The following is a 66,714-nucleotide window of genomic DNA, read 5'->3' as shown; positions in this document are numbered from 1 at the left end:
AAACCGTATTAGGTATTAAAAAAATTCTTTCACCGTGAGCGTCAGCCATCTTTGCACTACAACTGGTGTAACTTTCATATTTCTACAATATTTCGTCTAGGCGTGGTGACGATGTAAAAAAGTGTATAAATGTCAAAATCTTGATTTTGGGGTTCGGACAGATTTGTTACCCCCGAACAAACCTTTTTCCTAGCTAAACGATAAAATATATCGACACACTTCCTTCAATGTGAGTGCTAGGAAGGTCTGAGGAACAACATCCACAAGGCTCATGTTGTTACGTCGAACGGTTCCCAAATGGGAGCGATACGAAAAAGTCTGTTTTTTTGAATTTTCAGTTCGGATTTTCAGAGCTCTCATTGGATTTCTATTGGAGAAGTGTGGACTTCTTCGTGGTCTTGGCCAAACTGTCGGAAAACCGTAAACGCCACACAAATGAGGGTTACATTTCCTGAATCCTGACAAAAATCCCTACGTTTTGATGTATAATTTATTTCAACTGAGTGAAAAATGAGGGACTGAGAACAATTTGTTCGGAAAAACCAGAACAGCTCAAAAGCTAGAGCACGCACTCTAGCAGTTGAAGAATTCCGTCCATAGACTTCCATTATAAATCTGAAAATCTTTAAAATTTCTTTTAAAGTTTGAAGATTCACTGAAGCAAAACTGTAAAAGTTAGCAAAAAGCTGAGATAAATAGTAATAGCAGAAAGATACGGAAACATTTTAAAAGTTGAATGGTGCCACTTGATTAGCAAAACAACCTGTTTCGTGGCATTGCTAATTTTGTCTAGCACAGGGGTCGGCAACCCACGGCTCCGGAGCCGCATGCGGCTCTTTCATCCTTATACTGCGGCTCTGAGTGGTTTGGGAAAATAAAATGCTAAAAAAACAACTAAGTATTTCATTTAAGTCAGTGTTTCGTGCAGCACTATCTTGGCGAGGTTGGAAACAGTTTTTTATTTTTTAAATGTAACTAAGTAACTTTTACTTAAATTACATTTTAAATTAGCTACTTATTACTTTTACTTGAGTAATTTTTCTGATGGGTAATTTTACTTGTACTTGAGTAATATTTCATTCAAGTATTGGTACTTTTACTTGAGTATGATATTTTAGTACTTTTTCCACCTCTGTCTAAAAGTAGAATCTAAAGCAGATCTTTTAGTTATCAGGCTTCTCTCCTGTGGACACAACTACCAGTTTTAGTCTGTGAGGCAGACACCCTGTTTACTTTTAAGAAGAGGCTTAAAATTTTTTCTTTTTGATAGTTTATAATTAAAAACAGAGTGATTTAAGCTTAGTTGCTGGGTAAGTAGTTAGGTAGAGTGTTAACAGCCTGAACTGGCGGGGAAAATTTTCAGTCCAAATAGATGTTTCTCCTAAGCTCTACCTTGGCCGCACTGTGGATCTACCTTTCTTAAACCTCATTGAAAATAGTTTGGTTATCCTGAGCTATTTTCTGCATTTATGCTTCTATTCTCATAGTAGCTTCATCCAGTTTGTTCCTGTTTGGCTGTGACTCCATTCTGGAGAAAATGATCAGCTTTGCTGCTGCCATCAACACCTTTGTTTATAGATGTTGGAGCTTGGCCTGTTTTTAAGTGTAGTCCAGTTTCTCTGACTGTGACTAACTGGATGTGCTCTCTTCGTCCTCTGGCATGGGAGCTGGCTCGTAGCTCGTCTGCCTGGCTGTGTGTTTCCTGGACGGGCCACCTGTGGAGCTGGTTGACCCGTTACTTTTTGTATCCCTGCTTCTTTCTGTATGTCTGATTCTGACATGCTTTTAAAATGAACATTTCCATTTCCAAACCTATACATGTGTTTTTTCTTTGAAAACTTCCAGCATATGTGTAAACTGCCTAAACTAACACTATCAATTAAGGTCCTCTAAGTGGTAGGTGCTTCTATTACGCGGCCACCTGGTTGGTATTTAAGGAGCGCCGTTCCATTCAGGAGTGTTGGTGTTCCATGCTTGAGAGGCGCGTCACCTGGTTGAAGCAAGCACGCCGCAGACAGCCATCCAGTCCAGTCCAGACCAGGTTGGGGTCCAGACTTCCTGGTGTGGAGGGACCAGGCGTGATCGCCCCATCCGAGCTGCCGTCTGATGCCGACACATAGTTCATTCTTTGATTCTGCTAAATAAATGCCTTTTACAGGCTTAAAGCAGTGCCTGTTTCCTTGTCCCCCCAGTTTTTGTTGCGACCAGTCGAGCCAGGTCGTAACACTGTTAAAAAGGGAGTTTTCCTGTCCACTGTCGCTACAAGCATGCTTGGTTTTAGGGATTGCCTTCAAGTCAGTGAGTCGATGCAAAAAGCTGTTTTATTTAGATAGGCAATTTGAACCAATCTGACTGTTTGATCTGGTTGAATCGTCTCTGTTAAGTACCTTGAGATGATACGTGTTGTGAATTGGTGCGATATAAATAAACTAAATTTAATTAACTTAAAAGAGGTGGGTGGGGGGGTGTGTTCCAATCCCCATTCCGATTGTTGTCCATATACACACCCATTCGGATCTTTGGAGCAAAACAATCTCTACTGTGCAAGGTCGCAATATCAGTGTTGGGTCAGGGTCGGAAGATTTAGCATGATTTCATTGGATTCTTGTTGGGCCCGATTTCAGGACCTGCTTCCTGCCTTATTTCCAGCAATGATTATAAAACCAGTGGTGCCCTGCCCCAGCAGTACGGTACTCTTGTTTCTTTAGCTGAGATGTGTCTAAAAAAACTGAAGAAAAAGCTTAAAGAGCAGCCAAAATAATTTGGAGTTAATCAGAGGCTCCTGCCAACAGGGGGGGGGGGGCGGGACCAAGGGGTCAATTGTCCCAGGCTCTGGACAGATGGGGGCCAAAAATTGATGCTCTGACCATTTAAAAATACAGGCAGAAGTGATTTTTCAGAAAATATTGTTAGAAAAATATCTAATTTTAGAGTAAATAAATAAACAAATAAATATATATATAGATAGATAGATATTACTGATGCACCGATACCAATAGCTGATACCTGGCTGTGCAGTATTGGCTGATAACGATACAATACCGATACCATCTGTTTGAAATTGATGTGTGTGTATATATGAAGAACTGCAGACTACTTGGATGTAAAGTAATTGCCATCATGGCTTTGTCAAGCTGCTGCCTACCTTTGTGAAGCAGGAAAAAGACTAATACAAAGAGAATCCTGTATAACTTTTTATTGCCTACCTGGAGTGGGTGACAATAGTTGAATAAACTTTTGGTTCTCAAAATTGTATCAGTCTCATCATTTGTTGGTACTCGTCAGTACTGATACTACCATTTTAGTCCTGGATCGGGGCCCAGTCCGATACTGGTATCAGTATCGTTGCAACACTAATATATATATATTAGGGATGGGACGATTTATGAAAACCATCCGAACCGTTCGGTTCGACTGTCTCGGTTCGGTTTGCGTGTGTTGCGTTCGGTTCATGCGCTGCTCCTTTTTCTCATAGGCGAAGCGATTACACTCCAGAGCACAAGGTGGCGGTACTGCGACCAAAGCCAACCACCAGTAGTAAAGAAGAAGAAGCGAAGCAGCTTAGCCGGGTGTAGCAGGGAAAAAAATCAGTTGTTGTGGAGAATTGTGTGGGTATGGCGAGTGGGAAAGAACAGGAGTTGGAAGACGCGCCAGCAGCACTTTATAGGTCTGCTGTATGGGACCACTTTGCATTTAGAGTGACCTACGATGACGGCGGAAAGAAAGTTGTGGATAAAAGTGCAACAGTGTGCAAGCATTGTGCAACACGTGTTGTTTACGCTAACAGCAACACGACCAACATGTCATGCTAACCCCGAAATCCCTCATACTCCATCAGCAACCCCCGCTGCGCTCCAGACCGGCTGCTCAAAGCAAAGCCTACAGCCTCCACTGTGGCTTCGCCCGCTCCTCTCTGAGTTCCTTGGAGATTGTAGAGGGCATGCGCAAGATGATTAAATTCAAAGCAGCAAAACATACGGAAATGATCAAGGGTTTCCGCAGATCATTTAAAATAATTACAATCCATTATTTTTTGGGGGATTTTTTCATTCCATAAATTTTTATGGGATTTCGGTGTAACAATCAACATGAATCGAACCGAACCGAACCGTGGAAATTGTGAACCGTTCCACCCCTAATATATATACACCATTAGAACTCCCCCCCACCCCAATACAAGATTGTTTGACCAGGACAATGGCGGGCTGCAACTTTTAAAGTTTGTTTCGCTGCAAACTAAGAATTTCAGGTTTTCAGAAGTCCAGCGCACAGAAAAAAAGGGAAAAAAGAAAGATGACACCAAAGGCTTAAGGGATTTTATTTTTTGAGGGCCCAAAGAAACTGTGTTGTCTTGCGCCCTAGCAAAGCTTTCAGCTGGCCTGGTAAAGGGCAGATTATACTTCTGCACCCGCAAACATCAAATGTCACTTGGGTCTGATCGCGAATCAGTTTTGCTGGTATGCTTCTTCACCGTCGGTCTGGAATTTCTAGGGACGCACAGCAGTTTCCCACCAAAGCACAAGGGGGAGCCTATTCAAGAACTCCGCGGATGGCCACGAGAGCTTCAGCTGCGCCAGCGGGAGTGTTTATCTTTCAAAATCAAAATGGCGCGTCTGCAAGATCTGCAAGATATCATGGTCACGGAGATGGATCTAGAGTTGCTAGACATCGAAGAGGAACGGGTTCTGTTAATGGAGTTGGCAAAAAGACAAAAGCCCCGGCAGCGAATTGAGAAGGACGACCACTGCAAAAACGATCTAGAAATAAGTAAAAATTTCTTAAATTAAGTGTATTTATCCTTATTTTAAGTAGGTAAATGAGATAGTTTGCCAATGGAATTAGTATTTTTACTCTTAAAATAAGATAATTAGATAATATGCACTTGAAATAAGACAATGCAATTGTGTTTTTCTTATTTTAAATATACATTTTCTTGTTCCATTGGCAAAATGTCTATTTTACCTCCTCAATTCAAGAACAAATGTACTTATTTTAAGAAAAAATTACTTATCTAGAGTTAGATTTTTTTCCAGTGAGACAGCTGGAAAGTTATACCAAGAATCAATCACAGCTGCTTTTTGTCTGCGCACTTCTGCTTGAGGTCTTCGCGGGTTTGCAGAAGCATAAATTACAGGTGCTTGGCTCCAGGTACTCAGAGATTCACTTCCATACAGAAACCCCACATTCATATCTTCAGGTAACACAGAGTACATGTCAGACTTAATAACATTACTTTAGCGATAGTTTCAAAGTGTTGCTTTATTGTATATCTCGTACCATGTCTTTCGGTTGTGCTGTTCTTTTTTCATCTCATTACAGGTGATGAAGCAGACTGAAAATGTTTTGTCATTATCTCCTTTCTATCTCCTCTTTCGTTCATCTTTTCTTCTTTTTTTTCTTTTTCTTCTGTTTTTCCTCTTCTGTTCTATTTACATTGCAGTGTCCATAAACTGTAAAACTCCCTGCATAATTATAATAAAGCAATTTATATACATGAAACAAGTGGAGCAATATGGCAATTGTCATACTGCTACACTTGTGAAAGTAAAATCTGTTAGGCTCTTTTTGGCATCAAGACAACTATTCTTATTGCCACATTGCCAGACAGGACACTGTAAAAAAACAAAAAACAAAAAGAAAAAAAAAAAGGAAAAAGAAAAAAAGAAGCATTAATTGGCCTTAACGTGTCCGTATAATGCGCTACCTCTGAGTGCGGCAGGGTTTGGTTAATGTCAGAGATGGCAAAAGTACTCACTTTCTGTACTTGAGTAAAAGTACAGATACTTGTGTTAAAAAATACTCTGGTAAAAGTGGAAGTACTGGTTAAACTTCTTTACTCAAGTAAAAGTTACAAAGTACAGGCTTGTAAATTTACTTAAAGTATAAAAGTAAAAGTAGAAACCACTTTTTTCATGCCGTTGCCTACATTTTAAATGGATGTCTGCCAATAAGACTAGATCTCCGTTGTGTTCATTTTCAATCATCTCGTCGTCCATACTACTATGCTAACGCCACCGCCACCAAGCTGCAATGATTTGCCGTGAATGAATAACACCAAATCTGTCCTTTCATCTTGTAGTGGTGCGTCAAATGCAACGTAGATTCCCATCCAATAAGATTGAATTTGGTATTGATGGCGTGAAAAATAATAACGGTAACTCCATTGAAATGATTCAAAAGTAAAGTAACGAGCCAATTTTTTAAAAAGTAAGGAGTAGAAAGTACAGATATTTGTGTAAAATGTAAGGAGTAAGTAAAAAGTCACCATGAAAATAAGTAGTAAAGTAAAGTAAAAATATCAGAAAAATCTACTTGAGTACAGTAACGAAGTATTTGTACTTCGTTACTTCCCATCTCTGGTTAATGTTGATCAGGTTTTTGTCCATGCAGATCTGCTTGTTTACACAACATGTTCCAAACGGACATTTTTTTCACTTCATGTATTTGTAGTTTCGGTTTCATCTTATGAGAAAATGTGTGCAAACTGGTTCTTTTACGCAGCATGTCAGCAGCCAACTGTAACAGTACTTCTCTGCTGCAGGGAAATGCATAGAGGAAATAAATATATAAAAATGACTCTAGTATTTGTGATGCCTCTGGATGCAGACCTGGGCCATTTAGAAACAATTAGCAAACATCAAAACTCAATTATCTAAATGTTAATTTATGACCTAATTTCCGACTGGCTTGAGTCATTAGGAGCGAGGGGCTTTTGTTTAATGGTGAGCTCTCAGGTGTAAATAGTTGGGCTGCATAAGCCTGTAGATGGGATCAAAGATCGTCCAGAAATATGGTTCAGGATGTGCATGTATATCTGTTCTGCTGTTGATTGGAGGCAGAAATACCTGATTTCTTTATCTTGTCCCTTTTTTTTTACCTTAGACACAGAAATAAATATTCAAATTCAATTTCAGAGAACAATGTAAAGCAGCTAAAATGTTTTTCTACGTCAATTTGTGTTCAAGTTTCCAGTCCAAACTTTATACATTTTAAAATTACTTGTAAGCTCTTTATCTAATTTCCAAACATATTAAAGTTTAATCTAAGAGTGGAAAAGAAATCTAGCAGTTAGTGAGATCTCATTAGAGAAAATATGAGCTAGTTTGAAAATCTTTTCATTTTGACAGCTGCCGCCCTCACAACTGTTTAAACAAAACATTAGAAGACTTACTTTTAAAGCATATCCAAAAAGCACATAAAGTCTTAATGAAAGTAATCATTGCTACAGTTTATGCTGATCTTTAGTCACTAAAGGTCAGCAGTTAAATCATAATAAGACTTATTTTAATAAGACTTCTTTGTGTGAGATGACTTTAATTAAAAGTATCTTTATCAAAAGTTTAATTCAATTAAAATGAAGTTTCAGTTGTTTTTTTTAAGAGTACAGAAAATCAAGGCCTAAAAGTTGATTGGATTGTTTCTGTGTGTCTGGGATTCAGAGATTTAAAGCTGATTATGAACAAACAGTTTTGATTGTCTTGTTTTGACATCTTTGTTCATATTTCTAGCCTCGTGAGACCATCCTGATCTCGCGAGCTTTCAAGGTTTCACTCGCAGATCAGTCTGGAGACTCTCCGTTGAAGAAAATTTGGAGCCGTTCACCAAACGAACGTCCAATCAGCGTTGGCTTTGAGGCGGGTTGAGGTGTGACGCAACGAGAAGCGAGACAGTTCAGTCGAAAGAACATGGCGGCTTCAGCCGATGAAACTAGCGTTAGCGTAGCTATCGAGCAAGTTTTATCGGAATTACAGAGTATTTCTTCACTGAAAGAAGAGCAAAACACTGCTCTGGAGGCTTTTCTCAGAGGAAAAGATGTTTTTGCTCTTCTCCTGACTGGTTTCGGTAAAAGTTTGATCTATCAATTGGCTCCTCTTCGTCGTCGCTCTGTTAGTACGTCATATGCTTCGTTGATCTGATTGGTTTATTTGGCCCGTCTATCACCAACATAGGCCAATCAGCTAACCAGTATTTTCGCCCCTTCCCAAAATTACTTCAACGGAAGGTTTCCAGATGGATATGCGGAGCAAATCCATCTGGCGGAGTCAGGTTAGACTGTCCCCACCAGGGTTGGCACGATACTAAACTTTTCAACTCAATACCGATACTAGGTAAAATATTCGATACTCGATACCCTTTTCGATACCACAAGAATAAAAACAAAGACTCTAAAATTCAACAGAAATATTTTCATTACTAAAAAAATACAATAAATAAATAAAAAAACAATAAGAATAATATTTTGAGGTTGTATGCTGTGCACAATATTAGGCAAGCTTGATAAAAAAAACTTACAATATTAAAATTATGTGTTCTTTCCTTGGCTATGTTTTGCAGACATGACAATGACACTAGCCAAACCATTTAAACAAAAATAATTCTCAGCAGCTGCACCTGTTTCAAAAAAGTCTGAAACTGAAAAATGCACAGAATTATTCAATCACACAGGGCTCAGAAAGTGCATTTTTCACTGTTCTGCACTTTAGATGGCTGTATCGATACTTTTGAAAATGAGTATTGTATCCGGATACAACGTTTCAGTATCTATACTTTTTTGAGTATCGATACTTTTGACAACCCTAGTCCCCACCAGTCCTTCAAATAGTTACACCTGTGGATTTCAGAGAGAAATGTGCTGCAGCAGACATTTCTAAAGTCGGTCCTGGAGGGCCGCTGTCCTGCAGGTTTTAGAGGTTTCTCTGCTTTAGCACAGCTGATTCTGATGATTGCAGTTCAGCAAAAGCTTGTTAATCAACTATCAATGTAAATCAGCTCTGCTGCAGCAGGGAAACCTCTAAAACCTGCAGGACAGCGGCCCTCAATGAACCAACTTTAGACATGCCTGCTTAAGACTATCAAGGGATTCTAGAGAGAAATGTGCTGCAGTGTCAGAAAACTTCGTCTCCACTGGTCAACAGGATGATGACCTAAAACACAGCTAGAATGGCTAAGAGGAAAATATTGGACTGTTCTGAAGTGGTCCTCTATGAGCCCTGAACTAAATCCTACTGAGCAACACGCTGCCGAAACACGCCGTCTGGAAAAGGACCCTTAAAAACCTGAGAGAAGTGGAGCAGTTTGCTGATGAGGAGTGGACCAAAATACCTGCTGAGAGGAGCAGAAGCCTGACAGTTTTAAGAATTGCATGAATAAAATGATTGCCTCGAAAGGTTGTGCAACAAAAATTTTTATCTAAGGGTACCATCATTTTAGTCCAGGCCTGCTTCATTCGTTTTATTTTTTAATCATTCTGATTAAGCCTGGTTTGTGGTCTGATTTTTGTTTATTCATTTCATAAATTTTATTTATTATTACTTTGTATTCAAATCCTTACTGCAACAATTTCTATAATTACTATTAAACAAGGGGCACCAACAATTTTGTTCACTTTATTTTGTGGTTTGGCTCTAAAATCTGATCCACCTCCATGTTTTTTTTTTTGTTTTTTTTTTTTATTTTATTTTTTTTTTTCCTCAGAGGTGGAAAGAGTACTTAAAAATTGTAATTGAGTAAAAGTATCTTTACTTTGCCTAAAGTTTACTTAGAGTAAAAGTAAAATTACCCGTCTCAAAATTTACTCAAGTAAAAGTACAAAATTACTTCATTTAAAATGTAATTTGAGTAAAAGTTACTTAGTTACTTTGAGTAATTTAATGCAAAAAAAGGATGAGTCATGAATCGAATTGAGCACAAGGGGCCGGATTTATCAAGATCCAATTTTGCGTGCAGTAATTTGCGCTCGCAAACTGGAATTTTGCGCGAGGGGCTGAACCATGGTTTGCGGGTGATTTAACAAGAGCGATTGCGTAACTGTTGGAGACGCCCTATTTAAATTATGGTTTTGCGCGTTTTGTGGTTTGCGGCAAAGTAGTTTGTACAAACTAGTGCATTAAGAAATTAAATCTTACAGTGACCCCAAACAAAAAAAAAAATATATATATATATATATGTATATATATATATATATATATATATATATATATATATATATATATATATATATATATATATATATATATAAATATATATATATATAAATATAAAGAAAAAACTTTGGCAACCTTTATTCCCTAAGGTGGTATGTGGCTGAATTTCTACTTCACTGCAGTAAAAAAAACAAAAACAGGTGTTTTGTATCGGCCTGTAGAAAAATGCACATACCAAATGGCTCACAAGAAGTGACTGTGGATAAGATGACTGCGCGTACGCATCCCCGCAGCATTGGCATGTTGCTCCACAGGCGCAGGGGGGAGGTCGGGGTTCTCCGGTAGGGCGTCAGGGCGACTTGGCATTTAGAACGTCGGACAGCACTTCTGAAAAACTAGATTGGGAGATCCAATGTTGCAAGGAGTTTCGTGATATCTGGTATTGCGTGGGTCCTCCTTGTGGCTGGCTCCAAATCCATTCGGAGTTCCCCCAACAGCTCCAAAATGGCAATGCTGGATAAACGATATGTTTTGATCATCGTTTCCTCGTTCTTTCCAAAAATATTCACGCGGAGTGAAAAAATGCGTTCTCTGCGTCTCCTTGCTTCATTTCGATGTCTCCTTCTTGCGACAATAACCGCTGCCATGTGTGCGCAATTACGCATACAGACCATTTGCACCTTCTTTTGAAACGTGTTAAATATAGAGTCAGATACCGTTAGCAAAATTGCTTTCAGGTTTGATAAATCACTTTGCGAGTGCTAAATTAATATATTTACATGTTCTCCTCCCACAAGACGCACTTTTGCGTGTAAACGCCCCACATTGCATATTCATGGCAGAAAAAGTACTAGATGGATAAGAGGCGCTATTTAGCACGTTTTAAAGACCAAATCCTTTTAGCACGCTGTTGATAGATCAGTTTGTACATTTTTTAGCGTGCGCAGTGAAATAGATCACGTTTTTATACACGCAAACCTTTGATAGATCCGGCCTAAGGTGTATTAATTGATTTTAAGGCGTATTTCAGTGGACATCCACACTTGCAAAAGATCAGCTGGGCTAAAGAACAAACTTCCTCACAGCAGGACAGTCACAACCTGTACCATAAAGTGCAAACAATTTTCACTCATACTGTCCAACAGACAACACCATGATAGGAATAAAGAAATTTAAACTACATTTTAAAGTATTGAAAGTGCACACAAAATGAATTGCCCAAAAGATACCAGAATGTGTTTCCTCTTCAGGCCTTTCCTCATCCATACTCCCTAAGTTGTGATTAGCAACTGCCATCTTCCAAAGCGCATCACTGGATTATGAGACAATACAAAGGGTAAATGCAAGGCAGGGCCACGCAAGTTAAAATTTCCGGCCGCATTAAATTTTTTCACCATCAGTATTTTTATTTTTATTTTTTTACTCTGTAACGTGAGGGGGGTTTTAAATGTAGCGAAGTAAAACTACTTAGGTTAAAATGTACTCGAGTAAAAGTAAAAACTACACTGAAAATTACAAATTACTCATAAAAAGTACTCAATTACAGTAACGTGAGTAAATGTAATTCGTTACTTTCCACCCCTGGTTTTCCTATTTGTTTTGTTCTATTTGTGAGTAAATCAAACTCTTCATGTGATTCATTTCAAGATTCACGAAACATTCAAATCCAAACAGATTAAACAGAAGCAGCTCGTTATCACCAGCTGCTCATTCATGTTGATCACCTACATTCACAGCCCGATCCCGCCATCAGCAGCTTCCCCCTCGGCGAGGAGCGTCTGACCGCCTTCACCACCTCCACACGCTCCTCCTCTGTCAGGTAGGGATACTCACCATTGGAGCCCTGAACCACCAGACCTGCAGTGACAGAACACATTTGTTTCAGTGTCAATCTGTGATTTAAACGTCCGTCTGGGTCTTTGATGTTACTAAAACCCTTCTTAGAAACAGTCCAACTATGCAGCAGCAATGCATGAAGACAAACCGTGGGGTTTAAAGGGTTTCTAAAACAGAAAAGTAATTATGAACCTACATAGATATCACTGTGGTCATAATTAATGTCAGAAACAGCTACCTGCTGCACATAAGCTTTTTATTAAGCCTTTTAAAGCACAGATTATGCCAGAGGTGATAGAAATATGACTTGTATCCTATTTTTCTTCAAACTTGCCTTTACTGCCGGGATCAATAAGCAACAGAAGGCGGAAGTGTTGAGAATGTGGGAGAGACGCTTAGTGCTGATCCAATCATGTCTCACTAGTAACAGTTATTTAAAAAAATAACTCAATGTATGGAGCTCTGGTACCTAAAATACTGGATCCTTTGGATTTTTCTCTCGTCTTCACTAAGATGAAACATATGGAGTGAAATGACTCCATATATTTGATTTTATTTTATTATTATAGACTCAAGGTCCAATATACATTAAAAGAAAACAGAAACACTAAGAGTAAAAAAAAGAATAAGAGTACAACAGAGAAGGTTCCTAACCCTTCAGGAGGCAATTATACCAATGTCTCCAAAGCACAGATGAGTATTTAACTGCACTATATTTGACATTGGTCATCCGTAAAATAATTCTATTATCAGACTCATTTAGACGACAAATAAATTTATACATAAGCTTTCTCAAAACAGCCATAAAAGTCCTGACACTAACAGATACAAACAATTCACTGGCACTGGTCCATCTGGGCTTATTTAACAAAAGTCTTAGTGCATCATCATAAGCCACCTTCAACTTATGAAGGTGGCTTTTTTAAAGTTGCACCAGAAATGTGCCGTATATACAGTGATGAGCAATATGATCTGAACAAGTTCAGTTTCACTTCGTCAGAACAGAATCCAAACTTCCGGACAAGGATATTTGCCAGATAGTTTAAAATTGGGAAATATTATGTTTTTGTCCTCTTTAGTGCGACAGATCAAAGTGATATTATATATATATATATATATATATATATATATATATATATATATATATATATATATATATGTACGGAAATGACTGTCATTAAGGCGGACCTTCATAAGATGAGTCACAAACGGAGCAAATGTCCCCAAAGGGCCATAAATGAGACGTAGACATTGTAGATCAACATGTTATGGGATCTAACCATATTGTGCCCAAAAATAACTGACATTAGAGATGCAACTAACTTAATTTTGCTAATTAATTAATCTGCTGATTATTTTTTGATAATAATTGAACAGCAAAAGGATTCTTAGAGATGAATTTTTACAGAATTAAACCAAATGAAAGTAAAACTTCTCATCTTCAGAAGTGCTGGATAGAACATATCAGCAAACAGTTTAAAAAAAATCAAATACAAAATATTTATGTAATTTCTTTGCAATTTTGGTATAAGTACTGCAGTAAAAATATATATTGTGATTGGAGGTAGTTTACCTTGTTGAATCCTTCATAGTTTAATAGTTTCATTTGCTTTATGTAAAACATTGGATTTAGTGTTTTTTTCTCCAATATAAACATTTTTATTTATATTCATTAATTTTTTTGTCTTTAATTGTAAGAGTTTGTAAATAACTTTATATAATGATATCTTTATTTACACCATTTTAAACAATAATACAATAACTTAGTACCTGAGTGGCCTTTTTACCATGAGCTTTTATTTTACCATTACTTGATGTATTGGAAAACTACTTTTTACTTTTACTCAAGTAGACATTTGTAAAAGTAGCGCTACTTTTATAAATAAAAAAAATAGTCTAAAAAATCCTTTGAAACCAGTCTATTTTAGAAGTCAGCTTAAAGGTATAGAGGACGATCTTTTGTTTACAGGTGGATCATCTAAATAATTGGTCCTCCTAACTGTCAATCATACTGGTAATATGTTTATGTAAGGCCATCTTACGTGCTTATTCCATTGGCTATCTTTTCTGCGAATGCGCACCTTCAGGCGTATATCTGGGTGAGCTGTCCTTGCAAAGCATTATGGGATTTGATGTGACAGCGCTCGCTGTCGCCATAGGCTGTCGCTACCCAACAGCGGCGACTAATAACAAAGATGGCGCAGTGGAGGAGGAGTTACGTGCAGAGGCGTAGCCAGAAAATATTAATAAGGGGGGCCAATTAATAACCAATGTAGACTAAAGCGTGGCCGAAAGTGGATAGGCACCAGAACCTCAGAGTCAAGCTACACTGTTCCAACAGGAAAATTAAAAAGCACAACATCCATATTTTCTAAATGAAGACAAACTATCCTTTCCTACAGCTTTTGTAACAAATAGACGCATATATTTCGTTATCCTTGCTTACTAGATAAATTGTATAGTTGATCAAATTCTTTCAGGTTTGAGTTCTGGGGCAAACATCTTTTCCATTGTCATTATTTACCTACTTTTATCAATAATCACTCTGCATAAAATTGATGTTTACAAGTGCTAATATCTAGATAAATTGATTATTTATTACGTTTTTATCAAAATAAGTTATTTATGACTGATTTCACTGAAGACTCCTAGATGACTTGCAGAGACACATAATTTTTTTTCCCCATATAAAATAAAATGTAGTTCTGAAAAGAGCATGAATTCTGTTCTTATCTTTAATGTTAGTATATTGGTGAACATAATTAACCACAGTGTTTTTGTTGTCAAGTAATTGTTAATATATGAAAAATTTAGATGTTTTGAATATTCCACTTGAGAGTATTACTGCTGCCACCATCTGTATTAGAGGGAAAAAATTATAGGGGTGGCCAATGAGTGGATAAGGCCACTCTTGGCCCCCCATCTAGCTCCACCCCTGGTTAAGTGACAAATAGCAAAAAGCAGTGATCATCTGTCCGAATGGTCAGTTAACTGAGATCACTATAAAGTCCACTACATAGTCTCCGCTCCTTAAAGTGATTGAGGGATTTAGGGGTTAAAGCGGACCTTCGGACATAGTAAACTTGTATGAGCTATGAGAACAGCAACTTTTAAACAGAGCGTGCACGAGGAGAAATGGGCTTGTGCACGCCTGGAATCTTTTAAAAAAATTGCAAAAATCCTCCACAATACCTTTAGTATAAAAAAATAAAAAGTTGTGCCTGCTGGAGTACAGTGCTGCCTATTCTAAGAGGAAGAGCCCATCTAAAATTTTAGTTTTACTACTTTATAAGTCTAAGCTTTGGTTGACTGATCTTTTTTATTGCAAATTAATGTTAAATCTGGAAAAATTTATGTTTAAAAGGGGGGTTAGAATTTGAGAAAATGTGATAAAAATGTGAATGAGTAAATCCTTACATTTCTCAAGCCTGAATGAAGTCAAAATAAAATATTGTAGTACCATTTTACGAACAGCAGGGGGAGACAAATCACATAAGTGGCCGGTAGGAGATTTTGCCTTTTTCTAACATTAAGTCGGATCAGATGCAGTAACTGTAAAATATAAACCAGGGACTCTTCCATGAGCTTAAACAGAGCTTGTAATTTATTAATGCATTCTTCTGTTTCAGCCTCCAATCTGTTAAATGAACAGTGTCGTTACATTTCACAGTGTGTTTATTTCTGTAGAATCTGCTCTGAGAGCGAAGTCCAACCTTTAAAAGGGATCTCTGCATATTTCTGCAGGTTTTCCTCCAGCTTCTCATAATCCACGTCTTCCTTGGCGGTGAACGGAGTGGCAATAGGCGGATAAATACCGCTGAGATCCAGCCTGGAAGCGGCTGCTGTCTGACTCAGGCCTCTTTTCCACGCTCCGTGGTACTCCACGCTGCAGAGGCGGGCCACGCGTGTCCAGGCCCGGACACAGTGCATGGCGGGGCGGTCAGAGTGGATCGGTCTGCTCGCTGCGGGGCTTCCTGTGGGACTGCCTGCAGCTGCTGCTCAGTTAATCTCTAACTGCAATTTAAACATTAGTCCGGAACTTATTTGAAAGTCTAAAAGTTGAGCAGCCACGTCCCACTGTGGGCGTCATGTGACGGCTGATAGTCCCTAACCTTTGAATCAGGGAACTAACGTGCCGTTTAAAACTACCGCAAACACCTTTAATTATATATATATAAAAAAGAGCAATAATCAAATGTTGGGGTGTTTAGCTCCGCCCACCTGAGAGGGAACTGCCATGCAGCCAGATTAGAGCTACAGCCATTAAACAACAGATTAGGGCAGTGCTGTATCTATCGGTGAGCAGAAGCTGCAGTTGCTTAGGGGCCCCCAACTTGTTAGGGGCCCCATCACTGACACCTGCTGGGTCTCCTTCCCAATTATGGCCTAGGACGTCTCTTTGCAAATGTAATGGTACAAAACATTCCTCTGAAACCCAAATTATGATAAATTGACTGAACTTTATTTATTCCCCAACACATGGCAGATTTGTTCATGATCGTGAGCCGTTTAAACGCAACACCAATAGCAAAGCAGACAGTGATAGTTTTAATTACTATGTTAATAACTGAATAGTTCATTAGACGGTTGGTAAAAAATACACTCATATAATATTTTTCAAACCGCAATAAAGATCTTTGAAAAACATGTATTGGAGTATTTTACTTTTTACACTACCAATTGGAATTATGGGTAATCCAGAGTAGATTAAAACCATAACCGATGCCTGCAATCTGTTAGATACCAAAAAGAGGCACTTAAAGGAATAGTACACCCAAAACATGATTAGCCTTCATTTTCTACTCACCCCCATGCTGAACAACACTCTGGAGTACTTTTTTGATATCTCAAATGCATCTGGAGATCTGGGAGGCTTCTTGCTGTCTGCTGACATTCAAATAATGGAGGTCTACGGTGTCCGAGACAGAAAGGTCCATAAAAGTCCACAAAAAACGTGTCAATATTCCTCCATACTGCTCGTCCAATGTATTCCAAGTGTCCTGAGTGGGTAGCGTCCATAATTTAGTCGAAACGAAGTCATTTAGAATGTTTTTAGAGCATAAACAGTAGTGTATAGCATTTCCTGAAAGCGCGTTCACGAGCCTACGGAAACCGCGGCAGACCAAACCAGACGAAAGTGCGCATTAAGTTTCTGCTCTGCCGATAATGCAAGCGTAGAAGAAGAAATGTGCTGTTTACCTGTGCAAAGAAAGAAACAACGAAAGAAAAATGTCTGAGGATTCAGTGTTGAGGAAGAGCATGAGTTCTTTGCCGAGCTGAATGCGCACTTTCATCTGGTTTGGTCTGCCGTGGTTTCCGTAGACTCGTGAACGCGCTTTTAGGAAATCCTATACACTACTGATTATGCTCTAAAAACATTCTAAATGACTTCGTTTCGACTAAATTATGGACGCTACCCACTCAGGACACTTGGAATACATTGGACGAGCAGTATGGAGGAATATTGACACGTTTTTTTGTGGACTTTTATGGACCTTTCTGCCTCGGGCGCCATAGACCTCCATTATTTGAATGTCAGCAGACAGCAAGACGCCTCCCAGATCTCCAGATGCATTTGAGATATCAAAAAAGTACTCCAGAGTGTTGTTCAGCATGGGGGTGAGTAGAAAATGAAGGCTAATCATGTTTTGGGTGTACTATTCCTTTAAGCAGTTTCCAGAAAAGCAAAAGCAAAGAAGAGCTGCTGGAAGAACAAAAAAAAAACTTCCCCAAATAAACACGTTCTTTCCAAGTACCGAAGAGGCGGAGGTGGAGGTTGCTGCTGCATTGAGTAAAGCAAATGGGTGTTGTACTTCATATGGGGCCCACCAAGATAATGTTGCTTACAGGCCTATTGTTGCGTCGGTACGCCATTGGATTAGTACGGAGCCCTCTAGGGGACATGGGGAATTTTTTTTTCTTTTGCGTTCCCTCGCAAAATTTTGCGTTACCTCACAAATCCTTTTGCAAAAGTTTTGCGTTCCCACGCAAAACCTTTTGCGTGAGAACGCAAAACCTTACTTCGGTAAAGTTAGAAAGATATTCACAGATTCAGACTTCCGGGATCGACAACTCTCGTTGTTGAAACACAAATGGCGCCTCTTTCATGTCCTGATAGCACAGACTACGTATTACAAGAATCAAAAAGCGTAATTTTTGAGAAAAACGAGCCTAACCCATCCAAGCTGGATGTATTACATTGATTTCTATGCACAGGCAGTGGCCAGGCCAGTGGTTAGGGACCGTCTGCAAATGGTAAAACAACAGCAAAACGTTGCAAATAAAAATCAATAACTCCACTGCCATATAGTGCAGAGATTCCAAAATCACCACACACACCAAGGGGCTCTTGGTGATCGCACTACAACAGCTGTTTTTGAAAAAGACACCTTTACTTTTTTTTTTTTTTGATTTTTTGTTATTATTAACCATTAATACCATCCTATTTTAATCAATAGATCTGTGATTATACAGTGCAGACACTCAAAAATCATCAAACAGACCGAGAGACTCATGATGATCATACTACAACAGCTGTTTTTGAAAAAGACACCTTTTACTTAGTTTTTTTTAGAATTTTTTTGTTATTATTAAGCATTAATATCATCCTATTCTGGCAAAAATGGCCGCTCTCAGACACAGTGATTGCGACGGAAATTATTTTATTTTATTTTTTTTACTGATTAACAGCAAATTCATTAAATCACAGCGAACATATTAGTTTTAGGTATAGATAACGACTTATTGGTTATTCTTTGGTGACCCGACTTTACCTTTAAATCAAAGGGAGGCCCACTTAGAAAAGTTTGAGAAGCAGGGTTTTAATGCATGAGCTCCAGGGCCAAGTTGTTGCTTTGGACCTTTGGAGCTGCAGTTCGAAGACTCCGGGTCTAACAGGTGAAAAATGTAAATCTTTCACCTGAAACTTTAAATTACTGAATCTATAAAGGCAAGAACTAAAATTGGTCCAACAAAAAGCAAAATGTTGGTCTTCAGTCCAGCTAAATAAAAATGTTTAGAGCATAAATGTTTCAGGACATTTTAAAAAAAATGACATTATTTAAGATAAATTTATATGTACGGAAATCAGTGTCAGTTTTCAAAGGATTAGTTTTTTTGCTTCTATTGTTTTAGCTTTTGAAAAAGCCGTAGGCTTAAAAAGAGAAAAAAAAGTGGATAAATTGTGTTCTATGAGATGTGAATATTTATATCTAAACACAAAAACACATATATTTTTTTACAATGAAAATGTTTTGTATTTTAACCTTTACACACTACTCTCATATTTGAATTAGCTCATAACTTTGATTGTTTTGTCTACAAGGCAGCATATTTATAATATTTTGAAAATTTCCTTCTAAGCTGACTATTCCAACTATTCAAAGAAAAGTGGAGAGAATAAAACCTGTGGCAGGATCCTCAACAACCTTTGATTGGCAGGTAGAAAAATTGGACTAATTTAAGGAAATAGGTTATGATAAAGTACAACCTCGCCTAATTAGTCTATTAGTACAGGTGACCTATTTAAGTGGCGAATAAAAACAACCTGCCTTTGTCTAACTAAGGTGGATTTCATGGGGGTACTACTCCGTGTTGCGCTGCTGACATCCTGTGGACAAACATTTAAACACATTTGAATCCTGATCAAAATCATCAATTTTCCTCAGAGTTTGTGACCATAAGCGCGTGACTGTAATCGTTTAATAGTTTCCCTGTTGGCACCATTATGGCTCGTCTGTTTTTGATCATCAAAAAAAAATTATATATTTTTCTTTCTCGGAAAAACCAACAAGCTTGTTTTAAACAACATTATATAGAGCTAATACAGAGAGAGGGGTAAATGTTGCCACTGGGGGCACTGGTTTCATAAGTTTTATATTAAAAAGAGAATAGGTTTAAAATTGTTTCTTCATGCCTCAATTTCTTATTTTTAAAAAACATGTTTTTTGTTACTTTGTTATAGTCTTTAAAATAGCAACGTTTTCTCATAACTTTACATTTTGATTCTTCTTATTGCACATTTGAAATAGTAAATAGATGTGATGATGAGTTACTCAGTACTTAAATATCTTTTTTACCAAATCCTTTTTTAGTATTCCTAAAGTAATGCTACTCTTCTGGACATTTCGGGGTATTTTTGAAATACCCTCTTGACATAACCTCTGTGGGAAACGAAATGGATGCAAGCTTTAACTTAATTTCTAACCATTAACTTTTGTCATAATCGTCACAATAGTCAAGAATCCTCTTTCTCTCACTGCTTAGCCAGGTGTGTTGGAAATTGGTAAGCATGCAGAGGGCCGACAGGTATAACTTTGTCAAGGAATGGTGTGGACATGTCCCCACCAACATTTGAAATATGTATTTCAATTAAAAAATACTATTTTTTAATTTGTATTTTATTGAGATTATGTGAAATACCTTCATGTTTTGTATCAAAATACCTTAGTGTTGTGTATTTTTGTATTTTCAAAATACTATAAAATACTTTTTGTAAGACACAGTCTGGGATGACATCTGTCTATAAAACATGAAACAGTGTCTGGAATTTTTGCACTATTTCACACTTGCTATGAGCACATTGCACGATCAACACAAAACGCACAGTGCTGCATGTTAGTGTCATGATCTGGCCTGTTTGCTCCTCCTTATTGATAATCTCTTTCACCTGCAGTTTTCCCTCCCTGCCTTAATTATAATTTATTCCTCTCACCTGTTTCCTCTGGGTTATACAGTATTCAGTTCAGCCTGAGCATTCAGTTCCAGATCATTATTTGTCTTTCTATTAGCTTTATTCCTTGGTTCATGTCCTGGATCCTAGCAGCCAGTGGAAAGAAGGTTTTTGTGTTTGTCTTGTCTCCTGATCGTCCACTGTTCCTCCCCCGAGGAGTCCTCTAGGTTTTTGGCTCTATATGTGGGGAGGTTCAGTTTTTATTCCAGTAAGCCTGGCTCCAGGGAGGAGACCAGTTTAAAGTTCCTGCATCAAGTTCTGGTTCCACGTCCTGTCTCGGCTACCCTCTGCCACTGAGCCTGCCTGTCTGCCTGTCTTCCGGTCCCAGTCAGACTCTGAACCCGTGTGGGAGCTCTATGATGCTTGGGAGCCTGGATCCTGCCACCTGTCTGTTCCAGCCTGATCTGGATCCTGTTCTGTCTGTTCTGAATCCCTGACCAGGATCGGCTTCCTGCAAGACCTCTGGAACTGCAGCACTGGGGACATTCTTGGTCTGGACTGTTAAACCAGGTAAGTGACCAACTCAGTCATCTTCTGTCAGATGATCGTGGTCACTTACCTGTGTTTCTCCCACAGAGTGTCTGAGATTTGGCGGTGCCCCGCCCCCCTCCTGCAGTGTCCGCGAGCCTCAGCTCCATTTTAGTTATTGTTTTGTTATTTAATAAACGTTTTGAACTTTCCTACTGACTGTCTCTCCTTGAATACTGGGTCCATCTGTCCTCGGTTCATGACAATTAGATTGAGTCACGTATCTTCTACTTAGTGCTTTGTCTGGACCAGTCAAGGAAGTTTTTTCAAAGCAAGATGAGCAACCAAATTTAGCTAGTATATTTCAGTAACTAATTTATTCTCAACCATGAATCACTCTTTTTATATAATTTTCCTGTTCAGTGTAACAGTCAGCGTTCATAATGCAGTCAATGTTCATAACGCTAGTCTGAAAATCCTGGGCCATCTCCAGTCATCGCAGATTCTTTAACTTCAAAATATCCTTCTGTTGTGTCCATCTCAGAACAATCTGGTGATGCAGCATTAGGATTAAACACTGATGCAACAGACCATGCTGCAAACCTGTAACTGTTGACTATCCTGCACAAGAAGCAGCTGACAGAAATTTACCCCAACATGTGGGTTGCTCTGAGAATCTCTGCCACTTTTCCCAAGCTTAAACTCATTCAAACATCCCTGAGATCTGCCACAATGAAAGAATGTCTTAGTGGACTTTCCATCATAGGTTCTAATAATGTGATTTCATATGAGTTGTCATATGATGATGTTATAGATCACTTTTCTGCAAGATAGACTACTAGAGTAAAACTGTAGCAGGAGGTGAGGTTGACTAGGGATTGCAGCATTTTTTTTTATTACTGTAAGGAATTTTTTTATAAACCCAATATTTTGGCAGTGGGTGATGTGCGTGGGTGATGAACGAGCAGCAGAAAATACAGAGACCCGGATCTCTCTATTTCAATGGCAGCCATGGCCATCATCACAACTCTCTAAACTTACCTTAGTAAGAAATAAATGGGAACTCAGATTATGTTCATCAATGAGATGAGAAACTGGCCCATTTAACCCCACACCAACATACAACTTTTTCATATTACTTAGGTCTGGAACAGAAGACCTTTAAACATTAGAAGGTATGTTTTAATAAACTTTGATTATCATTTACGAATATCAGGGGCAGAGGCAAGAGTCGTTAGAACTCAAAATACACACCCCAGTTCTTATGGCATTACAGCGCTGTTGGGATGTATCAGATTAAGTCTAATTAGATGCAATGATTTTAAACATTTTCTACCATCCATTAATCAATCAATCAGCAATCATGTAAAAACAAAATAGTGTATTTTGGTACTCTTGTGTTCCCAACAATAGGAAAGCATTCGCCAAAACCTTGACAACCCAGGGTGAAGACCAAGAAGCGTCTTAATTTAACACACCACTCTGCAGCTTCTCTACTGTTACCCACTCATTGATCCATCCAGACACTGCCATGCCCACGACTAAAATCTAATAAATTAGAAAAGATTCCCAAAACTAATGCATTCAGGTTGCTTAACCACCAATCCTTGGAGCAGCGGTGTCAAACTGGTTCCAGAAAGGGCCGTGTGGCTGCAGGTTTTCTTTCCAACCAAGCAATAGCACACCAGACTCCAGTCATCTCATTAGCTCATCATATTCAGATTGAACTCACTTGGTGAGATGACTGGAGTCTGGTGTGCTATTGCTTGGTTGGAAAGAAAACCTGCAGCCACACGGCCCTTTCTGGAACCAGTTTGACACCCCTGCCTTAGAGTGTCTCCACCAAATTTGATCACAGAGTAACACCCCTGAGAGAGAGCCCATATCAGTCATACAGAGTGAGTGTGATCACCTGTCATCTTCTAACTTATTAGATTTTTTAAAAATGTTTTATCCCTGAGCAAACATCTCCCCTACTTCTATACCGCAGCTCTGTCTCCTGCTCATTCAGCACCACGTGCATTCTTCTTCAGCTTCAACTTAAGCTCTATTTATTCTCGGAGCTCCTTCTCATGTTCCACAGAACTTTCTCCAATTAGCCAGTGCTTGTAGCTTGGACAGGACTCCTTTATTCAAAAGAGCCTGATGGCTTCACACAAAACTCAATGTAGTTGGTCACACAATCATCCCTATGTTGTTATTTGTATTTATTAAAGCTGTATTAAAGTTAGTGAATTTAACATATAACAAAAGTTTTATTAGATCCTCACTATGGCACAGTCAGAATGGGTTTAGTTTTTTACTGCCTGATTTGCCGATTTGAGAGCTGGCAGAGGAGTTGGTTTGCATTTTATACACCCAAAACATGTAGATGATGGACCAAGAAAATCAGTGTTGGGGACAATTTTTCCCAAGAACTCAACCAGAGACAATAGGTGGCGTTTGGAAAGTTTATTTAAAATATGAAGCTGCCGTAGGTGAGGAGGGATTCATCAGGGTCAGCAACCGGAACTTCTGCTAGCCCATGTGTTTTGACCAGTGGCCGGTCAGGACTGGCCTGGCAGTTACTAGGAATTAGACAGCATCTATTGGAGTACACAACCCAGGACAGAGAGTACCGTTCAGCAGACACAGGAAGCTGGCACTGACGGGGAGCATAACCAGAAGGGGGAGGAGGCAGGCCCTGCTCACACTTGAGCCTAGGGTGTTCAGTGGGTGCGACAGGGAGGCAACCACACAGAAACAGCTTCACATTCATCCAGTCACATTCACAAAATCCTACCCTTAAACCAATAAGGACATATACAAGTGCACAACAGAGACGCACACAGAGGCATTTATTAAATACTTTGCAATAAATTATGTATTTTTAATGAAAAGTAAGTTCATTTGAATGTGCTTAGTGTCATTGTCTGGCCTTGTTCTGCTGCTTTAAAGGAGAAATCCGGTCATATTCAGCATTCAAACTTCTGAAATTAATTCAAATGTAAAATTCTTACATACTGTTCAATAAATAATAAGTGTTTTTAATTAAGAGTAATTTTCATTTGAATGTGCTTTACTGGAGGCATCCATGTTTGTCAAAGAACACTACTGCCACCTACTGGCTTGTGACGTCACGGTGCGGTATCGGCTGTTGATCAAGCCTCAGTGCTGTATCTGGTGTTTGTCACAACGCGCTATTATCCAAGTCATCTTGAAAACATTCTTCTTCCAAATGTTGGCTACATATTACGGGTTTTTTCTCTGGCCAGAAGTTCGATGGCAAATCCTCCCTCTTCAAGTTGACAATGAAAGTATATAACCCATTTTTTTTACCTTTACCTGATGTATTCCCGCATCCAGCTGCCATGCACGTGGGCATTGTCAGTTTCACTATAGCTCTGGTGAATTTCAATGGTGAAGTCCTCTGGAAATCTTCAATAATTGTTGTTGATTGCAGATGTGTCTAGTAGTTCCCATTGATTTTGCTTGTAAAGTGGGGAGAATGGCGCTAGGCTTACCGCACCGTGACGTCACTGCTGGAAGATGTCAGGAGTGAGCCCAAAAACACATCACTCTGTAATGATGTTCAGTCATTAATAACTATTTACTTTAGTGTAAAATCCTTTGAAATATGAGAATCAATAAGTTCATTTAAACACAAACTATGTGCTCCTGATACTGGGTCAAGGGCTGGGGCTTGGAATGAAGTAAATTAAGTGACATGTTGTTTTCTTCAATACTTCATCAGTCAATCAAATTTGATGTTAAAATTATCATAAAATTTAGTGTTCAGCCATAGGGGCCTAGGGCCCCCATAAAACGTATTTTACATGTATGGTTAATACAGCTATTACTTATTTGTGCACATTATGTTTTTAATAAAAAAACACTTTCATCAAAATGCCATCAGAAAGCTTATAATATATATCTTGGGCCCCCTCCCCCTTCAGTGTTCACCACATTGGATCAGTGCATTTGCTACACGTGCATAAAGGTTCAAACAAGCAGCAGCAAATCATTTGAAAACAAACGGCGGGAAGAGCAGTGTTGCCAACTCAAGCACTTTTATTACAGAAAAGCGCTTAGCGCCAAATCTAGTGACTTTCTTCTGCTGGTGGAGACTTTGGCAACAACATATAAAAGCAGGGAACTCTGCTCTCCAGAGCATGTAGATTCGTAACCCAACCTCCTGCTCTCCTCTGTTTTGTCCGCTGTCAGGCTTTATGCATCCATCATTTCATTTAAATGAAAAATGGAGAACAGATAAGCAGATCATGGCTTGTCTGTAGTGAAACGAAGGACTGGGTTATTTACTTTTGCTGAAACACAGAGAGGAGCAATCAGCTAAGTTAGAATGGGCTTTGTGTTTCGAAATTCTTTCATTCCTTTTGAGACAGCATTAAAAGTCAGCGGAGCACATTGCCAAAATGAAAAGAAAAAGGGACAAAAGAAAACATAGAGAGGAAAACGGTAAGAAAAGGGACAAGAAGAGAGGGAAAAAAGTAGAATAATTAATGTATGTCTATTCTATTAAAATTTCTGCATCTGTAGAATGGGTCTGTTTTATGTGTTGTCTTCTCAATTCACAGGGCCCCCTGCCTGTCTTTGCCTAAGGCCACACAATTTAAAATTCGCCCCTGGTGAGCTATAAAGTCCGCTTATATCTCGGATTGTTGAGGAAGACCTGCAGGATTTATTATCAACCAAACGGGAGAAGGAAAGTAAATTGAAGACTTTCACACATTGCCTGCTGTTGTTCAGAATAGCATCATAACTTTATTTAAATGATGAAAACACCTATAATCCCCTGTGGGAGACCTGTGACGTTCAGGTAAGAAGCTGGAGGTTATTATTAGAAAGTGACGTAATGACGTTGATGGTGCATCTCCTCCTTTGATGCATCGCTAGAATCAGCAACGTTGTTAAAGGTCCCTCCTTTTCCCACAAGCACCGGAACCAGGCGGCACCACGTGACTCCCGATGCCCAGTTGATCACACCGCATCATGGCTGCGGAGGATGCGGCCGCGCGGTGCCGCCTCGGGTCCCCCGCGTCCTGCGGGGCCCCTCTCTCTCCGTCCCGCTGTCTGTGGATCCTGCTCTGCCTCGGCGGGCTGCTCCCCGCTCCTTCTCTCTGCCTCCTCGGCTTCCGTCCGGAGGAGACCGGAGCGGAGCTGTCCGTGGCGGACGGGGTGCTGAAAGCCACGGAAGGGACTCGCTTCATTCTGCGGGTCTACTACTCCACCTCCCCGCAGAGGCTGAATCGCACCGCGGGGACCCGTGCCAACAATGCCGCGCCCTGGATCGCCTTCATTGAGGAGCCGAGTCCTGGCAGAGAGGGGCAGGTCCACCCCAAGAGGAACATGTGCATGGACAAAAACGCCAGGACGTCCGACATCGAAGTTTTAGGTTCCTTTAAATCTGCTTCCAGTCAGAACTCAGTGCTGGTCGAGCTGCTGGCCAAAGACCTGCGGAGGGGGGAGAAGATTAAGTACTACTCCATGTGCGCCTTCGATGGATCCAAGTGGGAACACTACCGGACCAGGGACTTCTGGGTTGCCGTGACAGAGCGCTCTGCTGTGCCGGAGCTCTGGTTGCAGGTCCTGGTCTCCGTCCTCCTGCTCGGGCTCTCTGCTCTTTTCAGCGGACTGAACTTAAGCTTGTTGGCGCTGGACCCCGTGGAGCTACAGGTCCTCCAGAACAGCGGCACCGACAAGGAGCAGAACTATGCCAGGAAAATCGAGTCCGTGCGTCGGCACGGGAACTACGTCCTGTGCACATTGCTGCTGGGCAATGCGATCATCAACGCGTCTCTGGCGGTGTGGATGTGCCAGATCCTGGGCATGACCTGGCTCTCCACTGTCATTTGCGCGTTCGGCATCTTCTTCATCGGAGAGATCCTTCCCCACTCCGTGGCATCGCGTCACGGTCTGGCCATCGCGTCCAAAACCATCTGGGTGACGCGGCTCCTCATGGTGCTCTCCTTCCCCATATCTTATCCCATCAGTAAACTCCTGGACCTCATCCTTAACCAGGAGATCTCTAACTTCTACACCAGAGAGAAACTCCTGGAGATGCTGCGCGTCACAGACCCGTACCACGATCTGGTAAAAGAGGAGCTGAACATCATCCAAGGAGCGCTGGAGCTGCGCACCAAAACCGTGGAGGACGTCCTGACGCCGCTGACCGACTGCTTCATGCTAGCGTCGGACGCGGTGCTGGATTTTAACACCATGTCAGAGATCATGCAGAGCGGATACACCAGGATCCCGGTGTTTGAGGACGACAGGTCCAACATAGTGGGCATCCTCTTCGTCAAGGACTTGGCCTTCGTGGACCCGGATGACTGCACTCCGCTGAAAACCATAACCCAGTTCTACAAACACCCGCTGCACTGCGTCTTCAACGACACCAAGCTGGACGCCATGCTGGAGGAGTTTAAGAAAGGTGATGAGGGCAGTTTGGGATGTTAACCTGCTAAACCGAAATCTAAACTAAAATCTATCCAAAGTTTATGTTTCAGCTTGTAATACCTTTTTTTTTTTTTTTTTTAATCAGTGAACACAAAACTACGGAAGAGGATTAGGGCCACTGGGAAAAAAAAATAAAGATAACTGATTTTTAAAATTTATTTCAGTTTAACATGGGGAAAAAAGTCAGAATTCTGAGATTAAAGACAGAATTCTGAGATTAAAGACAGAATTCTGAGATTAAAGACAGAATTCTGACGATAAAAAAGTCAGAATTCTAAGAAAAAGGTCAGAATTCTGAGATTAAAGACAGAATTCTGAGATTAAAGTCAGAATTCTTACTTTTTTCTCAGAATTCTGACTTTAATCTCAGAATTCTGACAATAAAAAAAGTCAAAATTCTGAGATTAAAGTCAGAATTCTGATAAAAAAAGTCAGAATTCTAAGAAAAAGGTCAGAATTCTGAGATTAAAGACAGAATTCTAAGAAAAAAAGTCAGAATTCTAAGAAAAAGGTCAGAATTCTGAGATTAAAGACAGAATTCTGAGATTAAAGTCAGAATTCGGACTTCTTTCTCAGAATTCTGACTTTAATCTCAGAATTCTGACAATAAAAAAAGTCAAATTTCTGAGATTAAAGTCAGAATTCTGATAAAAAAAGTCAGAATTCTAAGAAAAAGGTCAGAATTCTGAGATTAAAGACAGAATTCTAAGAAAAAAAGTCAGAATTCTAAGAAAAAGGTCAGAATTCTGAGATTAAAGACAGAATTCTGAGATTAAAGTCAGAATTCGGACTTCTTTCTCAGAATTCTGACTTTAATCTCAGAATTCTGACAATAAAAAAAGTCAAATTTCTGAGATTAAAGTCAGAATTCTGATAAAAAAAGTCAGAATTCTAAGAAAAAGGTCAGAATTCTGAGATTAAAGACAGAATTCTAAGAAAAAAAGTCAGAATTCTAAGAAAAAGGTCAGAATTCTGAGATTAAAGACAGAATTCTGAGATTAAAGTCAGAATTCTGAGAAAGAAGTCAGAATTCTGACTTTAACCTCAGAATTTTGACTTTTTTTATTCTCAGAATTCTGAGATTAAAGTCAGAATTCTGACAATAAAAAAGTCATAATTCTGACGATAAAAAAGTCAGAATTCTAAGAAAAAGGTCAGAATTCTGAGATTAAAGACAGAATTCTGAGATTAAAGTCAGAATTCTGACTTTTTTCTCAGAATTCTGACTTTTTATTGTCAGAATTCTGAGAATAAAGTCAGAATTCTGAGATTAAAGACAGAATTCTGAGATTAAAGTCAGAATTCTGACTTTTTTCCTCAGAATTCTGACTTTTTTCCCATACTAAACTGAAATAAAATGTAAAAATCAGTTAATTTTTTTTTCCCACTGGCCCTAATCCTCTTCCGTACAAAACACTGTTAGATATACAGTATATTTACACAAAATGTCCCTTAATGGCTGCAAACCCAGAATATTTGGAGGAACTGATACTAATAATGATTCTAACAATACTGAGTTTAACCGTGTTTATGAATCAGTATATGACCTTACACTGCAAAAAAAGAAAAACATTTTTTTCTTAAAATAAGTCAAATTTTTCTTGAATTCAGGAGAAAAGTGAGACACTTTGCCAATGGATCAGGACAATTGGCTTTTAAAATAAGAAAAAAACAACTGCATCATCTTATTTCAAGTGCATATTATATCAATATCTTATTACAACTGTAAAAATACTCATTCCATTGACAAATAATCTTATTTACCAGCTAAAATCTAGGCTAAAAACACTTAATTTAAGATTTTTTTAAACTTATTTCTAGATAATTTTTGCAGTATTCTTAAACAAGACTGGAGATGGGTCTGGGAGGGGCAAGTTTCTGCAGTTCAGGGCCAGATGTGAGGCTAAATGTGGGTATAAATTCTCTAAACCAACACATAGTGGTGCATCAGAGAGGAGTGTAAAAAACACCACGAACATATGTTACAGATAAATGAATCAATGAGTTTTTATCATCCATATAAGGCTGACTGGTTACACTACAAATGAAACACTTCTCTTAATCAATTAAAACTCTGGGTTAAAATTGTAGGTTTCCTCACAGGGTTTGATGCTGCAGTGCATTGATTCTTAAAGGCGTTTTCTTTCTGTGTGAGCTACATGTTTGGACTTAGAGATACAGAGGGATGAGATGTTGAATTTATTTATACATAATGTCAACTGGTTTAATTATTAAACTGGATAAATTGATATAGCATTTACTCTAAACATAATAATTTCAGTAAATTAATTGAGTGCATAAAATCACTAAATCCAGCTCTGTAGAAATGTGTAAAACTTAATGCTATGAAGTGAAATTTAACAAATACTAAGGGTTAATTTAGCCAGTTTTGTTTAGTTTGATGAATAATATTGAGTCACCATCATTGGATTTCCTTGTTGGAATCAGATTCTCTCAGAAACAAAAGTGAAACCAGTTTATCTAACAGTGAAATAATAGAAATTTTTACTTTTTTATGGTTCTTTAAATCAATTAAACAAATTCAGCTAATTTATCATAAAGTCTAGTTATAGAAGAGGGCTATTTGTTAGAATATGGAAATAAAAACAATCACTAACCATTTAAAAGTGACCATGAGGTATCTAAATATAACTATATTCTATGGTGCTAAAGAGCATACAAAAATATGCAACTAAGCATCCTGGGAAATAACAGGAAGCCAACCTTCGTTAACTGCAACAGACAATATGAATTTGCATAAATATGTTTTACCTTTAAATGAATAGGATTCCATTGATTTTGGTGGATTATCTTTACTTGAATTAAAATCTGTTGTTGTTTTAATACATTAAAACGTGATTTTAGGTCCCAGTTTTTTTTTTTCTTACACATGAAGCAACCGTCGACACTATTAATTAGCATACACACCTTTTCAATATTAAATAGGAGAGAGATGTTGAAATCATTCCTTTCTCTTTCCTTGTTTGGAAATCTCTTCTGTTTTTTTTTTTTAATTCAATCTAATCTGCTTATGTTTAGCACAAAAACACAATTTTTGATTGTAATCTGATCATAGAAGAGTTACATAATGCAAATGACATCACTGTTTGATTTCTCAGAGTGCAGCCTCCCGTGTTCTGTGAAAATTAATCCTCTTAAATGTTCTGTTCTCCTGATTTCTTTAGGTTTATATATCGTGTCGTTAAGTTTAGTGGACGAGTGAGGAGAATACGCTTGTGAACCAACAGCCTTCTGTGCCATCAGGGGAACAGATTATTTCTCTCATCAAAATAACTTTGGGGAGCTCTTTGAGTGTCTTCTTGAACCTAAAGTCACATCTTTGTCTCAGCAGTACAGAGCGATTTCCATTCATTTCTCTCTGAGACCTTGTGCCTCATTTCCAGTTTTAGGACACCTGCTGTTGCAGGTAAAGCTAAATTGATTTATTCAATGAAAATCATTTTACACTGAACTTGATATGCATTTTTTTACACAATATCAACCAATATTATTACATTCTCTAAGAATATGAAAAAAAAATGTTGAATGAAGAGTATATGCTTAGATAGAGCAAACAGATGCAGGTTATTCGTCTGAGACACGAGAGAAGAATGTCAAAGGAACTAAAGATGCTTAAATAGATCCAGAAGATGTCAGATTTCTTTATTTTCAGTGAAACCTAATTACCTGTTTCTCTGAAAGTACCTTTGTGTTACATTAAACATCTAGCTCATCTTTCCAAAAAAGTAAAAGAAAAAAGTAAAAGAAAAAACAATCAGTTGGACTTTGTTTCCAAGTTTTAAGTGGTTTTGCTTCTCATCCAGGAAGCTTTTTCAATTCAAAATGTCAGAAATAGTGTTGAGTTTGATGCTTTATAGAGTCGACCAAAAACAAAGCCTTGTGTGGATTTCCTGGATGGAAAGCGAAATATCTTCGAACTTGCAAACAAAGTCCAGTGGATTGTTTGTTTTTTTAACTTTTTAGAAGGACTATGAGCTGGATGACTGAGAATCTTCACCAGCATCTAGCTGATCTGTTTCTGGCCTCATAAAATCTGTTAGAGAACATATTACACTGAATGCATTATCAAGAACAAAGAGCACAACACACAACATTCTTTTAGAAAGATATCCATAGAAACATTTCAAGAATTTATCACAGATTAACCGTGACCACAGTAATGGAAACAGAATGTTCTACTACTGCATGTAAAGCAAGATGTATGGTAGAAATCCAACACTTAAAAAATCCCCTGAAACGTCTACTTCCTCAGTGAAACATAGTGGAGGCAGCATCTTTATGTGGGGATGCATCGATGCTGCTGACAGAAGCATGAGGTGTTTAAATAGCTTTTTAATGGATATGCTGATGAAGGTTCTCAGTCATCCAGGTCATATACCCCATTTACACTACCCCTGAAAAACCGTGCAGAGACCGAGCTCAGTAACTGAGATAACTTATCGTGTGTAAAGGGAAAGCAAACTGAACTGAACCGAGCTAGACACAACCGGACCAAGCTAACTGCAGACCAGTTCCAGAGGTGAGCTCGGCTCGGTTTTTCCCTGGCTCGGTTCTCTGATAACAAGATCACATGAGCAGAACGCTTCATCTCCGTCTGGCTGCACATCGCGATTCACACTCCATTCCAGTAGTTGGCGGTAACGCCCCTCCAAAAACGGAAGAAGAAAAACAACTTCTTCTTCAACTATAAACAACAATCGAAATGTTCTCCATGCAACATTTTAAATAATTGCATTTTAAATAACACCGAAGTACAGCAATAATAATCAAGCATAACTTTCTGAATGTGACGGGCGCCGCCATTTCGATTTGCTTGATTCCGTCCTTCTTCGTCTTCTTCTTCTTGTGTTTTATGGCGGTTGGCAAACAAGTTTTGGTGCATTACCGCCACCAACTGCTTGATTTCCTCCTTCAATACCGGCAGTAATACCGCAGATCGTCACTAGGAGGCGAGGAGTCGAGGAACCCAGATAGCGTGATGTGTAAACGGTCGTCAGAACCGAGCTCGGCCTGGTTAACTGATCTGAGCTCGGACCGGTCTCGGCATTGATTGGTTTTTCAAGGGTAGTGTAAATGGGGCTATTGTCATTCCGTAAAAATAAAAAAAAATATCCACTGGACTTGGTTTCCGAGTTTTGAACACATTTCTCCTCTCCAGGAAGCTTTCTCAATTCAAATATCTGGATCCGCAGTAGGGTTGGGAATTGAAAAGATTTTCACGATTCCGATTCCCTTTTCGATTCTATGAAACGATTCGATTCTTTATCGATTCTTTTTTCGATTCCAATTTGGGGAAAAAAGGAGAACAAACAGTTTGATTATCAGCATCAACTGTGTTTACTTAACTATTGCACAATCTTACAAAATCAACAAGATCAAGATGTCCACAGGAAATGTGAAACTGGAGTAACATCTGTGTTTAAATGAAAAATCAATACAAGAACAAACTTAATAACCAACAATGTCTAATAACAAATGATGGGATAATAACCTATTTTAAATAACAAAAAATACTAATTATAAAACAGTAGTAGGGAAAATTAACAGTTATTTTGCAGAAAGATGAGCATATCTGCTTTTTCTGGAAGGATACGGGATCTTTCAGGGCTTATGGTGTCTCCAGTCATGGAGGACACCCTCTCAGATGGGGTGGAGGAAGCCTGCACACAGAGGTAGTTTTCAGCCAGTCAGATAGCAAGGGCAGCGTATCTTGCTTGTTCCACCACCACAGTGTGGCGCTATCCCTGCAGGGGATGGAGGGCAAGCTTTTATAGAGCTGGATTTCCTGATCTACCCTCTGGGCTAAGGAAAGACGGGGCTTTGATTCACAAAGTGACCGCAGCTCGTTGTCTTCCTCCTCGAATAGTTCTTCCAACTTGCGTAACTTGCGTAACTTGCGTAACTTACGTAACGTACGTAAAAAAACGTGACGTAAGTCGTGCTCCCCAGAGCCGGCGCTCTAGGCTCTGGTGCTGCGGGAATCGAAAAAAGAATCGTTCAGCGAGCTGCCAAACGATGCCATGGAATCGGAAAATACGGAACCGGTTCTGAACAGGAACCGGTTTTCGATTCCCATCCCTAATCCGCAGTGAGTTTGAGTCTTATATAGACAAAGCCTTGTATCACTTGGAAACATGCAAATGGTAACCGATGAATGGGTCATTTAGTTCCATCGTTAGCCTGTAATATCTGAAACCTGTGTATGATTCTGAGGGTCGGTCGTTAAAGGGGGGGGATTGTTAGCCTTGTGAGACCATCCTGATCTCGCAAGCTTTCAAGGTTTCACTCGCAGATCAGTCTGGAGACTCTCCGTTAAAGAAAATTTGGAGCCGTTCACCAAACGAACGTCCAATCAGCGTTTGCTTTGAGGCGGGTTGAGGTGTGACGCAACAAGAAGCGCGACAGTTCAGTCTAAGGAACATGGCGGCTTCAGCTGATGAAACTAGCGTTAGCGTGGCTATCGAGCAAGTTTTATCGGAATTACAGAGTATTTCTTCACTGAAAGAAGAGCAAAACACTGCTCTGGAGGCTTTTCTCAGAGGAAAAGATGTTTTTGCTCTTCTCCTGACTGGTTTCGGCAAGAGTAGCCTGGCTGTTAGTACGTCATATGCTTCGTTGATCTGATTGGTTTATTTGGCCCATCTATCACCAACATAGGCCAATCAGCTAACCAGTATTTTCGCCCCTTCCCAAAATTACTTCAACCGACGGTTTCCAGATGGATATGCGGAGCAAATCCATCTGGCGGAGTCAGGTTAGGGGATAGTCTCCTGTACCTGAAACCTGTCTATGATTGTTAAGAGTCGGTCGTTAAGGAGGTATTGTTCACCGGCTGGAGCGGGTAGGTCCCTCGTTCCTCTGCGATGGGGTGGGGGGTTTGGTAATATCTGGAAGGGATCATGTCTATAATTGAATTGTATGTTTTTGGAAGCTGGAATCTAAGTCCACCGCCTCTGCGGATCCAGACATTTGAATTGAGAAAGCTTCCTGGAGAGGTAGCAAAACGTCTTCAAATCTTGGAAACCAAGTCCAGTGGATATTTTTTTGATTTTTTAATGGATTTTTAAGGGTGAGCAGACCAACACTTCCAAACATACAGTCAGAGCTACAATGAATGCTAAGATCAAACCATATTCATGTGACAGAGTGGCCTAGTCAAAGTTCAGTCCTAAATCAAAATAGGAATCAGCATCTTTATAACTGATGGTTAAAGATAGTCTTCTCCAGGTTAGCCGCCCAATGCCTCTGACATCCTATCTGACGTAATTTGATCTATTTTGCAAAAATAATGTCTCAGTCTTTAAAAATCCTTGGAGAAATTCCCCCAAGCGGGCTCCAGCTGTATTAGCGAAAAGTTCCACAGGGCTACGGTAAGTACAGGTGCATGATGCTGTTTTTTTCTATTCGTAAAAAGATTGGAAAAACATGCATCTTTTTTTTCACTTCAGAGTTTCTGGTTGAAAAAAAAAAGATTCGAAAAAGAAAGTTGAAGAGGGGAATAATCTAGCAAGGCATTGCATAACCAAGCCAAGGTACAATCATTTTGTAATGAGGTTATGTAATTTTTCTCTTTATATCTTGACATAAAACTTAGTGAGAACAGAAATGCATTTCTTTCAATTTCTCCCAGAGGAAAACAAAATGTAACACTGTAAATCAGACCCACGCATATCATGTGTTGTCATGACAACACCGAAATATCCTAAAATACTTCGGAAAATGTTCAGGTCAGCATTCTGTCCCAAATATATGAGTCATTTTCATGCATATAAGCTGTTAGTAAAGCAGCCTTCTGTTTGCATTTCAGCAGCAATACCTCGAGCCATTTCTCCACTACAGAAAGTGTGCATGGAGAGAACAGGCGGAGGAGGCACAGCCCTCCCCTGCACTAAAGTGGATAGTCATACCCAATTTGCTGCGCCTCTGCAGTCTGAGTCAGTTTTTGTTTTTTTTTTCCTGTAGATTTAAAGTGGGTGGGGTTCACACTAGCCAATCACAGACTTTGCTGCTTCCCACTGCCTTCCTGCATGTCCATGAACGCTGCAGAGTCAGCAGTCTTTTCTCTCACTGGGTTTGTGTTGAGGACAGGAAGAGAGGGCAGCAAACAGAAGAGGACACCTTGACCAAAGCAGCCTCTGTTTATTGGAGACATCTGACAGATCATTAGTTATCCTGTTCAGTTTGTCTGTTTTAACAATGCAGGAGTTTTAGGAGATCTGCTGATCAGTTAAACCTGCATTCTTCTCTGGAGAGCACCAGAATTTGAAAATCAAATCAGATGCATCTTAATTATTGATTTTAAAAGTAATCAGGCGTTCTGCATGTAGATGACCTGGATGAGATAATCTGCAGAGGATTATGATTGAAGTCTCTGCCTCTCTCTGTCCTCATGCTCCTCTCACTGCAGGAATGCTCCCTGCCTCTGCAGCAAAAAAATGCAGTCAGTCCTTTTTGCTCAGATGAGAATCCTGCAGAGGCCGATGCAAATGGGAGAATAAGTTTAAATAAAAGCAAAAACAAAACCTTATTACAGTTTTTTTTTTATTTCAAGACTAGACAGACTGTTTTGATTATTATTTATTTTTTATTTATCCTTTATTTAACCAGGTAATACCCATTGAGATTAAAAATCTCTTTTGCAAGGGAGACCTGGCCAAGATAGGCGTCAAAATTACATCACATCATTACATACGTACAAAGACACACACATAAAAGCCAAATATTCAATAAAATTTCAATTAAAACATTGACATGTGAATAGGGGTGTAAATCACATCCATCATGACGATTCGATTCAGTATTGATTTCCTGACCCAACGATTCGATTATTTTCGATACTCAAGAATACACTACGATGCGATTCGATTCGATTTGATTAATCGATTTTTATTTTTATTTTTTTTTTACACCTTACAGGCTAAACAAAGTTTCAAGTTTGAAATAAATCAATGAAAGCTGTAATATCGTTATGTTTTTTTTTTTAGAGACAACAACAAATAACAGAAGTAGAAAAGTTGCATCAAAAAATACTGCAAAAATACTGCAGAAAATCAGTGCAATGAGTGCAATGCAATACCTTGGCTCCAGACGTCCCGCCCCCTTCACAGACGCTCCGCTGCTCCTCACCAAAATTGTAGCTGACGGTAGACAATGCCGCAGACAGGAAGCCGGCTTGTTTTGTTTTTATGACCGAAATTGCGGAAAACAACTGGTGAAGTTTGACCCGCTAGAAGAGCGAGGTGTGCGAGAACGCTGGGACCCTTTTTCCACCTGGATCTCCGCTCTTTTTGGCCCTCATGTCCCTCCGTCGTCGGACTAAACTCGTCCCCACTTCCTCGCCGCCTCGGCCGTATCTAGACCCACAGTGTGTAGCACAGACCACGCTTCAATATTGAGCATAATTTAAAAATGTCTGTGTCAAGCTCACTGCGACACACTGCTGTAAGAGTATAACCAGGAAGCGAGGTAGGAGGGCAAAATAGGTTTAGCGCCACCGCAGCACGGGAGGAGAATTACGCCCAGGAGCAAATGGATAAAAATAGACCGGAGGGAAAAAAAAACATAAATGGATTCTCTTGCGGACGTATCGATGCATCGGATCGTCGGCTGTTGGATCGATGCATTGATACAAAACGATTATTATTTACACCCCTACATGTGAGGGAATCCAACTCAAAACATCTCATTCTCAGCTTAAAGGTATTCAAAGGAACCAATTTACTAAGTTTCAAGTTATTTTTGCAGCAAATTCCATGTAAAGGGAGCAGAGTAAGCAAAGGCCTTTTTACCCAGCTCAGTACTGACAAGTGGGACAGAAAACAAGACAACAGCCTGAGAACGGAGAGAGTAATGACCAGTACTTTTTTTCATAAGAAGTGAACATAAATAAGATGGAAGCGCACCAGGAATAGCCTTATATATAAATATATACCAATGACAAAGCCTCCGTTTAGCCAAGGCAGACCACCCTACACGAGAATACAGCTCACAGTGATGGGTGCGAGCTTTACAATTAGTAATTAATGTGGTCTTTACAACATTTGAGGGGTTGAGAGATGTTATCTATGAAGACTGCCTACCTCAGAGATCCAGGACCAGACTTCTTTCCTCTTTCTACTTGGAGGCATCTTAGTAAAGCCAGGGTTTTCAGAACCATTAGGATGATATTTTCAGTTATTCATGCTCCTTCCAAAGTTTATAACTGCTCTTAAACATAATTCTTGATAGTTTTGCATAGTTTGTTTAATTTAATGCTTTTTTTCTACATTACCCGAGTCCTCTGATTTTATCAAATTACAGCTACAGTTACTTTATTTGGACTAAAACTGGAAGGTGAGCCTCTTGCCCAGCTCTCTTTCCGTCACCTGAACAGCTAAAATACTTCCCCACATCATGCCATGTTTTACAGTAGGGATGGTGAGTTTGTGGTGGCGTGCTGTTAATTTTACACAGCAAAAAGGTGTTTTATGTATAAGGTTAGAAAGTTAAATCTTGTTTTATTTGACCAGAGTAACTTCATTTTTCTAGACATTTATGAAATAAAAAATGTAGAAAATGCTGATGAAGATTCTCAGTCATCCAGGTCATAGTCATTCCATTAAATAAAAATAAAAAATCCACTGGACTTGGTTTCCAAAGTTTGAAGACGTTGCCAACATTCGGTTTCTATTTGCATTACGGCTGCAACTAACGATTATTTTAAAAGTTGATGAATCGGACAAAAATATTTTTTATATTAACCTCTTTATTCCAAAATAAACATTTTAGACAGAACAAACAAGCACACAAGTACAGGTTGCTCATTAACTGTCCTGGTGCAATATGAAAAATAAATGTTTGTGTTAAAACTACTTAAACTTACATGAGAAATGTAGCTGTACATCCACAAAATATAGGGTACTTTGTTTCATAAAGCGCAAAAAAAGACATTTTTGTTTTTTAAAGCCCCTAAGGGGTTCAAACAATAGGTTCCCCCATTTCAACAAATGAGTTTTTTTAGGCTAGAAGAGTTCTGCCTTTTAAGACAGGAAAGTATAGCAGTTAAAGTTGCTACTTGAGAGAATACTCAACCATAGAGATAAAAATAGCCCTGTGATTCAAATTATAAATTGTATTTGGAATAAAAATGGGAGAACTAGGGGTGGTAAAAAACACATCCTCCAAAGACAGATATTTCCATGGGAATGTGGCAGATAATTAATTGACATATTACTGATCTTGCTGGATTTTATTCTGCTTTACTTCCATAAATTGCAGGATCTTCTTTACTTTATCTTTGCCAGAAGATTTAAACTTTAAAAGCCTTGCCCTCATAATTTGCAAGTTAAATTATTTTTAAAGAAAATATAAACGCTGCTTAAGCTAATTCAAATGAAATTAAAAGTAAAATAAGTAGCCAACCTTATCACTGTCTGTAACCTACTAACACTGTAAGGAAAGCATCAGATGAGCTACCTGAGAAACTAACGTTACGTTTCCCCACTTTAAAACCAAACAAACATGGTCGCTCACCCTGTTGATCAGCTCTCTTCACTGCCATCGAAGGCTCCAACGTGTTTTCTTTTCAGGTGCTGCATCATAACAGTGGTGCTTCCGTGCCATGTTCATTTGTTTTTACAAAAGTTGCATGTTACGACTTTTTTCACTTTACAAAGCGCAGGCTGTCTGCGAATTGAAACGCAGCTTGCGTTTGCGGTATCGGTCATTAGAACAGTTGACGTTACTGCCTTTTGAAAACAGCCTTTGTGCACCTACGGCGCTGGCTCGCTCTGCCGTATTTTTTTTTTCTTCCCCGTTTCAATCAAGTGGCAGTGATGACGACGGCAGCGGATGACGCATTAATCGCGCGACAGAAACTAATCGATGATGAAATTCGTTGCCAACGCTTTTAAAAGTCGATTTTTGTCGATTTTATCGATTCATTGTTGCAGCCCTAATTTGCATGTTTCCAAGCAATACAAGGCCTTGTCTACATAAAGACTCAAACTCACTGCGGATCGGGACATTTGAATTGAGAAATCTTCATGGAGAGGTGGCGAAATGTCTTCAGATCTTGGGAACCAAGTCCAGTGGATTTTTTTTTTTTTTACTTTTACGGAATGAAATATAGAAAAGTTTCCGGATTGCCTCTACTTCATTATTATGTTCTAATTTATGTTGGTTTTCTCTTAAAATTCTTGTAAAATCCAGCAGAATTTTGTTGTTTTGATGCAACCAAACTTAAATAAGGTTAAGATATAGAAAATGTATGTTAAAGAAATATCAGAACAAACATTGACAAGGATAAGCAAAGCAGCAGTCCTGTTTTCTATGTGATCATCACATAGAATCCAGCTAATCCATTAATCTTTGCCTCTTTTCAGCCTTCATACGTCGCATAATGGCTATACCCTTCAACTGTTATAAATTTAAAAAGTAAAAATTTGCACCTGAGTAGATTCAGTTACTAAAGGGGATTGCTGAAGATAATGACATATTTGCAAGAATAAAAACAGACAAACATCATTGGCATCTTTTCTGCACTATTCTGATCTAAGAAGAGTTATTTAGCTTCTTATGCAGGAAAATCTGTCATAAAATAAGCACACATAAATGAGACCGTACTGATAAACTTATCCTTTAGAGCAGATAACTCTCAGGGACAGCTCTCCGCCTGAGTCATAACGATAAAGAAAACAAACTCCGCCATGGTGCGAAGCCCTGATAGGTGGCAACCTACAAAGGAGGCAGAACGACCTAGAAAAAAGGGTCGAAATCCTTCATCCTGTACATCTTTATAAGTAGTAGAGATTTATCAAACTTTAAGTACCAAAAAAACGATATCCTGAAGGTCTGCATTCCTTTTTATAATGCTGGCCTGACCCTTTATAACAATAAACTGGATAACCCATTAAAATGTTCATCTTAAACTGTACAAATGTTTGCACACGTATGGCCACACAAGTTTATTTCTATAGTGCATTTCAGTAACACAGCAAGTTCAAAGTGCTGTATATAAGAGGAAATAGAAAAGCATACTGAAGCGACATAAAGGCAACATGTATAGTTAAAGAGAATACAAATGAACGATTAAAATAAAATGGCTATATTAAAAAATAATAGAATTGATTAAAAAAACAAAAGGAAAAACTGAAAGTTGAACTGAAAACTTAAAGAAGGTTTAAACGGTTTAGTCAAAAGCCACTCAATACAGAACATTTTTAATCTCGATTTAAAGCAGTTTCAGCTCTTTTTTAGTTTTCTGAGGGTTTATTCCAGAAGCAGCTAAAAGCTGCTTCTCCATGTTTGATTCTGAGTTTGCAGAGTAGATTAGATCAAGGAGACCTTAGAGGTCTGGCTGTTGATCCACTGCCAACAATCTGCAGTTTATTTTGGAGCGAAGCCATTCAGTGATTTTTAGACTAACAGAAGGATTTTAAAGTCTATTCTTTGAGATACGGGGAGCCAGTAAAGGAATTTAGAACTGGGCTGATGTTCTCTACTTTCTTAGTTCTAGTGAGGACGCTGGCAGAAGCATTCTGGATCAGCTGCAGCTGTCTGATCTGCTTTTAGGCAGACCTATGAAGACACCACTGCATGGATCAATTCTACTGAAGATGAAGGAAGCGGGAATTAGTCTTTGAAGATCCTTCTATCATGGAGGCAACATATTCTCATTATCAGTGCGTATGAAATCGTACGAAAAGTTATGCACACTATTTCGTACGTTTTGGACGTTTTTTCTCAAAAAACCACATCAGTGCGCATGCGCTGGCAGACAGAAAAAAAACACATCCGCAGACGGACGGAAAACTGGGAAAAACTGCAATAATCACTTATTCATGTCTCTAACTACGTTGCTTGCTGTTTTAGATCTTAGGGTTAGGGTCAGGGTTAGGGCTAATTGTAATTTATATTCTAGATTCGTATTGCATGCGCATACAACGAAAAAAACGTCCAAAACGTACGAAATTACGGTGCATAACTTTTCGTACGATTTCATACGCACTCATAATGAGAATAGGTTGCTTCAGGTGATAGAAGGCTGACTTTGTTCCTGTGTTTATGAGCCTCTGAAGGTTCAAGTCTAAGTCCATCACTGCACCCAGATATAGAGCCTGATTGCTGGTTTCTAGATGGATTAAATGAAACTGGGTGCTAGATTTTTAATCATCTTCCTTTAGTCAAAAAACTATAACTTTAGGTTTGTTTAGAAAATGTTGGCTCCTCCATGAGTTGATTTCTTTCTGCATTTACCCAGAGCTGGAATAGGTTCATAGTCAACTGTCGACATCTTAATGTACAGCTGAGTGTCGTCTGTGTAGTTATGGAAACGTTTGCTGTCAAGTTCTCTCTTTAGATTTGATTTTTAAATGTGCAATCCCCACTTGAAAGGGAAGTCTCTTCTGTGAAACATAACTGGTGTCCACTCAAGGAGTCTTCATTTAAGTCATCTTTATTTTGATGGTTATAATTTCCCTCCAATCACACAGGTGAAAACCCGGTTGTCCTTCTTCACAGTTCTTCTTAGAAACCTTTTGCACAGTTTGCACTTTGCATGTTCTACCATCACTGTTTGGGTTGCATGCTGTGCTACTTCCTCAAACAAGAGCGAGAGGTTAGCCACACCAAAAGTATACTCTTTGATTGCATGAGATTGAGTCCAGCTGGTTCCCATCTCCAGCAGGTAGAGCAGAAACTAGCAGCAGAGGAGATTGGCAGAGGGGAGTGGCTTCCTGGCAGTTCAGCAAAACATTTGCTGTTCATTAAGATCTGAGTTTGGGAGAGCATGTAGATATTCAATGGTAGGGGCCCTAAAGTGGACCCTTGGGGGAAAAACCACGTGGGATTTCTGTGGTCTCTGATGTAAAGTTACCTACTGACACAAAAAAGTCCCTTTCCTTCTAGAATTCAAGCCTGTCCAGTGCTGAACCATTTCTGATTAAATGTAGTGATAAGCAGTGTTGGATGCTGCACTGAGGTCCAATTATATTATTACTGTGGTTCTTCCGCTTCCTGCATTCAGACCAGTGGCGGCCGGCCCATAGGGGGCGCTGGGGCACCGCCCTCCCTGATAAGAAGAGAGAAACGTAAAATATATTTTTAGAAATTAACTCATAAATGTCAGATTTACTCTCTAGACTGTGTACCTATAAGCAAAACAAATTATATAAACTACATTTCCCTATCTACTGTCATTCATTTGTGGATTTATGCCACGGGGACTTGTCATCTTCAGTCTGGCTGCGTCTTTGCTGGGTTCAAACCCAGTTTGGTGTAATTGAATAAGTCAATGAATCTGTGTAAAAGAATTAAGTTGTAAAAATTATTTGTTTTTGTACATCAATTGTTTGTGGAGGTAATATATGGACAGAACTGATTAATGAGAAGAAATCAGAAATAAGAGAGCCTGAGGGGAGGGGCTTAAACTATTTAATGAGGGCTGTGGGAAGAAAAGCGGCAATTTTTGTTTTCTGTTTCTTTGTTACATTGCTGGTAACTGGAGGGAGGCTGAGGCTCAGAGTATCTTGTATGTTTAGTTTCTTTTGCACCCTGTTTTGAGTTTTTGAGCTCAATAAATCACCAACACCGGTAACCCGACTGAGACTGGATTCTTGGAGGCCAAAGAACCCCGTCACAGTGACCCAAATCATCACTGTTACTGTTATTATATAGTAAATTAAATCATTACTGTTAAATTGTATGTATTGTCCAATTGTTTATTTGAATTCTTATTCCGGATTAGTTGGAGACATACACTAGGCTATATCAGCCCCACCAAAAATATTTTTCACCAGCCGCCACTGATTCAGACAAGTGTCATTGAACACCCTGACAAAAGCAGTCTATGTTCTCTGATGAGCATAGAAGACTGACTGGAAGATGTAGAAGCGGCTGGTTATTTTTAGACGCTGAAAGGAAATTAGCAAATAAAAAAAATGAAAAATAAGGAATAGTTTTGTTTCTCTGATGTTATTGTAAAGATGTTCAAGATCCTCTGAAACGGCAGCAGTCTGCGATCAGAAGTTCAGTCTAACTGGTATGTCAATGAACCCAAACCCGACCACCACCGGTCCAGCTCTCTTCTCCCACCCGTCTCCCTTTCACATGCATGTTCGTGTATTGCAGTGGAGCTGAAATAAAAGTAGCTGGCTTCAACTGAGAGTCACTTCAACTATGATATCTATACATTTATAAACTGTTTCCATCCAGAGGATATTAGGAGCCATAGCTCTCCTGTAAAAACATTGCAAAGCAGTGCAGACACGCAGCCTGCAGTCCTGCTGGATCTAAAGAGTGAATATTTGGCCTGAATGCTAAGCAGTGTGAATGGCACACAGGAAGTTGCCAAGTAACAGCCCCCCCTTGCTGTGAAAAACAACTGCAGCAATGTGCTGGTATGGAGACGCTTTCTAGAGCAGGGAGCAGCGTCGTTTGAAAGGCTGCAGGCTGAATTAGACACAGAAGGGGTATTCCATCCGAACCGAAATGCCTCTGTCAGTTAGATTTAGGAAAATAAGATTTAACCGAGTACGGACTCTAACAGAAAAAAAAAATCTATTATTATATAGAAAAACTTCTTCCTCCGAATCTCTCGTCCTCTACTGTTTGTCCTGCTCTGTTTCCTGTCCTAGAAGAGAGAAGCTTATCAAATATTCAGTGTGCTGCATATAGAGTCGATGCCCCCGCTGTCTGGCCTCTTCACTCGTTTTATATTCTCTGCTGGATTTTTGCGTATCTCAGCTCTCATTTATGGAGCTAAATCAGTCTCAATTTTCACAAATACACATATGTGATTCATACATGCACAGGACAAGCTCCACACATACACGGCACGATTCACGCAAGGACAAAAAACTTCACACACAGTACGAGAGATTGTGCAGGTCAATCTGGAAGAAGAAGAAGAAGAAGAAGAAGAAGAAGGAGAAGAACGCCCTTGTTTTAGATTAGATTAGATTAGCTTTATTGATCCCACAGCGGAGAAATTCACTTGTCACTTATTGGCATAGAAGTCAAAGAAGGTGCAAACAAGGAGGAAAAAGGTGCATTAAGAATAAACAATAAACAATATATATACAGTATATCCAGGTATATACAGTATATCAAGATAAATAAGGATTAGGGTGCAGTGTACATGTATCTCACACAATGAAAAACAAAATAAAATAAGAAATAAAGAAATAAGAAATAAAATAAAAAAATATGTACAATCCGGATAGCTTATATACAGGTGGATTTACTTTTACGTTAAAGTGTAGTAGGTAAGAAGGAACGGTGAGGTAGTGGTATGACTATTCTATTTACATATATTGCACATTCAGCATATTGCACAGAATATTGCACAGTCAATAATAAAAAACTATAATATAGCTGCACAATGGTTTTTACAGGAGTTATTGTGGTTATAGTGCATTATTATAGAGTCTGGTGGCAGCAGGAATGAATGACCTGTGGTAGCGCTCCTTTTTACAGACAGGGTGTCTAAGTCTCTGACTGAAGGAGCTGCTCAGCTCCTCTACAGTCTGGTGCAGGGGGTGAGAGGTGTTGTCCATGATGGATGTGAGTTTGGACAGCATCCTCCTCTCAGCGACTTCCTCCACCGAGTCCACCAGCTTATTCAGTCTCTTTCTGTCCCGCTCTGAGCTGCCAGGGGCCCAGCAGACGACAGCGTATAGGAGGGTTGAGGCCACCACAGAGTCATAGAAGGTTTTAACCAGGGGCCTGCTCACTCCAAAGGCCCTCAGCCTCCTCAGGAGGTGGAGGCGGCTCTGGCTCTTTTTATACAGAGCGTCAGTGTTGTGAGTCCAGTCCAGTTTATTGTTGACGTGAACACACAGGTATTTGGAACTCTTCACAGTTTCTATGTCCTGTCCCTGGATGTTTGCACATGCCCAGTGCTCGAGGTTCTGGTAAATCGGCTCGTAGATGCTCGTAGCTCTGCTTCAACAGCAGGATTTGTCGAAAACCAACACCTCACGACGGACGACTGAATTTCTAACATGTTTGATTTTCTCCCGACCTTACGATTCCTGATGAGGAGGTGGTTCTAAGAGGCCGATCGCCCCTCGTTACACCCTGCATACTACACGACGCAGGACGCACGATGAGGCTGAGAATTGGCCCGATTGAAAAAATTCTCAAGCGACTGGAATATCGGCCTAAAAAGGGCAAAAAATCGTACAGCGTGTGCCCAGATTTAGCAGTCTGAGTGTGTAGACTACAGAACTAGACTGACAGACACTTTAAAGGCCTTTGCATGTGTTTCATGTTTCAACATATTCTCATTATCAGTTCGTATGAAATCGTACGAAAAGTTATGCACACTATTTCGTACGTTTTGTACGTTTTTCCTCAAAAAACCACATCAGTGCGCATGCGCTGGCAGACAGAAAAAAAAAGCAGATCCGCGGACGGACGTAAAAACGGGAAAAACAGTGCAATCATCACTTATTCATGTCTCTAACTACGTTGCTTGCTGTTTTATATCTTAGGGTTAGGGTCAGGGTTAGGGCTAATTGTAATTTATATTCTATATTCGTGAATGGTGCGTCAGATGAAAAAAAGGTCCAAAACGTACGAAATTACGGTGCATAACTTTTCGTACGATTTCATACGCACTCATAATGAGAATAGGTTGCATGTTAATGCGTTGATTGGAGTGCAATTGAATTGTCAGTTCTAATCATCAAAATTAAAAAGGGGGTTGCTATTATTCGACTCCCTCTGATGACTGCAGCACTCTGAGCTCTTTCATCCACTCTAAACGTAAGCATCGACTGCAGTAAGATCCCATCCAGCACCCTGAGTATGTGTTCGGCATGCAGAGACTGTGTTCATTGAAAAAGAAAGTAAAGAGCTACAAATACTTAGTTACAAATAGTCCAGCAAAATCATACTAATGCACACAGTGATGATATACTTTAATGAGTAGGTTTTTATGTAGAAAAAGAGTTAAAAAAAATTCTACTTGATGTTTTCTTCTATTTTGCCAAAGCAGAATGAAAGACAATAGAGAGGTGACCGTGATGTTCTGCTGCATGCTGACAGGACAGACAGGAAGCGAAGGAGAATGCACAGACACTGCAGTCCTGGCTGTTTCTCTAATGTGGTTAGTCTGGATTTAGCTTATTTTGTCCTCTATGATGTAGGGCTGACTGTCATAGGCAGCTAAAGAGGTCTTTATCTCAGTGGGTCTTTATCTGGTTAGATTATTGTTGTTTGTTTAAAAAGAAAAAAACAATTTAAATGACTTAATTACAAAACTACCGTTATTAGCTAACATCAACCAAAGTTTGAGTAATTCATGTTGGAGCCAAATGCTTGATTTATGATGGAATATTTATTTATAGTTTACTATTTTTGTCTGGTTTTGGTATGATATATATGAACATGAAATATTTTGGTTTGAAGTATGAATTGACTGACTTAATTATGACATTATGAATTTGTTTAGTTGTGTTTTGCTGCCGTCCATTATTTACGCCAGAGGTCTTCAACAGGGGGTCCATGACCCGCAGGGGGTCCACGGAGGTACTGCAGGGGGGTCGCGAAAGTTTTGGTTGATTAGACTTCTTTTTATATTCCCCCCTGCAATTTTTTCCACTAATCAAAATGTCTTTAAATTCACTTTGACATGAATTCAACAGACTGTAGTAAACAGATAAATGGAGGCAGAAGATATCTTTCAGTCATCAATGCACACATTCAGCGACACACAGGAGCTCTTTCAAGCTCGGCACCGTTTCATTCACCACACCTGTCCCATCAACCAGGAATCAGAATCAGAAATACTTTAATAATCCCAGGGAGAAATTACTTTGGTAAACATTAATCCATCTGTAATAGAATGACTATAGGAACAGTTTCATACAATATATATAATTAGGGGGTCCCCGCTCCATCTCGCCATCGGTTTGGGGGTCCTTGGTCTGGAAAACGTTGAAGACCCCTGATTTACGCTGTTTCTGGCCTCTGCCCCTTCATTATGGACAGGTGACTGCAGCACCTGGATTTTATTGGAGTTGGCTATTGGGGCTCTTGGATTCAGTCAGCGCAGCCATACAGTTTTTGACCGCTTTGATTATTGTTGTTTTTTTTTTTTTGAGTGGCAAAAGAGGAACGAAATGAGCCGATATGATCTGCCTGTCACGTCATATTGCGGTAAGAAAATCTAAGTTTGTTTTGATTTTGGAAAATAAAGCGTCCTGATCAAGAGGAAAGAAAGTTTGCTGATTGCATGATCACATTAAACAACATCTGACAGATCTGAAGTGAGTCTAACTTGGATGCTTCTGAACCAAGAGCCAAACGATCTTTATTGGAAAGATTGCGCTATTAATTCATGGGTGCTTTTTTTCTGTCAAAGAAAAAACTACATGCTTTAAAGGTACACTGTAACAATTTCTCTTTTTTACAATGATTTAATTGCAGATCTTTTACTATTGGTGCATTATTACCATTATTATAAATTTCTAGAGGGAAATCATTGACATTGTCCTAATCCGAAATCCCTCACCCTTTAATCTATATATCAAGTGGGGACTACAGTATATAGTGAATTTAGTTAACTGACCGTTCAGACTTATGATCACTACTTTTCACTCCCCATAGGTCATGTGACTCCAGTTCCTCGCACTGCACCATCTTTGTTCTCTCGCCCCCAAGTATATCTCCTTATGCTTTACAAGGAGAGCTTTTGCAAAGCATTCTGGGATTTATCTGCTGGTCTTGTGACCATTGATGTACACTAATTTTAAGGTGCACCGTGTGAAATTTTGAGCCCCATATTTTTTCCTCCACTTAAAAGGGAACACCATTTTTTTTTACATTGGCCGCTTGGTTTTACGTTATTACATCATGTTCTACTCACCCATATGATTTGTCTCATTTGGAGCCGTTCTGAAGATATTCCGTTAGGTTATATCCAAGTAACGTCTCCCTATGGGCAACGAGTTGAAGGCACAAACTAAACTGTTCATCATTTATTCTTTATGGTACGCCAGCATTCATAACATGTAGGCCAATCACTGTCCCCCAGACATCTGCGGTTATGCTTTTTATATTTATATTTTTTAAAAACAAAGCGGAGCGTGTATGATGTCATCCGCGCACCAGACTGGAGTTGTGACAGGCAGCCCGGGCCACAGGCGGCTACGCTAGCCTCGTGAGACCATCCTGATCTCGCGAGCGTTCAAGACTTCATTCGCTAATATTCCGGAGATTCTCCGTTGAAGAAAATTTGGAGCCGTTCACCAAACGAACGTCCAATCAGTGTTGGCTTTGAGGCGGGTTGAGGTGTGACGCAACAAGAAGCGCAACAATTCAGTTTAAATAACATGGCGCTTCAGCCGATGAAACTAGCGTTAGCGTGGCTATCGAGCAAGTTTTATCGGAATTACAGAGTATTTCTTCACTGAAAGAAGAGCAAAACACTGCTCTGGAGGCTTTTCTCAGAGGAAAAGATGTTTTTGCTCTTCTCCCCACTGGTTTCGGCAAGAGTTTGATCTATCAATTGGCTCCTCTTCGTCGTCGCTCTGTTAGTACGTCATATGCTTCGTTGATCTGATTGGTTTATTTGGCCCGTCTATCACCAACATAGGCCAATCAGCTAACCAGTATTTCCGCCCCTTCCCAAAATTACTTCAGCGGAAGGTTTCCAGATGGATATGCGGAGCAAATCCATCTGGCGGAGTCAGGTTACTACGCTCTACCCCTTTTATTCATTCAGCTAGCTACCGAGATCATCTGTGGTAGTAGCACTAGACATCTTCCAGGCATGTGAGTAAAACTAGCAGCAGTTCAGCGGACAGGATGAATGAACGGTAGACGGCGTGCTCGGATGATGTCATACACACTCCGCTTTGTTCAGATAAAATGGGGTATGTCCTATAGCTCTTTGTAGGGGTGATGATACATTCAGTGCTTTGCTGTGGTTTTTGTACAAAGAAAAGTTTTCAACAGATGACCCATTCCCATTTGGGACCACCAAAGTTTTCCCTTGGAAATGTGCCAGAGTTAATCGTCTGATGAATAAGAAAAAAAAAGAGTTGGGAAGAATCTCTTATTACAGTAGTTGTGAAAGAGCACATACTGATTATGTGGCAGGCCTAGTGTTTATGGCACAGGGCTTGGAATCCTGAGGTTGTGAGTTAAAAACCCACTCCAGACTGCCTCTATGGCTGCCACTGTTCAGCGCTCTGAGCAAGATTGCCCGAATGCTCCCTGGGCGCTGAACAGTGGCAGCTCACTGCTCCCCTAAGGGGATGGATGATGGATGAAGAGAGTTAATTTCTCCACTTTGAGATCAATAAAGTTCAATTTCGTTTTTATTTTATTTATTATGTAAAGAAATAAGAAATAAGATTTTCTAGGACAGAGCCTCAAATGGCTGTAAATAATGAATGTTTTTGTGGCGAGGGGAGGACATGCAGGAGGGACATTGTACCACAGCCCACTACTGGGCTAGTTGTTGGGCTATTTTATAAAACCTAGAACTCAACACTATTACATTTGGAATTGAAAAAGATTCCTGGATGGGAAGCGAAACGTCTTTTAATTTTTTTACTTTTCTTTTTTTGGAATTACCACAGAACAGATTCAAACCAGCAACATCTAAGTTGTCTCTGATCTATTTAAAGGTATCAGCTTTTGGTGTGTTTGCCAGCTCATTTTGGACATAAAAACTAAATAAAGGAATCACTGACAGAAAAAAAATGTGAAAGAGGCAAGAAACTATGAACTGAGAAATGAGAGATAATTACCTGGTTAAATGAACATTTCAGCTTTGGTTTGTGATTATATCTGTTTTAGAATAATGGAGGATTGATGAGGGAGCAGAGATGAGGTAAACATGACATCTTTAGAACAAGTAAAGAAAGAGAGGGAAAGTAGACTGATACAAAGAGGAAGAAATCAGAGTGGAGGACACTAGAAAGACTGAGAAGAATAAGGCGAAAATGGTACAAGAGCAGGAGAGTGTCGGAAAAAAAACAAGGAAGAAGATGATCAGTAAAAATAGACACTGCTATCACACCTTGTCATGATGTTACAAAGTTCAGACCCAAATGCAGAAAACCGAACAGAGAGATCAGGGAAAAGGTTTAACTAGTTTTATTGAAGTTAAAACAGAGGGAGAAGTGTTGCTCTGAACACTGCTCAACCGGAACTGTAAAGTGAGGGGAAGACACAGCGGTTAGTTCAGGCTCAGTGGGGAATTTGACTCATGAATTGGAGAAGAGGATTTGGTTGCCGACTCACGTTTCCAGAGAAGTTGTTGAATCCTTGGCTCCTGTCTTTGTGTTTCCAGTGTTTGTCTGATTCAGTGGAGGGCGGAACAGGGTTTACCCAGAATGCGGTTGATAGTTGGTGAACGGAGAAACTGACTGCCACTCAGATTTCCTGCGGTACTTGAACGGGTCGTAGTGGAGAATAATCCCTTTCTCAGTGAGAAGCTCAAACGATCTTTTGGGGAAAGTGGATCCAAACCTCCTGTTTGAATCCTAACTCAGTTTGAAGCTCAGTTGATCCTTCCAGGGAGAGAAGGTCCGAGAAAAATCCAGTTTGCAGGATGACTTCCAGCCAAGAGGCAAAGAGAAAAAACAAAGTTAAACTCAGGTTGACAAAAACTCAGTTCGACTGTTAACAAGGAAACCATCAGCAGGTGTGTGGGGAGGCGGACCAGAACCAGGCGCCTCCTGGTGGATGAAGGGAGACAAACACAGAAACACTAAGACAGGAGTTCTGACACACCTGACTTTTAATCTCTGAGGTGGAAATAGCTCTTGAATTAGGTCTCAGAAATCTGGTCACTTTAGTCTTTGAAAAAGTTGTAATTCCTGGAGAAGCAGAAATAATCTTTTATCTTTAATCTGGGGTTTTCCTTCTAGCTAACTTTCAGCTCAAATGTTTGATATCAGCTCATTTTCAACATTTGTAGTCAGCAGTATTGTGTGTGAATTCAGACCAGAGCATTTCAGTTTTTTTTTCTTTTGGTATAACGTAGCATCCTAATTCATTTACTCTGTTTTATAAAAATCTGCCTTTTTTAAAGTCTGCTGCTGAATGACGGCCCCCCCTGAGTAAAAGTGACACAGACTGGTTGTGATTACAGGGAAGTCCCACCTCGCCATTGTGCAGCGTGTGAACAATGAAGGTGAGGGCGACCCATTCTATGAGGTGATGGGCATCATCACATTGGAAGATGTGATCGAGGAAATCATCAAATCAGAGATTCTAGATGAGACGGACCTCTACAGTAAGTAAACAAACACGCCAGTACTCTTTGGGAGGTTAGAGTGGGAGTCTTTTACGCTCATTTTGTGTCCGTTGGTTTCTGCCTCAGCTGATAACCGCACCAAACGGAGAGTCTCCCACCATGACAGGAAGCAGCAGGACTTCTCCATATTTAAGCTTTCAGAAAACGAAATGAAAGTCAAGATTTCCCCTCAGCTCCTCCTGGCAACACACCGCTTCCTCTCAACAGGTAGCGCTGTGTTTTGCAGTTGTTTCTAGACTGAATGCAGTGAAGCAGCTCACAGGAAGCAGAAGGTGACCATTTAGTGAGTGCCTTGCAAACTAACTCATGTTGTTCTTGAAGGTTTTCCAATATTTGCAGTTTTTTAGCCGCATAGTTCAAATTCTATTTCTAAAACATAATGTTTGGCATGTTGCTGAACTATGTTCAGTCTGAGCATGAACATTTGACGAACAGTAACCAACAACAAAGGAATCGACTGTAACTTGGGAGGAGCTGCTGAGTCCGCAGCTCAGGCGGAAGAATCTGTTACAAGGCTCGATCTATTGGACTAGTCGAGAAATAACCCCTGAAAACACTACTGCGATGGAGAAACATGATGGTGGCAGTATTATGCTGTGTGGATACTTTTTTATATAACAGTTGGATGGAAATTATCTTCTAGCTGAAAAGTGACTCTTAATTTGGAGCTTCTCCTAAACAGTTTAGACCAAAACGAATGCAGAGTTAAAAGTTTGAATGGCCTAGTTAAAGTTCTAAAATCAATCTGTGGCTAAACTCATTATCAGATTTAGAAACTATATACAGTTTCTTTTGGTCAATCTGCTAAATGTTCTGTCAGAATTTGTAAGGAGTTTGGTTGAGGACTCAAATGCAGAGACAAACAGGCAGAGGTGAATCTTGTAGATTTAATGAAAAAAAAACAGAGGCAGACAAACAGAAATCCAAAATACTACGAAAAAAAATCCAGAAAGCATCAGAGAAGTAGGAAGGAGTATTTAAGGGGAACAGAACAAAGGATAGACTATTGAGCTGAATAAGGAGCAGCTGTGAGTGGAACTAAGTAGAAGGAAGCCAAGGGGAAAGAAAACAATCAGAATGGGGCAGCAGTACGGTGGCCCTGAAGTGCAAACTGCAACTACAAATCTAAAAGCGCAACTACATTAAGAAAAACAAAACTACATAAAGCAAAGCGCAACTACATTATAAAAAAACACAATTACATTAACCTACCGGAAAAGGTAGGTACCAGTGGGAAACATGAGACATCGCTGAATGGACGACAGCGCCGTTTGACCCTTGAACCGGAAGTTGCGTCGTCTGAACAGTCCAGCTTCTTTTAGGTGTGTCTTCAGTGTACGCAAACTAACAGAAATTTCGTGATTAGTCTTGAGCATATCCAGTATCACCTCGTACGTATGTCCTGATTAAAAATATTCCTGGATAACGGCAGCTATGTTTGGGGCGCCGACAATATCCATGTTTTCAAAAGCCGCAGCAGGCAGAATGACTTCCGGTTCAAGGGTCAAACGGCGCCGTTGTCCAATCAGCGATGTCTCATGTTTCCCACTGGTACCTACCTTTTCCGGAAGGTTAATGTAATTGTGTTTTCCTTAATGTAGCTGCGCTTTTAGATTTGTAGTTGCAGTTTGCACTTCAGGGCCACCTTACAGCACAGAGTAACTAAAGATTTCTTAAAAATAACCGAAAATAAATCAAAGATCAATAAAACAGAATAACTAAAAACTCCCAAAAGAGTCCCAAAATGGAAGAACCAAGTGGTATGAATACTTTTACAAGGCTGTCATTGATTTAATATTATTGTATGAAAGGAACCAAAGAGGTTTTTCGCTGGGATTCTCCCTTCAGAGTAGAAATCTCTGAAGGTGGAAATTAAAAAAATCAAATTAAGTCCTTGAGACCATTTTTTATACAATGGGATTAATAAAATGCTTATAGACAATTTTATCAAACAAAAATATTTCTTCATTCTCAACAAGGAGCATGCTTTTTCAACAGAATCACAGATGCAAGTTAAAGTGTAAATAAATGCTGAATAAATAACCTAAATTTATCCCCAGTTTGTCAGTATTTCAAGGTTTTCTATGTTACTATTTTTTTTAAATGTACAAATAATCCAGAAATCCTAGATGCAGAAAAAGCAGAAAAATAACCAATTGATATTGGTATTTTTTTAAAACCTACATTCTAGGCATCGGTCTTTCATGTTAAAGATCTGAAAACTCACCATATATTAAATACATTTCACCAGATTTTTTATTTTAGAACCCGGAAATGTTGAAATATTGGTGCTTTATGAAATCTTCCTCAAGCTCTTTCTTTTTTTAGAGGTGGAACCTTTTAAACCCGCCCACATCTCCGAGAAGATCTTACTGAGGCTGATCAAACACCCCAGCGTTGTCCAGGAACTCAAATTTGATGAGAAGAACAAGCGAGCTCCACATCACTTCCTGTTCCAGCGCAACAAGCCGGTGGACTACTTCATCTTAGTCCTGCAGGTAGCGGCTGTTGGCTGAAGCGTGACGTACAGGCGGCTGTCAAACACCTCCGTTACTGTGGTGTTTTTATCTTTTCAGGGCCGAGTCGAGGTGGAGTTCGGTAAAGAATCGCTAAAGTTTGAGAACGGAGCCTTTTCTTACTATGGGGTACCTGCCATCATGTCAACCGGTACAAACACACATTCATGTTCCCATCAACTTTCATTAGAGGGAAATTGTTAACTGAAGTTCTGACCAAGATTCAATATCAGTTATTATGTCATTAAGTCATTTGAACTCAATAACGACACGAGGCTCAAATCTCTCATTAGGGTACCCATGTTGTAGTTTTTCTGATACAGCAGTTTTGCATCAGTCCAGTTTCCATTCACCTGCCTCATTCCTTGCAGAATCAGCAAAGCTAAACCAGCTTCAATTGGGAAAGTTAGCACCTAGCCAAGATCAGACATCTCTGCTTGGCTCAGGTCTGAGGGACGTTTTCGTTCATGACTTCACAACCACCAAATATGACCAATGAGATAAACAAAATAATTTTTTGAGAATCGGCTTCCATACAGTCCTCTTAAATCATGCCCCAGGGTATCAGATGCTCATCCATATATTTCCTCCTGACAGTGGCCAGATCGTCCTCCCACAGCAGCGGCTTGGAGCGCTCTGAGTCAACGCTGTACGCCGGAAGCCCGGGCCAGCTGAACGGAGGGGGGACCTTCTACCTGCCTGACTACTCTGTGAGGCAGCTAACACCCCTGCAGGTCCTCAAGGTACAAAGAAAGTTATGGTTTTGCTTACATCTGCCCCACTGGTGCTTTAATTCAAACAGCGACATTGGGTTAGCATGTTGGGGTCCAGAGACATGCACAGCCATGATTTTTCTGACTATTTGACCATCTGTTGGTTGTTTTATAAAGTTTTAAAGTCTGCTTTGGGTTGTAACAAATGGAAGACACACTATTTTTTCAAAAGTATTGCCTCACCTGTAGAAATCACTGTTCAAAGTGTATAAAATCAAGACCCTCTGCAATCAGACTGCTGCTACAAAGAGAGCTGAGTGAGTCCCAGTGTGGTTCTGTGATAGGACAGTAAAAATTCTCACACCTGGATGATGTTGCAGATATCACAGGTGACCAAATACAGGTCCACCAGCTTCTCCACTTTCTTCAAATCAAAGAAAGATCGGTCCCAATCAATTAAACTGTGTTTTTGAAGGTTTGTGAAGCACACTCTTTTTTTATGCTTTTTTTTTTTTTTTTTTTTATTATTATTGACAAAAATGAATAAAATGGTTTCAAAGGCTGGTGCTACATGTGTGCTGGTTTGTGCAACAAAAAAACTTTAGTTTGTGTTGCTGTCAGTATTTTATTTGAGGGTTGAGGACCCAAAAGCAGAGGCAGGCAGGCAGAGGTGAATTTATGGTTGATTTAATGAAGAGTAACTGAAAAAAGTCCAAACAAACAGGCAACAAACAAGAAACCAGGAGTCCAAAATTCTAAATTCAAAACATGAAAAAAAAAAGTAGAAAACAAACCAGACAACCATGGAGACGTCAGGGAATCAAAACTTAAGGAGGAAGGCTCAGAGAGATGAAGTTGGAGCATGTAAGACGAAGAAAGACGAGGACCCAGCAGAAAGAGAGAGCTAATGAGCAGATAGGAAACAGGTGAGCACAGAGCAGAAACAAAACAGGAGCTAGGGAAAAAGGAGAACACCAGAGGGCAGCAGAGGGCAACAAATATAGAAACCTGGAAGACTGACAATAAGTAGAAAGCACAACAAAATAATAATTAAACCACTAAGACAAAAAAACATGGAGAAAAGTAAAACTAAACACTCAAAAGAAAACAGAACAGAACCAAGACTGAAACTGTAACAGAGAAAAAAAACAGAGAAAACAATAAACTAAGAATTAAACCATAATAACTAAGAAACAAGGAGAAAATCAAAACTCGCCACTCAAAAGAAAAACATCAAAGAAAACAGAAACCTAACAGTTGCAATCATTTTAAGAATTAAAGTGCCAGAGGTTAAAGGTACTGCGTTGCAAAAGCAGCACAGATCAATGTGCAGAAAAATGTTTGCAGCAAAAGTCTAATTTAAAGCAAAAGGTTTTTTTTATTTTTAATTTTTTTCTTTTTTTAGTTTAAAGTTTTTTATTAGTTTAAAAGTTGAAATGCATGAACTTCATTTGAATTTAATTAAAGGAAAAGTCTGGTCATATTCAAAATTTAAACTTCTGAAAATACTTTAAATATAAAATTATTACATACTGTTCAATAAATAATGAGAATTTTTTAATTAATAGTCATTTTCATGTGAATGTGCTTTACTGGAGGCATCCATGTTTGACAAAGAACACTACTGCCACCTACTGGTTTGTGACGTCACGGTGCGGTATCGGCTGTTGATCAAGTCCCAGTGCTGTATCTGGTGTTTGTCACAACGCGCTATTATCCAACTCATCTTGAAAACATTCTTCTTCCAAATGTTGGCTACGTATACTAACCCAGAATCCTCCACCTTTAATATCAGATCACACGAAGCCACTACCAGAACGCGCTCACAGCCTCACGGATGGACAGCTCCCCTCTGACTCCTGACGCTGACGCCCGCCTGGCAGAGGCCAACACCCCGACCCCCGATCCTTCGGCTACAGAACATGCTGCGACACTCATGCCCTTCCAGCCCACCACGGCCACGCTGCTCCCCCCGCCCAGGGAGCCCGGTCGACCCAGCTCTGCCCGGACCAGAGGACAGCAGTCCAACGTCCCACACAGCACCTCTATACTGAATGAGAAGAACCGGATCGTCCGTAAGTGTGTTTAACTCCTGACAATATGGAATAGTTTAGCCTGAAGTTAGTAGAGGATTATGTAAGTCAGTGCGATTGGTAAACAATGCTAAAGTCTAATAGTGACATAGTTTCTGATGTGCTTTTTTTTTTCCTGGGATGCACTTTAAAAGGCAGCAACTTAGATAAAACGAAATTAAAACGAAAATTGAGCTAGAAATGTATGGAGTGAATTTTGTCCCATTATTGTTGCAAGCAAAGAACACGCTTTGTGAATGGAAATTTTAGGGAAATAAACGCAATCCAGAAAATCGTCTTTAACAAAATAAGGATTTCAGAGTAACTTTGCTGTTTTTCTTAGATTTAATATTTTCTTTCCAATGTTTTCTCAGTTTTTGTCACATTTTATCTTTTCAAACTTTATTTCATTTTTCAACAGATTTTTGTTTTCAAAGTCAACTTTTTTTTTCATGTTTTTAGGTTGAATTTTACGCATTGCATAGCACAGACTTCACTTTAAGCCCAATCCAAATGCTCGCTCTTAACAGACACACTGACCAATAAAAATGTTTACACTAATGTCCAATAAACCTTCAGAGGAAAACCCAGAGGTGAAGAGAATTTGATTTGTAAGGCCTCATTTTAAAAGAATTTGTAAAGCTTGGTCTAAAAGAAAATTGAAAAAAAAAAATTCAAAATATAAAATCTGAAAAATATACAAGGAAAATCTGAAAAAAAAAATATGTATAACATTGGAAAAATATATATAATGAAAAAATAAAAACTGAGAAAACAGCAGCGCCACAATGAAAACCCTTTTTGATTAAGAACTTTTTCAAAGTTTCATTTCTAGATTACATTTTCTTTGTATTTAAGTTTACAAAACATCTTCTTTGCTTGTTTGATAATGGAACAAAAGCCTTTCCGTAGAGGTGAAGGAATTATCCAAGGTAAGGGTGGTGATGGTAGATGCAATGATGGAGTCATAGATTTGCACTAATTTGTTTAAGCATCCAAGCTTTTACCCAGTGCCGTGCATAGACATTTTTGTGGGCAGGTGCTAAGCTTGGAAAAAGGGCACCTTATACGTCACATGAAGCTGCCAACAGCTAAACACCACCTGATGCTAACGTTTAACATTCTTTCGCAGTGCAATGCCACATTGGTGTCAATTAATGAAATAACAATTTAAAACACTCAACTCTGAAAAACAATAGACTACATTGATTTTTTTAACTTTATTTTTTCATTTATGTGAATAAAAGAACACAATTAAAGACTAGAGCACAAAAAAGATGATTAACCTGAACTTACTGCTCTTAGTTTTCAGCGGCAGGAACTGATTACACTGTACAACACAGCTGCTTCTAGTTTACATGTAGCTGCTGTTATCGTGTCTTTAAATGTGTGATGATCCCATTTCTTCAGTAGCCTTCTTCTGGAGACTTATTAAAATATCAGTGTCTCTATATAATTAAGGCAGGGTGGTCTTTGCCGTAATTGCCTTATTGATTGCACTCATAAATATCTTCCATAAATATGTCTCACTTTTTTAAAATTTATCACACAAGTTTCCAATGTACATAGAAATAGAGAAGTCTAATGCAAATCCCAGAATTCCAGATTGTATTTAAGTTTATTTCCTATTGATTTGAGTGGATATATTTGACAATTTGCAGATGAACCAAGATTTACTCTTAAAAAATGAAAAAATACCCAACTCTATTATCTTATTTCAAGTGCATAATTTGTAGTAATCTTATTTTAAGGTTAAAAATACTCAAGACTGAAAAAAGAACAACAAAAAAACAATTTTATGAGGACACTTCTTTTGTCCTGACCCGCTGTCTATCTGTGGATCTGTGGACATCCCTACTTTTAACTATACACTGCAAAAAAAAATGGAAATCTAACTAAGTCATTTTTGCTCAAATTAAGTGCATTTTTTCATGAATTGAGGAGGTAAGTGAGACACTTTGCCAATGGAACAAGACAATTTACATTTACAATAAGAAAAAAAACTATTGCTTTTTCTTATTTCAAGTGTATATTATCTAATTATCTTATTTTAGTAGTAAAAATACTCATTCCATTGGCAGATCATCTTATTTGGCTGCTCAAATTAAGGGTAAGTTACTTAATTTAAAACATCTTTTACTTAATTCTAGATGTTTTTGCAGTGTAGCTAGTTGGTCCTAGAACATTGTTGTATGTTGGTCCCTGATCTGTCCGATAAATCAATGCTAGATCCAGTGATATTATGGACATTTTAGTGCAAGCCAAGAGGGACCATTTTCCTGATGGATCCACACAGCACAGTGACAGTGTGTGAATACATGTGTGTTTTAGGGAGTAAGTCCGACGGCCAGAAGAGTCCCAGTGACTCTGTGTTTCTGAGGATGGATGAGATCCCATACATCAGAGAGGACAGAGCAGAGATGGACACATGCTCCGGTATGTCTGTTTCTTTGCTCTGAAAACCTGCTTTAATGACCCAGATTTTTATGTTGGATTTAAAAGTTGTCTTGTTCTGTGTTTCTTTGGGTTTATGTGCTAAATAGGAGCACAGCCAATAAACCATGACAGGAACAGTAAACAAACTGCAAACAAAAAGCTGACACACTCTTAAATTCGTTGGGAAACCATATCTAAATGTCAAATCATTCTGGCTTAAATATGTATATAAACGTACTTTTTATCAGACCATATTGTCCCAACATTTAATTCAATTCAATTCAGTTTATTTCTATAGCGCCAAATTCACAACACGTCATCTCAAGGCAGTTCACCAGATCATCCAGTCAGATTGATTCAAAGTTTTCTATCTAAGGAAAACCAGTTGATTGCATCGACTCATTGACTCAAATACAATCCCTCACACCAAGCATGCTTGTAGCGACAGTGGAGAGGAAAAACTCCCTTTTAACAGGAAGAAACCTCCAGCAGAACCAGGCTCAGTGTGAGCAGCCATCTGCTGAGGCCGACTGGGGTTCAAGGAGACAGAAGCAGAGACACAAAAAGCAGCTGTAAAAGGCGGCCCCGTCCAGGAAACACACAGCCAGGCAGACGAGCTCCGAGCCAGCTCCCATGTCTGAGGACGAAGAGAGCACATCCAGCCAGTCACGGTCAGAGAAACAGGACTACACTGGAAAACAGGCCGATCTCCAGCATCTATAAACAAGGGTGTTGATGGAAGCAGCACAGCTGATGTTTCTCTCCAGGATGGAGTCACAGCCAAACAGGAACAGACGAGACAAAGCGACTCTGAGGAAAAGCAGCGGGAGCATAACTTTCTATTTTAAAAAATCCTGTCTTAAAATCTGTTTTTTTTTTTCATTATCTTATACTGGCCAGTTAGTTAAACGTCAGCTTGATTCTAAATTCCTAAATTCGGCCAATCATATATCAACAGTCATCTGTCAATCAAATTTTTTTGGTCATAGCCTCTTGATTCATATGTCGCAGCTAATATACGGTTGAAATCAGAAATAAGAATCCTTTCCTTTCCCATTGAGTTCCGTCCCAGTGTTCACGGGGATGGACGTCTGTGTCTTCAGCAGGCGTAGAGCTAACAGAACTGGCAGCGTTGCGAGGCAAGGGCTCAAACATGTACGGCTGGAAGCCTTCTACATCAAACCAAGCTTCTGCCGCCCTGGCGTCCTCTTCCACAACATCTTCGTCCCCGCTTTCCTCCTCTAAATAAAAAATGGATGACGGAGGAGACTCATCCACGACCTCCGACACTAAACTCTCCTCCTCTTTCATGTTTCCTCTGTCCATAGCGTTCCTTGACAGTGTCGTTTCTAAGTCACCAATTTAGTGCTACTTGGTCCCAATGGAATTTCCCATTGGGAACCAACTAGCACTAAGTTGCTAACTGGTTAGCAAGATGCTTCAAAGAAACCGGCCACAATTAAACTTGCTTGCGAACCTTTCACCACAACAATCCTGCCCCCCTTGATAATCCACCAATCACATTCACTTTATTCACTCGTGTAAAGTCGGACGCCACTTGGGAGAATTCAGAAATGCAACGGTTGGAACAGCCACTTCCCTACAACTTTAAATATTTAGAGAACTTAGTATCTGTAAAACCTATTTTCTCTCTAGAACACGATGTGAGGATGATGTATCTGACTGCATGTGAAAAATAATCATGCAAGTCTGGCAGCTGTAACAAAGACACTGGGCCTCATGCAACAACATTTTCGTACTCTTGTCGTACATTTTTCTTGCTTTTTCTCCCACAGTGGGTTCTTACGAATATTTCACATCAGATGCAACAAACGTTGATAACTTCAATGAATGATCATAAACATGATGCAGTCCACCCTGCATAAATGAGCCATATCATGGTAAAACTTCCAGCACTTGTCTGAAGGTGTTCATTCACTAAAAATGCATAAAAATGTAAAAGAGACACTTTAACAGTTTGGAGGTTCTCCTGATCGAGAGCTGCCAATCAGAATTAAAGGACCAGTAAAAAGCCGAGCAGTGGAGGGATGAATCACAAGAGCTGAAAAATGTCCTGGTTACACTGTTATAGAGCTAAAAAGAGAATAATAATAATAAAATTCAAAATATTTTGATCCAAAAATAGTTAATGAAAACTATAAATCGAAGCAAGAGGTGCCGCATACAATGTAAATGCTTAATATGCTTTCACCATCAACCATCACGACAAAACGATCAGCAAACTCTCCTTTTAATACTTACACAAACCTGTACTATTTATCTTTAGACCATGATCGGGAGATCCTCTCTCTCATGCATGGACGTAATCTTTTTTTTTTTTTTTTTTTCATGTCCTGTCCAAAAACAATGTTATGCTACAGTATACAGACGTTCGTCGACGTGAATCTGCATCAAGCAGAAAAGTGCAGCTCAAGCTTGAAGCCATTCAGTGTGTTTGAAGCAGGCTTCAAACACACCGAAGTTAGTTAAAGTATATAAAAAATTACTTGCTTCCACCCCTGAAATCTGAAATCTAAATTTCATCCATGCTGTGATGCAACACAAAAATGTTAATGGTGAAACTCTGATTTAATGAATTCAGACAAATTATTCTTATTTAGTGTAATACAGCCAATGAGCTTCCATGGAGTGACATGAATGCAAGTCTCACCGTTTTAAGCAGCAGCACATTTCTGCACCTCTTTTATAAACTTTCTGTCCTTTTTCTGTACCAGATGTTATTTCTATAGTAGTTTGATCTCACATAGAGATCATGGACTGTTATTTCTTTTGACTAAATGGCAACAAATGAAACCACATTACAAAAAAATGAAATTCAACTTGTTTTTTCTTAAAATAAGTGAATTTGTTCTTAGATCGAACAGGTGAGAGATTTTGTCAATGTGTCCTTTTTACAGAGACCTGTTCAAAAACATGAAAATCTCATTCTCATTTTTCTACTTTTCAGACATGGCCTCTGTTCCCATAGAAACGGATACATCGCCTTTCATCAGCAGCCTGTCGCTGAGTGGCTCGGAGGACACGTTGGGCAAGAAACTGCTGCTCAAACTCAGTCAGTCTGTCTTTCAGTTCCTCTACATCTTTGCTCCTACATCACTGTGAGGAAATGAGGCCTCCTGTAGCAGCTTACAGCCTTTAGAGATTTACCCATTAATTATTATCCAAACTAAACTTATTTAGTTCACTGTTCAAATAAATGCTAGACTACGTATTTTTCTATACAGGGACTGGATATGGCCAAAAACGAAAAAGTTGTTAGTTTAAGGTTCCTGCTCTGAAACAGAAACTTATACTTTACAATAAACAGCTTAACAAATCCGGATTCTCCCTTTCGATCTGAAACTTCTATATCTGTAAGTATTCTGGCACAACAAGACAGTTTCTTCCAAAAAAAGAAAATTAAAAACAATCCACTGGACTTTGTTTCCAAGACGTTTCGCTTCCCATCCAGGAAGCTTTTTCAATTCAAAATGTCAGGAATAGCATTGAGATTGAGGTTTTATACAGAAGCCCAACAAAGCCTTTTTTTTTTTTTTGAAAACATGCAAGTACATGTAAATAAAAAAAAAAAATGCAAATTGGAACAGATGAAGGGGTCCACCAATTTTGAATGGGGGGTCGTTTGGTTTCTTTTGTTAGACTGCAATTCCCCATACCCATCTAATTGTCTGAAAGGTCAGTTTGTTGTTCTCTGCTTCTACAGCTTAAACCGGCTGCAGCTGGATCAGATATTCTTTTATTTTCTAGCCTGAATCAATTCCTAAACCAGTATTAGTTCTGTTCAGTTCTCTTGCTTTACAATGATACAATTAAAAGTTATATGACTCTAAGCAAAATTACAATGGAGTATTAGCCCCAGCTAGAACATTTTTTTTCTTCTATTTTGAGAATAAAATCATAACATAACGAGAATAAAGTATGTATATTATGAGAATAAAGTCGTACCATTATGAGAATAAAGTCGTAACATTACGACAATAAAGTCATAACATTATGAGAATAAAGTCGTAACATTACTAGAATAAAGTTGTAAAATTACGAGAATAAAGTCGTAACATTACAAGAATAAAGTCGTAACATTATGAGAATAAAGTCGTAACATTATGAGAATAAAGTCGTAACATTACGAGAATAAAGTCGTAACATTATGAGAATAAAGTCGTAACATTACAAGGAAAAAGTCGTAACATTACGAGAATAAAGTTGTAACATTACAAGAATAAAGTCGTAACATTATGAGAATAAAGTCGTAACATTACGACAATAAAGTCATAACATTATGAGAATAAAGTCGTAACATTACTAGAATAAAGTTGTAAAATTACGAGAATAAAGTCGTAACATTACAAGAATAAAGTCGTAACATTATGAGAATAAAGTCGTAACATTATGAGAATAAAGTCGTAACATTACGAGAATAAAGTCGTAACATTATGAGAATAAAGTCGTAACATTACAAGGAAAAAGTCGTAACATTACGAGAATAAAGTTGTAACATTACAAGAATAAAGTCGTAACATTATGAGAATAAAGTCGTAACATTACTAGAATAAAGTTGTTACATTATGAGAATAAAAGTCGTAACATTACAAGAATAAAGTTGTAAAATTACGAGAATAAAGTCGTAACATTACAAGAATAAAGTCGTAACATTATGAGAATAAAGTCGTAACATTATGAGAATAAAGTCGTAACATTACGAGAATAAAGTCGTAACATTATGAGAATAAAGTCGTAACATTACAAGGAAAAAGTCGTAACATTACGAGAATAAAGTTGTAACATTACAAGAATAAAGTCGTAACATTATGAGAATAAAGTCGTAACATCACTAGAATAAAGTCGTAACATTATGAGAATAAAGTCGTAACATTATGAGACTGAAGTCGTAACATTATGAGACTGAAGTCGTAACATTATGAGAATAAAGTCATAACATTTCGACAATAAAGTCATAACATTATGAGAATAAAGTCGTAACATTACGAGAATAAAGTCGTAACATTATGAGAATAAAGTCGTAACATTATGAGAATAAAGTCGTAACATTACGACATTGAAGTCGTAACATTATGAGAATAAAGTCGTAACATTATGAGAATAAAGTCATAACATTATGAGAATAAAGTCGTAACATTATGAGAATAAAGTCGTAACATTATGAGAATAAAGTCGTAACATTATGAGAATAAAGTCGTAACATTTTAAGCATAAAGTCGTAACATTATGAGAATAAAGTCGTAACATTATGAGAATAAAGTCGTAACATTATGAGAATAAAGTCGTAACATTATGAGAATAAAGTCGTAACATTATAAGCATTAAGTCGTATTATTACGAAAATAAAGTTGTAATATTACAAGAATAAAGTTGGTCCGGAGACATTTTTAATTGTAATCTGTTACTTTAAACAGAATTTAACAATGAAATAAATGTTGCACATTGACTTTTAAAATAAAAAAAATATAGAAAAAAAAGTCATTCAGTTTAGTATATAGACAGTTTCCTGATACACATATTTTATAAAACACCTGAATTGACAATTTTTTGTTGTGTTTTCTTTCTTTTTTCTGTCTTAATGTTGGCAGTGGGCTTTATGCTGCCCTGCAAGGCTTTAAACCTGGGTTTGAATGGAGACTAAGCCATTCTCAAGCACATATCAAGGAGCTCATTTTGAGCCTGGATCCAGATTTATTTTTGATTCTGTTCATGGTGGAGAATCCTGCTTCACAGCAGCAGGTTGAGCCAAACATCCTCTAAATGTGCAGGGTCATCTTTGAGCGCCATTTCACTTTTCTTTCACCAGTTCACCGCAGTTCTTCCAGCAGTCCACACTTTCTCTGCTCTCATTTTCTCATCTTATTCTCCTTCTTTCCCATCGCCTGGCTTTCAAAAGGTTTCCATGCTGTGTCTAAAAGTAGCAGCAGCAGCAACCCAGACTGACAGCTCATTGGCTCATATGCATAATGTTTAGCCTGGTCCCTGAAGGCTTTACTGTACAAACAGGAGAAGCGGCGCAAATGAAATTAGACACTGCTTTCAGACAACAGGAGGTCATTTATAAATGTTTCAAATCAGGTTGGGTTCAGATTAGCCAGCAGGTGGGTCCAGATCCAGACCACGGTCCAATAATCTGTGACCTCTGGTCTATAGGGTACAAATTAAAAGTTTGCTTTGCCAAGCTAGATTTGAATCAATTCAGTGCTGTTTCCAAACAAACTGCTAAAAAAACTGTGTGAAATCAGTGTCTAAATGACTTTTCACATCTAACTACTTTTTTGTGGTGAAGAAATATCATCCCTTCTCACCATGGGGCCAGGTGGAAACAAATATGAGCCCAAATATGAGTCCTGTAGGACCCCCACATTATAGATATTAGCTTGATATATTGTTACTGAGGCTGATGAAGAAACTTTGCTGCTTTAAATTAAACATGACCAACTCTAGAAATTAGGTTAATATGAGAAAACATTACATTATAAATGTTCTAAACTTTCTCTTGATATTTTGATAATAATAACGTTTTTCTTTTATGTCTTGTTCTCCCAGGTCACAAGAAACGGAAAAAGTCCTGTGAAGGAGACAGGAGCCCAGAGGACATTTCAGAGCAGCCACTGGTGAAAACCTAGCAGTGTCTGTGAAACAGAGCAGAAGACTCCATCATCTGATGGTTACTTAAGCAGTTTGTAAAGACTACCACTATCAGAGTTTTATCTGAAATCACTCTCCACTCACCTGCACTGTTGGGACTTTAAAGTAAAACTATCATGTGTTGTAAGAGGTGGTGAAAACCATCATTTTGGACTTCAGGTTGTGAATTAGAAACAATCATTAAAATGATATAGCTTCTCATCTTTTCTGCTCTACTTTTTTCACAAATAGCTCTAATACATCTTTTTTAAGTCAAATATTTCTGTTTCAGTTGAGATGAAATTCAGACCAAATGTTGGTAACCATGCAAGTCCGCCATACCTACAAGGGAATCGAAATCGGAATGTATATTGAAGAGGGATGCTCCAAAAAAAAATAAAATAATTAAAATTACTGCTGCAAATCAATATCAGTAAGTTTGATATTAAATTATGGCTTATAAAAACGGCTTTTAAAGACTGAAATTAAACATTGGGCTGTGATTGGGTAAAACAGACTTTCCAAAAGGAAAAAGAATCCAAGCCATTGTGTCCCAATTTTCTAATTAAAATGAATCAATAAAAATGCTTTTTCATTTTCAAAATAAAGCAGAATTTATTGAATTATAAATATAT

At 38.9% G+C, this 66,714-nt stretch overlaps 2 protein-coding genes across 2 annotated transcripts; one reads left to right on the top strand and one right to left on the bottom strand.

The window, feature by feature from the left end:
- Window positions 1-11,507: 11,507 nt before the first annotated feature.
- On the bottom strand, window positions 11,508-15,902 carry LOC119773782 (4-hydroxy-2-oxoglutarate aldolase, mitochondrial-like). The gene is made up of 2 exons (XM_038270913.1): window positions 15,473-15,902; window positions 11,508-11,780 (listed from the first exon to the last, which is right to left on the bottom strand). Exons 1-2 carry the CDS (start codon window positions 15,687-15,689, stop codon window positions 11,644-11,646), a joined length of 354 nt encoding a protein of 117 aa, XP_038126841.1. The 5' UTR covers window positions 15,690-15,902; the 3' UTR covers window positions 11,508-11,643.
- Window positions 15,903-25,852: 9,950 nt separating this feature from the next.
- LOC119773775 (metal transporter CNNM1-like) lies at window positions 25,853-66,301 on the top strand. Its single transcript, XM_038270908.1, has 10 exons — window positions 25,853-27,388; window positions 51,527-51,670; window positions 51,758-51,898; window positions 54,020-54,189; window positions 54,268-54,358; window positions 54,805-54,950; window positions 56,716-56,995; window positions 59,324-59,428; window positions 62,397-62,501; window positions 65,999-66,301. Exons 1-10 carry the CDS (start codon window positions 25,948-25,950, stop codon window positions 66,076-66,078), a joined length of 2,703 nt encoding a protein of 900 aa, XP_038126836.1. The 5' UTR covers window positions 25,853-25,947; the 3' UTR covers window positions 66,079-66,301.
- The last annotated feature ends 413 nt before the right edge of the window (window positions 66,302-66,714 follow it).

The sequence above is a fragment of the Cyprinodon tularosa genome, unplaced genomic scaffold, assembly GCF_016077235.1.
Source record: "Cyprinodon tularosa strain WSP-4 unplaced genomic scaffold, ASM1607723v1 ctg783, whole genome shotgun sequence".
Classification (NCBI taxonomy): Eukaryota; Metazoa; Chordata; class Actinopteri; order Cyprinodontiformes; family Cyprinodontidae; genus Cyprinodon; species Cyprinodon tularosa.
The sequence above is the reverse complement of the archived record's forward strand: the minus strand, read 5'-3'. Positions and strand labels throughout refer to the sequence as shown.

Coding starts and splice junctions, on each gene's coding strand:
- LOC119773782 (XM_038270913.1), bottom strand. CDS start 15,689: ATGCACTGTGTCCGGGCCTGGACACGCGTGGCCCGCCTCTGCAGCGTG. Junction 11,781..15,472: donor TGCAGAGATCCCTTTTAAAG/GTTGGACTTCGC, acceptor CTGTCACTGCAG/GTCTGGTGGTTCAGGGCTCC.
- LOC119773775 (XM_038270908.1), top strand. CDS start 25,948: ATGGCTGCGGAGGATGCGGCCGCGCGGTGCCGCCTCGGGTCCCCCGCG. Junction 51,671..51,757: donor AGATGAGACGGACCTCTACA/GTAAGTAAACAA, acceptor TTTCTGCCTCAG/CTGATAACCGCACCAAACGG. Junction 51,899..54,019: donor ACACCGCTTCCTCTCAACAG/GTAGCGCTGTGT, acceptor TTCTTTTTTTAG/AGGTGGAACCTTTTAAACCC.